Genomic DNA, 72,089 nt, shown 5'->3' with positions numbered 1-72,089 from the left:
TTCAAAGGTTATTCCATGCCTCTTCACGAAGAAGTGAATGGAACTGTATTCACCGTCACTAAATAACGTCTCATTCACATAACCCTTAAGATGGAAAGGTATTCTGTCCCCGTGACTTTTCTTTTGATTTGGGACAGGTGGAGTCATGTTTGATTTGGCTCTCCCTGAGGAATGGCATGCAAGCGCTTTCTGATAGAATTCTAGAGAGGGTGGGAAATCTAGATTCATGTCAAAATGGACTGATTGAATGAGAAAGGCCAATTGCATACCAATTGCTCCATGGCCCAAAGGGCTGCAACCATAATGCATCTCTTTTCCAGTTGCATTGTGGGTTTTCAGTGCTGGATCAGGCATTGTCAGGGAATGGTCTGAAGATGAGAACTGGAGGAATGCATTCTATGACAGAGCAGCTTGTCTCCGATGGAGAGGAGGGGGAAGAGTCGCCCCCCCTTGTCCACAGCATGTTCAGTAGCAGAGAGAGAGAGAAAAGCTGAACAGCTTAGGGAGGAGTTACCCAATTATAATATAATGACAACAGAACCAGAATGGAGGGGGCAGCTAGTTGAGATGTCTCTGGAGAGTGTGGGGAGACCCCCCTCACCACGGACTCGGAGGTCCGAACGTATCAGAGAGCAAAGGAGTCAGAGGGAGGGAGGAACTTTCTGTTGGCACCCAAAATGCAGCAGAAGTTGGAAGAAGGATTAACTAGCCAACTGCACCCCTTGCAGAGAGCTGTGTATTTGTGCTCACAACATGATGCTGTAATAAAAGGACTATAAATATATCAACTGCTTGTTCATTCTTATCTGTGAAGTTACTGAAGGGAGGGGAGGACTCTCCATGCCTGACAGGCATGTTAATGGATCCTTCCTGGCAGCAGTGGCGCTGAGCTCATAGGGACAGAAATGGGGCAGGGCCAGACTGGAGATCTGTAGGGTGGCTTCAACCCAGAGTTTCCTTGATCTCATTGCCACCACATTGTACTGCCCCCATTCTCATCCTGATGATCAAAGCACTGCAGCTTGCCCCTTGATTTTTTTTTTGGGGGGGGGGGGTTAGGAGTACACATTATCTAGTGTTGTAATGTTGAAATTTATTTATATGCAAGCTTTTTAGATGTTATGTAAAATATAGAGAGTAGCAGGGAGCAATCCCACTGCTCTGCCCATTCCTGAGTTTCACTTGTTTGTTGAGTGTGTGAATGGGCTTGGTATAGCATGTGATGATAAGGAGCTAAAAACATTTCTTGGCTCCTGTGACTATGATTGCTCTTAATATGACACTGTAGGAACTACTTTTGCGTGGTTCTCTGTTGTTGGAGATATTTCAGCTTCTGTTACAGCCTGAGTTACTTTGGGTTAGCTGATATGGGTGTGGGATCCCAATTTAGCCAGATGGCACAGCATTGGATTTCAACCAAAAGGTTGTATTATTTTAGAGGAATGTTCATTTTAGTTACTTTTAAACCAAATGCACGTGTGAAATCAAATGATACCGGGCTATTTATCAAAAGTTCGAATTACAGCTTTGTGATGAAGGTATGAGTAATAGCTCAACTTGCACTAACATCACTCATGGGCTACTCAGCAGCATATTCAAAGCTGTTTGTTTGCAATCATTCAAAGCTAATTTGCTTCAAGACCCTCAAAAAGAGCTGTCATGACTCCGGTTCATAATATCCCCACCTGCAGGATTTTAATTACACCCCTAAGCCACTCATTGGCCTGATTCTCATGTTACTTTTTGATGTGCTTACTTTTTCCTGGGACAATTTTAGTGTGCGTCAGTTTTGTATGGTGAGTATTTCAGTTCAGCTGTGCTCTCACTTGCTGGCATTTGGTGTTTGTCATGTTCAGATGAGTTGTGGATTTCAGTTGATTTTTTTCTCTTATAGGAAAGAGCAGGTTTTCCAATCCTAAAACGAGATGTTCACCATGTGAAAACCGATGCCGAAAAAGTGGAAAAGGAACTATTTCAATAAGTAACATGAGATCTGGGCAAAAGCCTGGCTGCTTGAAAATCAGCTTGAACTTCAAAGCTCCTTACAATACAAAGGAGTAATGAATGAGCAGGCAGCATGATATACTTGTAGCGAGTTGGCTATAGTTAGCATACCAAAGAGAAGGCAATGCCACTAGGTTTTTCCTGGCCTGCACAAAGAGGAAATTTGAGACAAGGGGGGAATCATTTAATCACATGACCACCCACCCCCAGTCTGTATACCAAAGAAATACAGCCCTAGTCAGTGTAGTAAGTTTTTAATATTTTTGCACTCACATTGATTTCTGCCAGGAGTTTTGTGAAGGCATATTGTAAATTGGACTGGATGAAACAAAAACCAGAAGAGGCCGATATTATCAATTATGATTGTGTGTGTGCAAGCAAGGGAGGTGCAATGTCAGTTCATGAAAACGTACTGTATGGTGCTTAAGTGTATATTTCCAGAGGCAGGGAGAAGGAATTAACAATGAAAGAATCTAAACTTTCAACATCATCAAATGACTGAGACCAGTGTCACTTAGGGACGTCACAGCAGAGCCCTTCATCTCAAACAATAGCAGCAAAGACTGCAATGGGCCCATTCAACCCAGTGTGCGCCAAATTAAAATGTGGAGATATTTAATAATATTGCAATATGTTGGCCAACATGACGACAACTTTTGAATTATGATGGATTAAAATTTCGTTCTATGGACATAAACATTCATGTCTGCATAATAACACATATATTGAGCATGGGCAAGTACATGTGAATTTGTGGATGAACATTAGTTAAGGAACAAGTAGGATCAATATGGATGACACAATCTAAATCCACACAAATGGTCTCTCCTCTCCACCCTTTCTGGTTTCGTGCTAGAGTCATTGGAAGGATGATTCTAGCTGGATGCAGCGCTGATGTCTGTAATACAGTGGTAGCTTGGGTTACAAACACCTCGGGTTACAAACACTTTGGGTTACAGACCCTGCTAACCTGAAAGTAATAACTCGGGTTAAGAACTTTATCTCAGGATGAGAACAGAAATCATGCGCTGGCAGTACGACGGCAGTGGGAGGCCCCATTAGCTAAAGTGGTACCTCAGATTAAGAAGGGTTTCAGGTTAAGAACAGACTACCAGAACAAATTAAGTTCTTAACCCGAGGTACCACTGTACAAGTAAGTTAAAAAGGTAAAGGACCCCTGGGTGGTTAAGTCAAGTCAAAGGCAGCTATGGGGTGTGGCACTCACCTTGCTCCAGGCCGAGGGAGCCGCTGTTTGTCCACAGACAGCTTTCCAGGTCACATGGCCAGCATGACTACACCACTTCTGGCACAACAGGACATTGTGACAAGTGCCAGAGCATAAGGAAATGCTGTTTACCTTCCCGCCGCAGCGGTACCTATTTATCTACTTCCACTGGCATGCTTTCAAACTGCTAGGTTGGCAGGAGCTGGGACTGAGCAACGGGAGCTCACCCCGTTGCGGGTATTCTAACCTCTGACCTTCTGATCTGAAAGCCCAAGAGGCTCAGTGGTTTAGAGCACAGTGCCACCAGCGTCCTTTGTCATACATGTAGACATTTACAGCACTTATTAAAACATTGTATGGTATTAGGGAGGTTCCATCATACATATAGGATAATTCAATATTCACATATTTCAAGGGGAAGGAGTAGGTCCTGGGGCCAGTGATTTCTCCTTAGAAGCCAGTGATTTTGCTATAGCCATAAGCTCTCATGGAATTTTCCTTTGGCAGAGTTGTTCAGCCAATTTTAATTTTGCCTAACTGCATTTTGGCACAACTGCACATCCTTACTGCTTCTTATAGGACAAGCATTAATTTTCTAGCTGGATTACAGGAATATGCCAATCGATCCATCTAAAAGTGAACATGCAGTCCTTCTAAAATTGCCTTTAGCACAAAAGGCAATGTACAGGCGCTTGTTCATTCATCCCATTATGAGGCAGAGTGAGGCATTTGCCTGAGGCAGCAGAATTTGCCTGTCTTGGAAGGACAACAATTTGTTATTTAATTCGCTTTTACTGTGGTTTTTTGCTTCCAGGGGGTGGGAGAGGTACTTGTGGGTTTTTCTGCCTCAGTTGCCCAAAGAACTTGGTTGGTATTGAGAATTTTGCACCTTGACTTCTCTAGGGGGAATAGGGTGTCATTTGATCACCAGACTCAGGCAGCAAACTGTCTTGGTCCAGCCAGGCTCATTCATAAAACAGATATCTCTTTAGAATGCTTGCAATGCGGTTCTAAAAGGGAAGTGAGATGTTCCTAATGCACGGTTCTCATACTGGCCAGGACTCCATGGCAGATCTGGCTTGCAATCCTTCAGGGTCTTTTATATCAGATAGGTAAAGGTAAAGGGACTCCTGACCATTAGGTCCAGCCATGGCCGACTCTGGAGTTTTTGCGCTCATCTCGCTTTTTTGGCCGACGGAGCCAGCCTACAGCTTCCGGGTCATGTGGCAAGCATGACAAAGCTGCTTCTGGCGAACCAGAGCAGCGCATGGAAACACCGTTTACCTTTTTATCTACTTGCACTTTGATGTGCTTTCGAACTGCTAGGTTGGCAGGAGCAGGGACTAAGCAACAGGAGCTCACCCCGTTGCGGGGATTCGAACCACCGACCTTCTGATCGGCAAGTCCTGGGCTCTGTGGTTTAACCTACAGAGCCACCTGCGTCCCTTTTATATCAGATATGTAAACCTAAAATGGGATTGGAAAGAAACTGCAATCTTGCTAGGTTATGGGTTTTTAAAAATCAGCCCCAGCTCTTTGCCTTTCTACAAGGTAGCTATTTGGGTTATAAAAGCCTTATATCTAGGGATTGTGCTTTAGCCATAGGGAACTGATTTTAGGCAAAGGCACACACACACACACACACACACACACACACACACACACACACACCCTCTCTTTTAAGCATTTTTATTATAAAAACTGCATTTGTCAAATACTATATTTAGACTTGCGTGCAAGGATTAGCATTTCCAAGAACAAGTGTGGTCTGGGGTTCTTGGATGCAATCCTAGGCACCCTTAATTGGGAGCAAGTCCCATTGAATTACAAGAGCCTTTCTTCTAGCGCTCACACATAAGATCTGGTTGCATGCTTGTAATCCTTAGCACAATCCTTTGGAACCATACTCTGTTGAAATGAGTGCATCTTTCAGAACATGCCTGAGAATTGGCTGGATTTGGGCACGTCATTCAGTCGCAGTTTTGAAAGCCATTGCCATGGGATAAACACTTCAACAGAAACAAAATTACATAAAGCACCAGCTGGAATGCCATAGTCCAGGGTAACCAACATGGTGCTTTCCAATTGCTGGGGACTACAGTTCCCATTCGCCTTGGCCAACATGGCCAATGGCCAGGGATGAGGGGAGTTACAATCCACAGGAACTGGAGGAACCTATGTTGGCTACCCCTGCCATAGTTTCTATGTTAGACCTACCAATGTTTTTAATAAAACAAGAAGGTAGCTTCCTAGATGACACAGCAAGTGGGACTACCGTACAAGCAGTGTAAAAATTATTATCAGCCAGTAGTTCCACCACTACATCCTGAAGTGTTTGGTCTATATGTTACTTGGGAATATATAGACCTTTTGGCAACTATCATTTCTCGAGGTATAGGTGCTGTTTGATAGGATGGTTTTGGCCACAAGTTGCTGTTAGTAGAGAGTGGGTGCAGGGTTCTCCTTTCCACAATAATGGCAGGTTGAGCCCAAATGGAGAAAAGTTCAGTGACTCTATTCACATCATCTACATGCCCTCATGCTCTTCTGGACAGTAAATATCCACGTTTTGAGCACAGTCTGCCATCACAAAGACCTTGGATGCAAGTCACAAACAGATACAGGAAGTAATTTTATATACCCCCCCCATTATGATGTGAAGTCCCTACACACCTAGGACTGTCACGTTTGTAGTGTTTATGGTGTTTTGATTTGCTGGAAGCTGTCCAGAGTGACTGGGGCAATCTAGTCAGTGTGTTGGCATATAAAGAATAGCTTCTTCTTCTTCTTCTTCTTCTTCTTCTTCTTCTTCTTCTTCATCATCATCATCATCATCATCATCATCCCCCACTGCTTGCACGCAGCTCCATTCACACATTGGCACACCACAGAGCTATGGAGTTCAGCACTAGAGGAAGAGCCATGGCTCAGTTGTAGGTCATTTGCTGACATCTCCAGGTAGAGCTGGGGGTGGGCAGGAATCCCTGTCTGAAACCCCCGAAAGCTGGTTCCAGTCTAGGGTTGCTATATTTCTAGAAGTAAAATTCAGGACATTTTGCCGAAATTCTGGGCGTCTGGCAACCCTGCAGTAGACACTTCTGAGCTAGAGAAGCCATTGGTCTCACTTGCCTCTGGTGTCCCTAAGTAACAAACAGGTTCCCAAGGATTGTGAAATCTTTAGAACAAGACAGCTCACAATTATCTGGAGCAGCGGATATAAAACATTGTGGGGATTTTTTTCCCCATTGCTCTTTACAATGGAATCCCTTTAAGGTGTAGAAATGTAAAGTCACACTTATTTACATTGCACCTAGAGAGGGCTTCAGAATGGTGTGCACTTAATACAGTGTGTGTGTGTGTGTGTGTGTGTGTGTGTGTGTGTGTGGTGTGCATGCATGAAAGACATTATTAAGCCCCCCCTCTGCTTAAATAATGTGAAGGGTCTGGCTCAGCCAGACAAAAACCAGGAAATTTGCAGTTCTGGCTGGCACTTCATTCTCTGCTCACCCCTTTGTGCTTTCCTTTCCTCTCAACAATGGGCATGATATGGGGATGAAGCTTTAGCCTTACCTTTGAATTTCCTGGCTTTTGTCATGTTTAAGCCAGACTGTTGGCGTTATTTAAATGCCGGGCTTCTCCTCGCCCTCCACCCCCTTATTTAATGTTATTTTTAACTGACCTATCTTGTTAACCTTGGGAGGGACATTGCTCTGGAGCTGAACACCATTCAAGTAATAATAGCTCGACAACTCACTCCCTGTGGACAGCTCTGCAGAGGCTGTCTGGATTTTTTTTTCTTCCCCTATTTTATTTTTATTTTTTTTAAAAAAAACACCCATCCCTATTCAGAGCAGAGTCACCGGCTAGTCCTTTTCTTTGCATCTGTGCATGGAGTTTCTCTTCTAAGGAGCAGTTTTAGCAGAGGGAGTCCTAGACAATTGAAACACCCAGAGTCAAAAAGAAGGGGCTGCCTGCACACTAATTAAAACAAAGCTCGTTTGTATAAACCAGGCCCCCTCACTCCCTCCCCACACCCCCAAATGAAAGTGGGCAAACAAACATTAGGCTTTTCTCTCCACACCAAGCCCTATAAGCTGCAGGGAGCTATATTTTTAAAAAAATATAATTAAAGCAAATGCCCCTTTTGTTTATTATGCTGCGCTTGCCAAAGTTGACTCCGGCAGAACCTGCCAAATGTGAACTTTAAATCTAGTTTGCCCAGCCCGTTTCCAAATGTTGTCATGCTCTCCTGGGTGGGTGGGGGGAAGCAAGCTCTGAACGCCCCACGTCCAAAGCATTATCAACTTGCACAGCTATGATAACCTTTCCGCAGTTTCTATGTCAGCATTTCAATCAGGCTTGGACAATCTGGGACCAGCTTTTGGAGGCTGACCTGCAGTCTGACTGCGAAATGCATTTAAAATAGAGAAAGGCAAGGAAGCCTGAAAATGTTCATTTGAGTAACAATATACCACTTAGCAGATGCACATGCTTGCTACTAATTCAAGATGTTCTATCAAAGATATGAGAAATGCACAAACATGCCTGTGATATATACATTCTTTTGTTAATAGCATATTGCGTTACAAAGGACAGGTGAGGTTCATTCCATTTATCCAGGCCTCTCTCTCTCTCCAGTCTGATTTACTGGTGTCCATGCTGACTTCTAATTAATGAACACTGTGCTCTTGGTTCTTTTATTAGTCACTGTACCTCTTTTTTATTATTTTGTTTTTTCGTTTCTGTTTCATCTGATTCCTTAATGTAGATTTATTATTTCAGCCTCGTTTCTGGTGATCAAGAGGAAGCATAACTCAGTGCAAAAGGGAGCAGAGGCGAAGCCAGGGGCAAAGCATAAAATGAAATTAGAAACTTTAAGGCTGGAATGAAAGGCCCCCCCCCATCCCCATTAGGGTTGAAATCATGCTTGCAAAAACTTTGCTTAAACGTGAGTTGGACTCCCACCAGAACTTTGAATTTCAGACTCCTTTGAACTTCTGAGGGGGGCTGAATTTGAATCCCAGGGTCCAAACTTGCCTGGAGTTTCTTTTCATATATGTAACTGGTTTTATTTTTCCTCTCCCCGCTGAATTTGATTGTCAAAGAGCTCAGGAGTTATCAATCTTTTACGGCATCGCCAGTCTAGGAACCTTCTCTTCCCACAGGGCAATATATATGTTCAGAGAACCCTTGCATTCTTCTCTCTCCCTTCCAGAGATGCTTCTGCAAATAACCTCCATCTGTGTCTGCACCTTTCCACTCTTCAAAATCATAATGCAAGATCACTTGTGTCAAACAGTCGTTTCCTCATGCACCTAAGGCTTCATGAGGAGTGGAGCCATTTCAGAAGTCACAGGATAGGGAAGCATATATAATAATTTTCTTTTACTTTTTTGTTTTCATCCTTTGGTTTTAATAGGTAGAGGTGGAGAAGAAATTCATTTGAGATCACCTCTTAATACAAACCTAGCTTAGACTTCCCAAAACAATATGTGAACCAAAATGCAGCTGTTCTTCGAAATTTCCACCAGTCTGAATGCTGCTGTGGATTTCTGCAGCCCTCAGATTCATATATTGGGGGGAGTTTGCATGAAAATACAAATATTAGTAAACAAAACAAAAACCCATGTGTTACATTAGGCATTAGGTAGCAGAAATGTCTTCTTCTTCTATCCATCTGTTTCTAAAGACAATGAATGGAGTGTCCGTCTGGAGGTGAAGTCAAACTGCTGGAGAATCACAGCGCCTGCTGTGGCTGGAGAGAGCAGTAACTTGTAGCTGCTACCACACCTGTTGCTTTTGCTGAATTTGCAGTGACCTCTCTGGGGTGCAAGCCTGGACAGTATGTATGGAGGTCCTGGGTTCCCCCCACCCCCACCTTGGCCTCGCTGATGTCATCCAAAAGAAACCAGAACAATACATTTGGCACTAGCATGGCTGCAGGAGTTGTCAGAAGGAGGCGTACAAGTCACCATCCAAGCTTATATTAAGAGAAATATGTCATAATATCTTACGAATTTTCATGAGGCCTTTTATTGTTGTTGAAAAACTCACTAACTGTTGGCGAAATGTGGTGAAAAAATGAGAAACTGAGATATACTGAAACTGAAATATTTGTCATCTGTCTCTATTCATTGGGTTGTTTGAGATGTTATTGTGTGAACTTTTTTAGCATGGAAAGGGACTTTGGAAAGAAGTTGGAATAAATGGACTGTTCTCCAAATACTGAACCCAGAGGGATCTTAGTATAATCCTCCTATGAGCTGTATTGGGACATGTGCTTCTTAACTTGTTCATTCATTACCTAGAATTAGGGCAGAGCAGTGAGGTGGCCAAGTTTGCTGATGATAATCAATTGTTCTAGGTGGTTAGAACAAAAAAGGGGAATTGCAAGGAGCTCTAAAAGGAGCTCTCCACCTTGGGTGAATGGGCAATAAAATGGTAAATGCAATTCAGTGCATGCAAGTGTAAAGTGATGCACGTTGGGGCAAAAAAATCCTAATTTAGCACATGTACTCACATAGTCAGGGACGCAGGTGGCGCTGTGGGTTAAACCACGGAGCCTAGGACTTGCTGATCAGAAGGTTGGCGGTTCGAATCCCTGCAATGGGGTGAGCTCCCGTTGCTCGGTCCCAGCTCCTGCCAACCTAGCAGTTCGAAAGCACGTCAAAGTGCAAGTAGATAAATAGGTACCGCTCCGGTGGGAAGGTAAACAGCGTTTCCGTGTGCTGCTCTGGTTTGCCAGAAGTGGCTTAGTCATGCTGGCCACATGACCCGGAAGCTGTACGCCAGCTCCCTTGGCCAATAAAGCGAGATGAGCGCTGCAACCCCAGAGTCGGTCACGACTGGACCTAATGGTCAGGGGTCCCTTTACCTTTACCTTTACTCACATAGTCTGTTGGTGAATGCATGAGAGAAAGTCATAGCAGGTAGTTCAATGAAGATGTCAACCCAGTGTGCAGCAGCTAAGGGGAAAAAAGGTGAATTCCATGTTAGGGGATGTGGCGTTTGCCCATTCCTTGTGATTATGTTTGTACAGGGGGATGGAAATGGTTAATGTAGATTGACCAATGAGAAAGCTCTGGTTTTGAGGCTCAGCCCAGGAGTTTACCAGGGGCAGACATAGGAGTGAGGGTCAGACAGAGGCAGTAAAAGTCAAACATAGTGGTTGTGACAGTAGAGTGAGAGACAGGGATAGAACTGAGAGAGAAGGGTGTGGCAGTGTGAAATAGTGCCGCATCTAGTTAAGGGCGTGCATTTGAGAAACCGTTCTGAATATATTTAAAACTTGTTTGTTCTTCAGTAAACTTTTATCTTCATTGTTGACTTTACAACCTGACTGAGACTCAGTATTTCACCAGAAGAAACCTGGTTGGTGGCAGTGGAAGAATAAAGCAGTGGTGTACAGGTCAATAGTCCATGAAACGACCGGGGGCTCTGTATGAATGCCACATGGATCTGAGAGATCTGCACTGGCTCCCAGTACGTTTCCGAGCACAATTCAAAGTGTTGGTGCTGACCTTTAAAACCCTAAACAGCCTCGGTCCTGTATACCTGAAGGAGCGTCTCCACCCCCATTGAAATAAGTAGCTATCCTATCTTTAAAAGATATCTGAAGGCAGCCCTGTTCAGGGAAGTTTTTAATATTTAGCGCTGTATTGTTTTTAATACTTGACTGGGAGCCGCCCAGAGTGGCTGGGGAGACTCAGCCAGATGGGCGGGGTATAAAGAATAAGAATAAGAATAAGAATAAGAATAAATAGTTAAAGGGAAAAGGATAGAGCCCCACAAATGTTTCTGGAAATAACTTAAAGAAAAATCATTTCAAGAAGATATCGGTTATCCCCCCCCCCCAGGCCATGTCTGATTGGATCATAAGCATGTTAGGCTATCTGCCAAAATATAGGTAAAGTGTTCTGTTTATTTATGAGTTAATCTAACTTCAGAAATAAGGTACCCAGCAGCTGTGAACATGCAATCCCAATTTCTCTCCGGTCAGAAAAGCAGCCCCATTCTTTCTCGCTATTCTCACTTCAACATGACCTAGCAATAGGAATGGCAGAAGCAAGACATAGCAGAGAGAGAGAGAGAGAATGCAGCCTGGGGAAATGTAGTTTTTGCAAATCCCCTGGGCAAACTATGTTTCCCATGTAGCAGATGGGAAGCTGGAGAATGGTAGTAATGAGGGACTCTGGGTGCTGGTTCTAGTAGGGATGGATGAATTTGTCAATTTGTGTTTCTTTCAGTTACTCATTTTCCCACACTTGAGGATAGTTTGCCACAATTTCACATCACTTCATAAATTCGCAAAAGAAGTCCTCATGTAAATTCACCCGCATTTTCATGCAGATTTCTTCCCGTACACACGTTTGCATGTAATTTTGCCCCAAACATCTATTTTTGCAAAGCAATAACCCCTAATACATTTAGTATGGTATATTTATTTTTAAAAATATTTATAGACCACCCCTCGTGTAAAATATCAATACCATGGTCACTAAGACATGAGTTTTTATGCACACTTTCACAGCAGTATATGCATTTTCGTGCACAGTACTTGATGACAGAACTGCATTGCAAAATTCGGAAAGCTGTAAATTTTGTGGGGTGACTGTGTTTCAGTTCTTATATTGTTTTGGAAAGGGTGAAAGTTCACCTTCAAATGTGAATTGAATAAAATTTCTTCTACATCCTTTCATTCAGGTGTGTGGGGTTGTGTGTGTTAGAGGGGAATTCTCCAAATTAAAATCCAAGCTGGAGAAGAATTTGGGACCTGTAATGCTCATCTTACATTTATATTGACTATTACCAGCACCTTGGCACCCAAGCTTGGAATTATAAGATTAGAAATATCTCTACTTTGAAGGGTCGCTTTCTCCACTTCCCTTCTCATGGTCCATGTACCCAAAGTCACTTCCAAGATTGATGACCTGGTTCTGCCTTAATTACTCCAGCAAGATGCCAGTATATTTGCTGGGGTGCTCTGGAGTCGTTTCTTACCCACGAGTATCTCTACTGTCACAACAATTTTTGGCCATTTCTGCCGGTACAACTTTGATTTCTTTGCCTCTTCTAAAAATAGGGGGACTGGTGTAGGGGAGAATTGCTCTTGCTGCTTTAGCGATTGATTTTATTTAAAATTGATGCCATGCTCAAGTCCATTTAGGAAATTTGTTTCCTTTCAGTGAATTCTCTGAATTATTCCTTTTATGCTAAGCTCACGGTGTACTCTCATTCATGCTGAATAAGCAAGTCTGGATAGACGGCAGCAGTTTTTCTGTCACTCGGTGATTGATAGCAAGCACGACTTCCAGGCGATGCAGACTTTTCATTGACCTCTGCTAACTTTAGGTACTGGATTTGAATTCTAAGTCACGTCCTGCACCAGCAAGCATTTCAGAGCCTTGAATTATGTAACTGCGGTGGCTGCCGCCTGCTTTTAAGGTACCCTCACGTAGATGGGCTGGGATGTACAAATGCATGCACAGTATACACACACAGAGTGAAGACTGGCGTGCTACCTATAAGCCAGGGACATTTAATTTACTTGCTGTTCTTTGGCAGTGACAGGATGTTGTCATGTGTGCACTGCAGAAACTGGGTGTGCCCTGAATGCTTGTCTGCCTCCTTTAAGGCCATTGTGTGGACTCAGGAAAGAGATATTCCTACACCAACATTTCTGCCCTGCAGGATGGGCTTGGGGAACCCTTTTCATCCCTAGGATGAGAGCCAGCGTGGTGTAGTGGTTAAGAGCGGTAGACTCGTAATCTGGTGAACCGGGTTTGCGTCCCCACTCCTCCACATGCAGCTGCTGGGTGACCTTGGGCTAGTCACACTTCTCTGAAGTCTCTCAGCCCCACTCACCTCACAGAGTGTTTGTTGTGGGGGAGAAAGAGAAAGGAGAATGTTAGCTGCTTTGAGACTCCTTCGGGTAGTGATAAAGCGGACTATCAAATCCAAACTCCTCCTCCTCCTCCTCCTCCTCCTCCTCCTCTTCTTCTTCTTCTTCTTCTTCTTCTTCTTCTTCTTCTTCTAGGATGACATTTCCTCATGGGCAGCTTTCCAGGGGCTGCATGCCACTGATGGCTGGAGTAGGGCTGGGCAATATCTGGTTTTCACAACATCATGATATATCACCAGCTAAACATTGTGATATACCGATACATCACAATGTCTGAAATAAGGATGGTGCTATGTAGAAGCATTGGCTGGCTTCCCAGTTTTTCCCGCACTGTGATTTTTTGCTGGCAACTGCTCTTGTGATTTGCTGCCCCCCCCCCCCCCCGCAGGAGGCAGGGGAGAGCTGAGCCAGCAGAGTTAACAGAGGTTGCAGGAATTGAGAGAACATTGGCTGGCTTCATGGTTTTTCCCACTTGGTGATTTTTGCATAGGCCTGCCCCCATCATGATTCACGATACATTGCTGTGAGCGGCTGTGAGGTGTGGAGGCCATTCCCCACAAGGCCCTTTTCACCTAGCCTAGGGGGCAGGGCCCACACTCACCAGGCCTACAAAAGAGGCTCCTCATGAGGCCAGAGGAACATCGCCCAGCTGTGAGGCGTGGAGGCCGCTCTCTGCAAGGCCTTTTCCACCTAGCCAGACTCACCAGCCCTACTGAAGAGGTTCCTCATGAGGCCTGAGGAACATTGCCCGGCTTTTGTTTTATTGATTTAATATACTGTACACCGCTTTGAGGGTGCGTTTTTTTATTAAAAATGTAAAGCGGTATAGAAATTGAAAAAAAATAAATAAATAAATTGCCAGGTCAAAAATTATGAAACCTATATCACAATATGGACTTTAAACTAGTTTGGGATGATATATTGATATATCGTCCAGCCGTAGGGCGGAGCCAGAGGCACAAGTGGGCAATGCAATGGGTGGGACTCTTACTGTTGTAAAGTGTCTGGGATTGGACTAAAGAGGGTGAGATGGATGAGGAGTAGTGGAGATCACCACCCCACTTCTCCTGGTGCTGCAGGAGAAGAAGAATGCAGCATTGATTTACGGCAGGGGGCTGAGGAAGGACACATCTCAGACAGAGACAAAGAAAATAGTTGGGAAGTGTTAGAAGAAAGGGAGGGGAATTGCGACAGAGTAGTCAGCTGACGCGGGTGGCGCTGTGGGTTAAACCACAGAGCCTAGGACTTGCCTATCGGAAGGTTGGCGGTTTGAATCCCCGCGACATGGTGAGCTCCCGTTGCTTGGTCCCTGCTCCTGCCAACCTAGTAGTTTGAAAGCACGTCAAAGTGCAAGTAGATAAATAGGTACCGCTCCGGCGGGAAGGTAAACGGCGTTTCCATGCGCTGCTCTGGTTCACCAGAACCGGCTTAGTCATGCTGGCCACATGACCTGGAAGCTGTACGCCGGCTCCCTCAGCCAATAAAGCGAGATGAGCACCGCAACCCCAGAGTCGGTCACAACTGGACCTAATGGTCAGGGGTCCCTTTACCTTTATCTAGTCAGCTGACACGTCGTCACTGGAGAGTATTTCTGATCCCCCTTCTCCCAGAACTCGGCGCTCATTAAGGGCGCAGGAACAACAGAATCAGAGACGTTTGGCCACAAGCAGCCACCGTAAAGGGAGATACTGCTGCTAGGAAAAAGCGGGGAGGAACCCAGTTTGGAGCAACGCCATGTTAAGGCTTGTTGCGTTCTTTTGTCTCTCGCTATTAGGATTGAATAAAACTCATTAAAAAGGACTCTCCTTGTTTTCTCTGCTCTTGCTGCAACCGGGGGAAGGGATAGCATTCCCAAAGCCTTGGCAGAGCCTTGGCATAAAGTAGGCTAACTTTCAGCCACTCAGAACTGGCAGGTTTCTGCATACGCACCTCTCCATCTTTCATCCAGGCAAGCACGATGCATTGCCATAGTTCATGGACACATTCCAGTTGGCAGACTCACTCAAGGAGGGTGCAGAACAGGACTGGTGAGGGTGGGGTCTGGCCCAAGGAGGCCCCTGAGCTCCTATCAGAGAGGCCTGGAAGGCAACATTTAGCTCCTAGGCCTCAGGTTCCCCATCCCTGTTGTAGGCTGTGGCCTGCATCCCATCTGTACATTTCGAAGTGTGATGAATGCATATACGGCTGCCTTGCAACCATCAGCGTGACACAGTGTTGTCAGTTGTGAATGGTATATTCATGGTGAAATGACCTCTCTGTTCTACAGGAAGCAGCAAAAGGGAATGGATATGGGTAGGTAGGGACCTAGAGGTAAAGGTAAAGGTAAAGGGACCCCTGACCATTAGGTCCAGTCGTGGACGACTCTGGGGTTGCAGTGCTCATCTCACTTTATTGGCCAAGGGAGGCAGTGTACAGCTTCCAGGTCATGTGGCCAGCATGACTAAGCTGCTTCTGGCAAACCAGAGTAGCACACAGAAATGTCGTTTACCTTCCCGCCAGAGTGGTACCTATTTATCTACTTGCACTTTGACATGCTTTTGAACTGCTAGGTTGGCAGGAGCAGGGACTGAGCAACGGGAGCTCACCCTGTTGTGGGGTTTCGAACCGCTGACCTTCTGATCGGCAAGTCCTAGGGTCTGTGGTTTAGACCACAGCGCCACCCGCTTCCCTAGGTAGGGACCTACTTCCCTGTATTTTGAGAGCTATCCCGTTATTTCAAAACATGTGTGTCATTTATGGCAGGTGGGACCTAGATGCATTTTGTAGCTGCATTCAGACTGTAAACTTTGTGTGACAGGGGTAGGCAGAACTCAGAATTGGATGTACTTGTATATCCCTGTGTGATGTGCAGTACATTTGCAAATATATCTCACATGTGTGTGTGTGTGTTTTAAACAAGAGAAGCAACAAAATGGCTACCCATCACCACCATTATCCTACATAATTCTTCTGAAATGAAGGAAGCTTGTGGTGACCACCAGTGTATTTTTGTTTGAACAGAACTAGGAGCCTCAGAAAACATCCCTTGGCTTGTAATGAAGAATTGGTAGCTGTACCATTAGTATAAAATATAACACAGGGTGTGTGCATGCAAATGTGTGTATAAGTCACCAGTGGACCAACTAGCTGAATAAGAATAAGCAAGTTTGTTTTCTCCTGCTCTGGAAGGTAGGACTCAAACCAAGGACTTCAAGCTGCAGGAAATGAAATTCCGACTAGATATATGGAAAAACTTTCTGACAGTAAGAGCTGTTAGACAGTGGAACAGTCTCCCTTGGGAGGTTGTGGACTTTCCTGCCTTGGAGGTTTTCAAGCAGAGGTTGGATGGCCATCTGTCATGGGTGCTTTAGCAGAGATTGCTGTGTTGCACGGGGTTGGACTGGATGACCCTTGGAAACCCCCTTCTATCTCTTAAGATTCTATGATTCTAAGACTTCACAGAACAGCTCTGCATTAATTTACTGTGAAGAAAACCACACCGGAATTTTACAGAATGCAGAACCAAATAAACTAAAAGAAAAACAACAACCCCCTAACTTTAATGAAATTATTGTTAATCTGTTCTGAAAACATATTACGTGACCAGCAGGAAGTGATGCAACACTAAACCGAGTTATCAGCGTACCAGGGAATTCTCCCAGGGTGAGAAGTGGCCGGTGACAATATCCAGCACTGTGTCCTATGCAGCTTACAGTACAGTTAGGCAAACTTACTTGGTGTGATATCCTCTATAAAACAGTGTCTGCTAGTGGAGTGAAACAAGCTGTGATTTCAGTGCCTCTTGCCCCTCTCCTGAATATGCCTGTCAGCTGCACACACACACACACACACACACACACACAGCCACATGCCAACATTTAATGAAAACAAGAAAGGAGTTTTGGGGTACCGTCCTATCCCAACAGAGGTGTGAGTGTCAAAACATCTTGCAACACATTGCAGGTTTAAAGTAGAAAGCACGGTTTTAATGGACTCGAAGATACGGTGATCACAAACGGTATCTCTTCTGCTCCAGCCAGAATTACTGAGATCCCAGTTCCCATTACAGCTCTTTAGATTGCAGCCTCTACATTTTGATGTAACCCTACCAGGGTAGCTGAAGATATCTAAAGCTTGAGGATTTATTAGATGTGAATATACATTTTGTGTGTGTGTGTGTGTGTGTGTGTGTGTGTGTGTGTGTTTTGTTTTTACTGGTCTGGTGCCAGTAAATAAGCCACCAACCCCCTGGCTGAGTGTCATTTGATAGGAAAAGGCTGGGATCACAAGGAAGCCTTCTGTCTTTTCACAAAAAAATAAAAAAAAGAACAGGAGGGGGGAAAGTGCTGAGGTAAGCAGTGTCAACCCCAGCTGCATCAACATGATGGTGGGAAGACAAATGAGAGCTTTCACTGCTGGATATGGGGGATAGAGAGCCCACAGCTCTGAAAACCTTCTTCATATTCCTGAAACAGCTGTCATAACTGAAACTGCCAGGGACTGCTTTTTAAATGACTCCCTTTGATAAGAATTCTCTCGCCAGCCCTTTCTTTCAGCTTATAAACACACTTGCAGCAACACGTAGCTCATCGGAGAGGTAGCTGGAGACTTGAATCGCACTTGGCTCCTCTCTTTCTCCTCTCATCCTGAGCCACAATTATCACTGCCTACTACAACGGCGGCTCCCGCCTTCATTTCCCAGGGCAGTCATCTTTGGGGCTTAAGGTCTAAAATCAGATGTCCTAGAAACCAAGCTGTCTTGGAAATCCATCATCCTTATCCTTAAGGCCTGTCTATTGCATCTCAGAGATGTAGGAGCTGGTTAGCCTTTCTTACTACCTCACATGTGCCAGGGCTGAGCTGTGCCCTTGAAACTTTTAGGGCTTAGCTCTGGTGACACTCCCCTGCTTGCATGAAAACTGTGCTGTCCTGCGATACATTTAAAAGCCCCCCCCCAATTCTGGGAACTATAAAAGGTAAACGTAAAGGACCCCTGGATGGTTAAGTCCAGTCAAAGGTTACTATGGGCTTGCGGTGCTCATCTCGCTTTCAGACTGAGGGTGCCTGTGTTTGTCCACAGACAGCTTTCCAGGTCATGTGGCCAGCAGGACTAAACTGCTTCTGGTGCAAGCAGAGCGCACAGAAATGCTGTTTATCTTCCTGCTGCATCTGTTTTATCTACTTATCTACCTATTTATCTACTTGCACTGGTGTGCTTTCGAACTGCTAGGTTGGCAGGAAATGGGACAGAGAAACGGGAGCTCACTCTGTCGGGCGGATTTGAACCACCGACCTTCCAATTGGCAAGCCCAAGAGGCTCGGTGTCTTAGACCACAACGCCACCCATGTCCCCCATCTGGGAACTGTAGTTTACCCATCACATGTAGTCTGCCATTTCCAGCACCTTTAACTAACTACCATTCCCAGGAAGGGAAGATATGTCCTTTAAATGTCTGGTGTGTATACCTCCTAAGATCCCGATAGCGTCAATTTCTCTCTGGCGTCAACCCTACCCTGTGCAGCCCGTCCTTAAATGTGTTAAATGACCTACCATGGCTTTTGTTATTAAAGGCAGTGACTCATTGAACAGACGACAATGGAATCGGCAAAACGAATGAATGAAAGAAAAAGCAATGGAAGTGTTTGCAAAGTTAGGTTGGCCTGTCCCAGTGTTCCGTCCCAGGAAGGCATGTGGTGGATTGCTCAGAGATGAAATGCAATGGCGTTCGTTTTGCTCGGTGCCTGTGATCATGATCCGCTAAGTGGCAAGGAGCGGTGGAGGCAAAGGAAGGTGATGTGTGTCTGGGCAAGCACAGTGAGGTGTTTTGCCAGCGAGACAAACTTGAGACGGGGGCAGCTTTCGTGCCACGGGGCCCGCCAGTTCCTTGTGCCTGTTGCCTGGGCAATGACTGGGGGATTATGAGGAATGCTTGGAGACGATGGCCTTCTTTGGGGCTCATGGATAGGAGCAGAAGGGGGTGGATGGCTTTTGTCTATCTGTTTCTTCTTCTTTATATTCAACAGATTAGACAGGCGGGTTGCTGTGGCGACGACACGGAGGAGGTCTCCGGCACACCTGCACCACAAACAAGGAGTCCCGCCAACATGGGACTTACAGAGTCCTGGAGGCAATTTTTTAGCTGTGGGAAACACAGACAGGAAAGAAGTGGGAGGAGGAAGGAGAAGAAGGAGAGGTACACAGACAAGAAAAGGGAAACCGGGGCACTGTCTGCTGAGGTCCACAACGTACTCCTTGTTTACAGCACTGCCTTTTGCACACAGACTTTGCACATGACCATCCTAAAGCTACTGCCCCAAACAAGTCATAGGTCAGAGCAGCAAATGAGCATCTGCTTGGGCCAATGCTTTCCACAATGTGGTGCTTTCATTTTATTCTTTTAAAGAAGGAAGGAAGGAAGAAGTACAATGACCGTGCAGACAGCAAGCTGGACACCAGAAAACCAAAAGTGCAGGAGGATTAAAAATGAAAGTGGAGGGGGCTGCATGTGTGCGCACACACAAATGCTGTTTCTGAACTTAACTCGCATCCTTAAGAAAGTTAATTACATTGTGGTGGGAAAAGGTGAGGTGGGGGTTTATAAGTCTTTTGAGCTAAAAGCAAAGAAAGCTTGGAGAGAGAGAGAGAACAGGAAAAACGTTAAAACCAGTGAGCACCTAAAGGCAAACATGCCACTCTGGAATGCTCTGGCTCCCCTCCAAATGTTGCTAATGAACCAGCCAGCCCTGTACAGTGTCCTTGCCTCACCTCTCCTGGACAGCCCCCCTCCCCCGCCTTCCAGGGCTCCCCCTCACCCATCACCTTCCTTCCCCCGCCCTCCCCTGATGGCATTCATTGTGATCGTGTTTCACTGCGAGCTGAAATTACTTTAAAGGAAGCCCAGGTTCAGGGACAACAACTTGGAGGCATTCATAGACCATTCTATTACTGCCGGGAGCTTACACAACAATGTCCTTTGCATAAGACAAGGGTTTGTCACCTCTTCCCATTCAATCATTTATGTGGCTCTCTAAGTTACCCACCCTTAGGAGTATTAGATGGGAACACAAGCTCTGCATAGTCCAACGCGATGTTTCTGCTAAGATAGCTGTTGTCGTTCACATAGGTGCAAGGCAGCAAGTGGGTTGTCGCCACTTAGCAGCAACTCAAGGGCACAATGTAAAACATGAATTCTGTAGAAGCAGCCACTATTTCTGCAATGACCATAGCTAGCAAATTGCATCAGTGAAACTGATGCCCCCAGATAAGAGCCAGGGCTTTTTTCTTTTTCTTTTTCCAGGCAGAGCTCACCGGAGCTCAAATCTGGCGCCTCTCAGGTGGGTGCCATTGCCATTCTAAGAGAACAAGGGAGAAGTTCATGGTGGGCTCCGGCACCTCTGTTTTTCTAGAAAAATAGCACTGAAAGAGCCCGTGGTGTTTCCTATTAATCATTATGAATTAAGAGTGGGGAAGAAATTTGGTTCACTTTGCCTGTGAATGCGAGCCTACCTCATTTGCCCTTCTCAACACAGAACACGGACTGAAACACAACTACCCTTCAAAACCTGCACTTCTCTGAATTTTGAGATGCAGTTCTCCAAGCAAATGTGGTCACAAAAATGCATTTAGTAAAGTGTGCTTGTGTACATGAAAACAACACATGTGGTGCTTGCAGAAATATATATATAAGGTAAAATTGCATATAAAAATATGTATATTTGAAGCAATGGATCCCAAATGCTCAAACTGATGTGGAAATGCAGCAAACTGAGCTCAAAGCTAGAGAAAAGAGTGAGAGAGAAATGGACTGAAATATACTCGGAGTTGAGTGTGGATTTCATGCTCTTTATTCAGCTCATAGTGGTGAGGAGGAATGAATGTTCCCCCAAAGTATCTGCTTTATATACATTATTTACACAATGGGCTGCACGTGATTGGCTAACTCCGGAATTCTCCTGTAGGCCAATCAGGTTGTGGATTCACTTCCATCTGGAGCTGGATTGGGTGGCTCCTGCAGACCAATCATACTGCTGCATTGTTCTAGGACCAACCAGACTGCTGCATTCTGAATCCTATTGTTCTAGGACCAATCAGACTGCTGCATTTTGGATCCTATTCAACTCAGTACATAACAGAACATTGGGAAACGCCTCCCTCCTGTACGAGTGTGTTTAGGCAGCCTGGCTACCAAACCATCATTGACTAGATTCAAACTAATTTTGTCACCCACAAACCAAACCACTATGTCACTCTGTTAAAGGTGATGGAATGTATGGGTTTCTGGTAAGGCTAGAGCAGAGGTCGGCAACCTAAGGCCCATGGGCCAGAAGCGGCCCATGAGGGTTGCTTAACTGGCCCATGAGCCGCCCCCAAACCGAGCCGCTCGCTTGGCAAGTCCCTGTGCGCTGTGCTAAACCAGCGCAGCGCAACATGGGGACTATCTTCCGTGGCTCCGGAAATCACTTCTGTGCAGGCCCAGATGCTGGAAATCGCGTCTGCACAGGCACGATTTTGGGTGTCTGGGCATGCGCAAAAGCAATTTCCGGCAATGCGGACATGTGCAGAAGCGATTTCTGGTGTCGTGCTGTGCTAGCCCGGCCCACAGAGGATCTCCGCGGGGAGTGATCCAGCCCATGCCGACCCCTGGGCTAGAGATGACTGTCAGCAACTGAAATTTCAGCTATATCATGTTACCGTTTGATAACCTAATTTTTTGTGCTCCTTCAGGGAAAAAAGAAAGGATAATTTTGCCACAAATCATCATTTACTGATCCTGGTCTGTCCAAGGTGCTTATACAAAATCAATATGCATTTGCAGCTCCTGCTAGCAACACCCATTTAACATTTCCAGGAGGATGACAAGGCTAAGTGACTGCATATGTTTCATCCTACTTTATAGTAATTTCTAATGTTTCCCTTTCTCGGTGAATCTGGAACAATACGGGCCATTTACATAGGCTATATTTCCACAGCAGGGGGGCACTAGTTCAATGAATGTCTTCTATTGTGCTGACGTTTAAATAATATTCCGTACCAAATTCTATCATGAAGGGCCAAACTATATGCAAGGCGAGATCAGATGTCCCATCTTTTTGATTTTTTTTGCTTAAAACAGCTGTTTGTGTTTCCAAATTTGACTGAAGCAAAATCACTGGGGGAGGCGGGCTAAACACTCATGCCCAAGTGGAGATAGGTGTATCATAACCAAAACCCCAACTCCACAAGACGTCCGGAGTTATTAATGACTAATACTCACTGAAACCCGTGGAACAAGTTAGTCACGATTAACCTGAAGTCCCTTTTTGCTTGCACAGAACTTAGTCACAACTAAATTTAGCTGGATTTTGGTCAATGGGCTTTCTAAGGGCTTCCAAAGTTTAGCTTAATGGATGCTTAGTCAGACTCTGAACTTGCACCATGACATTCCCAAAGGTTAGTCTGACAACAAGGCTCCGCATTTTGGCAGGTCTTACTTCTTTTCTGGGATGAAAATTTGGAAATGTGATCTAGGTGGGGAAATTAGGCACACATCCCTGTGTAGCTGACAAAAAAATGAAGAGCAGCAAGGAGTTATGAATGTTTTGCACAGGAGGTTCAACTCTGTAAAGAGGGATTGTGGCGTTAGATATGTGTGGAACCTTATTCTAAATGTGCAGCATATTCAATAAAGAATGCTGGGTCATGTTCTGCAGCACGAGGATAGAGTTATTACAAAGTGTTTTTTTCTTTTTAAATGACTGACATTGAAATATTTGAAATGTGGCTTTTTAAAAAAAGAGAGAGAGAGAGAAGATGACTGTTGCCAAAGAATTAGAGGTAGAAATCCAACACTTCCCTATACTTCATGAAGTATAATTATTGGGGTCTTAAAGACCAGTAAATGAGATAATTCTTTTTAAAAGGTTTAACTTTCCCCCATCCCACATGCCCTTGACGGAACTGAAGTTGGGAATTGCAGCAGGAAGGAGGAGGCAGTAAAGGACGATTGGTGCCTTGAGATTCTAACCATGTGCTAAAGTGAGGTTTCATGGAGGCCACTGCAAAATATTGCAATCTACTATCGGATCCTTTTAAAAACTCCAGGCATGGTATCTGTAAGGCTTGGGTCTCTCCCCCACACACGAGACACCGCCAGCAGTTAATTATCTAAGATTTATTGGTTCAACAAAAAGCCCCGGTTGGAACTCCGCTAATTTCGGTCTTCCTCCGATGACACAGTTGCCGCAACTAAGCTCCGCCCCCTTTCCCCTCAACAGGAAAAATGCCACCTTCTTTTCCTGTCCGTTTCGCGCTTCTTGGCTAATCTTGTGAGTCTATGAGATCAGGGGGATTGCACCCCACCCCCCATATTTCTGTGTCCTTTTCACTATCTGAGCTTTGCAACTGAATTCCTACTCTCTGTGTTTCTCCGTTTTTCTGTGTACAAAGGTTGAATTCCTGTGGCTAACTGCTTCTCCCCCCTCCCTTAGGAATTCTCTCTCTCCTTCCGCTGTACCTGTCTCTTCTCTGACAGTATCTGCATTTGGTCTTCAGAAGCAATAACATGACCCATGAGAAAGTGGTAAATGGCCTCTGCCCTGTATACCTGAAGGAGCATCTCCACCCCCATCGTTCTGCCCGGACAGTGAGGTCCAGCTCTGAGGGCCTTCTGGTGGTTCCCTCACTGTGAGAAGCGAAGTTACAGGGAACCAGGCAGGGGGTCTTCTCGGTGGTGGCACCCACCCTGTGGAATGCCCTCCCTTCCGATGTCAAGGAAATTATTATTATTTATTGAATTTATATACCACCCTATACCTGGGGGTATAGAACGACTACCATATTGCCCCAAATATAAGCTGCACCCGAATATAAGCTGCACCTTTAAAATTGGAGGGGGGAAAGAAAAAAAGAAAAAATACATGAATATAAGGCGTTCCCTTTCTCACAGGGACTCACCGAGCAGGTGGCTCAGTTCAGGGGTGGCTTGTGCGCTGGTTAAACGACCCCATTGGGCCGCTAGTGGCCCATGGGCCTTAGGTTGCCGATCCCTGTTCTATATATTAGGTCTGCAAGCTGCGCATATTCCATCAGTTTAAGTTGTAATTCTTCTTTGGTTGCGACTTTGCTTGTTTTCCATTTTTGGGCTAACGAAACACGAGCCACAGTAGTGGCATATGTAAATTACCTTTTCTGACAACTGGGTGTGTTTTTTTTTTAAAAAAAGTACCGTATTTTTCGCCCTATAGGACACACTTTTTCCCTTCCAAAAATGAAGGGGGAATGTGTGTGCGTCCTATGGGGCGAATACAGGTTTTCACTGAAGCCTGGAGAGCGAGAGGGGTCAGTGCACACTGACCCCTCTCGCTCTCCAGACTTCAGGAAGCTCTGTGCAACCCTGGGGAGCCCGGCGCGAAGCCGCGCCGGGCTCCCTAGGGTTGCGCAGAGCTGCCTGCGCTCCCGAGCTCTGCGCAGCTCTGCACAACCCTCCGGAGCCCGGTGCGAAGCCGGTTCTGGCTCCCGTTCTGGGGGCTGGGGTCGGGGGAAGCCCCGCGCCTGGGGGGGGGGGAATAATTTTTTCCCCTTTATTTCCCTCCCCAAAATCTAGGTGCGTCCTATGGGCCGGTGTGTCCTATAGGGCGAAAAATACGGTACTTTTTTTCAATTCATTATGAATTATTTCCCAATACTCTTTTACCCTTTTACAGGTCAGCCACATACGATAGAACATACCCTCATTCTCATTGCATCTCCAACACTTATCTGATTCAGTCTTATACATCTTAACAAGTCTACTCGGTGTTAGATACCATTGGCCCCAAAGACTTTAAAGGCGATCACCAACGCTTTGAATTGTGCCTGGAAGCAAGCGGGCAGCCGATGCAGATGTTGCTGTCCAATCAAGGATGTGTTTATGAGTGCACATTTCCTCCAAGAAATACCCAAGGCTCCACTGCAGGGAGAAATGTGGATCCTTTGGGATAGGTGTTGAAGACAGTGTACACAGCACAAGCCATATGGTTTTCTCTGGGCTGACAAAGAGCACAGCAACATTCTGCCTTTCTTCTCCCTTCTAAGAAAGAGCTGCTCTCCCAAGGAGGTGTGAGAATGAGAGTATACAGAAATACCCTGCCTTGCAGGGGGAGTTCAGAGATAGTTCACTGAGTCAGGGGAAACTCTGCCTTTACTCTTGTACCAGGTTTTATGGAAGGAAATTAAAATATATATACTGTCTGACACCATGGTGGAATGCTTGGAATCTGAAATATATAAAGTCTAATAGGATTTTGGCCAAAGCCTAGTGCATGGTCCTACATCACGGTTTTACAGATTCTTTTTCTTTCTTTTGCTATGCTTTACTACAGGTTAAAGAGGTTTACTGCTGTTTGGTTTCCAGAACAATGGCTGTATAACTTCTGATTTGTGTGGATATTGTGAACTGCACTTGTTTCCTGCATGTTTGAAAACCCCGACGTTCATTACCGTCCTTCCTCAATAACCTCCTGACTTCTCTACGCAAGGCTATATAGCAATGCAAGCTCGCTTTAAGCACACATTTATATACTGAGAGCAGCGCTGCTCATTTTTATATCTTTAAATGCCATCTATTTGTGCCGTGCCTTGGAGATGTAAAATGCTGTGTGCGGTAAGTGCTAAGTTATTATGGATTCCCTCTTTCTCCAAAGCACTTTGGGAAATCAATATGTTACTCAGAAAGACTGCATTGTCTCGGGCTGATGTGCTCTCTCTTACAGCTGAATGATATAGGACTAAGGGCTTGCCATACCATCCTGACTTTCCAGATAATACAAATGGCAAATGGGTCTAATTTATATATATTTTTTCTGGGTTAGCTCAAGAGCATAATTAAGGGCTGCCTATCCATTCACTGGGACGCGGGGGGCGCTGTGGGTAAAACCTCAGCGCCTAGGACTTGCTGATCGTATGGTCGGCGGTTCGAATCCCTGCAGCGGGGTGAGCTCCCGTTGTTCAGTCCCAGCTCCTGCCCACCTAGCAGTTCGAAAGCACTCTTAAGTGCAAGCAGATAAATAGGGACCGCTTTATAGTGGGAAGGTAAACGGCGTTTCCATGTGCGGCACTGGTGCTGGCTCGCCAGCTGCAGCTTCGTCATGCTTGGCACGTGACCCAGAAGTGTCTTCGGATGGTGCTGGCTCGCGGCCTCTAGAGCGAGATGAGCACGCAACCCTAGAGTCGGACACGACTGGCCCGTATGGGCAGGGGTACCTTTACCTTTACGTTTATCCGTTCATTTACTTTTTTCAAAAAAAAAGAGCATACCATCATCTGAAATTATGCAAAAAATAAAACAGAAAAAACATCACTCAGGATTTATCTCTAGGGGAGAACCAACAACATGGGAAATGGGTTCTGCAATCTGGTTATATATGAGCTGTCTCTTGGTGATACATGGTGCGTAGTTTTCACCATGACTATTTCCACCTATATATTTCTCAAATAGCATGTAGCAGACCCTCCAAGCATCCCTATTTTCCAGGGACAGTCCTGGATTTACAGATGGCGTCCTAGTTTCTGATTTGATCCCAGAACGTTTCCACTCCCTGCTCATCTGTATCATACCCTCCAACATTTCTTCAGTGAAAATAGGGACGTGGTGTCTCTCACTAAAAGGAAAGCTCTCACTAAAATAAATGAATAAATGCAGGTATAATTAACACACACTGAAAAGAATGATGGGCTTTTTGTCTGACAGGAGTCGAGTGACTCAAAAAACAAAACCCAACAAAGTGCCTGTCAGCAAGCAACTGACAAGCTGAGCTAGCCTTGTAAATTTCAGAATGTTGTGGTTGTCAGATTTCTGCCTCTTACACATTTTAATACCACACAAACTTTTAAAGAAGGTGGGTTACAAAGGAAAGGCACGTCTTCCTTCGTTGTTTTTGGCCTCTGTGCATGCAGATTGGTCTGAGATGAGGGTGGGAATCTTCTTCTGCCAGATTTTAATATATTTTCCCCCTTACAGATAACAAAACAATTAACACTAACACATATTCCACCGAAAGAGCTGCAGGAGAGATGCATAAGCAAAATAGGTAAGGATCTGTGTTCGTTTGATGAGGGTGGGGATTGGCTGCGAAGCCTGATGATGTCATCCTTGCACTGGTTTTGTTCGACTAGCATGACGAGAGAGGCTGCAGAACAAGAGATGAAATGTGGTTGTATAGGAATGACGGCATGAATTGGCTGCTCAGTGCATTGAGATAGCTGGAATTGTGCTCAGCAAGCCGCCTGCTATTCTGAAATGTAGGCAGATTTCAGGCCCGTGTTCATTTTGTTTTTACAAACTTTCTGAATTCCTAAAATGTCTGAATGCTCTCAGCCATGCTCAGAGTCCTGAGCCTTTTACTCTGAGCCAGTATCTGTAGGCTGGGTCAAAGTCTTGAGATTTACGGAGCTGCTCTCCTCGCGGAGCTTGTGAAAATTGCAATCTAAATCAGCTCCCCAGATGGTAGATCATTAACAACGCAGGAGGACAGGATGCATGCCCACTGGTGTGTAACACCATGGATATAAACTCCAGTGCCTGAGAGGGAGATGCAAATAGCTTTTCCTCTGTCTTGTGAACCTACAGCCTGCTGCCACCCATTTATTCGTTTGTGGCACCATTTGCACTTCATCATGTGTCCATTGAAAGATCACAGAAGAATTAACTTAATGTACGAGAGGCGAGAACCAAAGTTGCCAACAGTAGTATGGAAGGCGCACACTTGCAGTACATACCGGCAATGAATGCCACAGTCTCGATTGCTTGGATGGGCTCCATTTTAAAGCTCTACCTGGCAGCCCAAATTCATGAAGCACTGTGTGGCAAGGCATCCCCCCTAATCTTTACTGACAGTATGACTTTATTGACAACAGATGTGAGAGGTCTGGCATAGGCATTGGGTAGACCTCACCCCTTCAAGCCCACCTGCCTGAAGAACTTGTGTTTTGGGGTCAACCAGAAATGAAGGATTCCCTGAGCTGCATCAAGGGGTAACTGCCCCAATGGATTGCACCTGGGGAGTGCTGTGGCCCTTGTCCGGACAGAAGCATCTCCCATGGTTCTTTTTAATGGGATACCCCATTTCAGAGGGGCCAGGCAGAGGCTACAAACTCCCCTCCGATCAAGACTACACCTATCCAGTGCCCAAACCACCAAAGCTGTGACAATTGCTATGAGGATGGCGAAAACCAGACAGAGCCAGACGGAGCCAATTTGCCAAGTGGGAAAATTCCAACCTGGTGTCAGGAACTGGGCAGAGGAGGAGGAGTGGTGGAGGGTGGAGGTAATGTCAGGGGCCTCACCATCCTGACACTTCCAGGGTGGAGGAAAAGAAGGAGAGTATAGATTTACAACAGGGGTTTGTTGGAGGGCACAGCTGAGAGGCAGATGAGGGGGGAAATTGGGAAACAATGGAAGAGGAGGAGCATGCAGAGGCGGAGCAGCAGCTGGCTGACACATTGTCGCTAGAAAGCATTCCAGACCCTCCATCTCCTAGAACCTGGTGAGCCTTAAAAGTAGGATCTGTAACTGCTGTTTCCAAGTGGCTGGCCAAGTGGAGAAGGAGGAGCCAAAGGAGAAGGGAGAGTGTGGACGTTGGAGATTTGAGCCTCACCAACACCTCTCACTTTCCCTACCAGGTAAACTGGCCTCTTTTAGCCTCCCATCACTTGTTTTCAAGCGGTTTCTGGAAAACAGAGCAGCGGACACACCATGGAGCTGCTGTCTTCTGAGTCCGTGATGTGCAGATTCCTGCTGTTGGACCTCGCCTCCCCCCTCTCCATCTTAATCTGAGCTGCGCCTCAGCTCCCCTGGGGGATATGGGGCAAGCAGAAAGTATGCTTCCTCTGAGAATTCCTCTAAGAACATTCCTTTGAGAATGTGCAAAGTGTAGAGTTTGCCAGAGTGGTGCACGCTCTGGTTATCACAGTACGTTTCCAGGCACAATTCAAAGTGTTGGTGCTGACCTTTAAAGCCCTAAACGGCCTCGGCCCAGGATACCTGAAGGAGTGTCTCCACCCCCATCGTTCTGCTCAGATCCAGCTCTGAGGGCCTTTTGGTGGTTCCCTCACTGTGAGAAGTGAAGTTACAGGGAACCAGGCAGAGGGCCTTTTCGGTAGTGGCGCCTGCCCTGTGGAACACCCTCCTGTCAGGTCAAAGAAATAAATAACTATCTGACTTTTAGAAGACATCTGAAGGCAGCCCTGTTTAGGGCAGCTTTTAATATTTGATGAATTATTGTATTTTAATATTTTGCTGGAAGCCGCCCAGAGTGGCTGGGGAAACCCAGCCAGATGGGCAGGGTATAAATAATTTATTATTATTATTATTATTATTATTATTATTATTATTATTAGCCTAGGGTGCACTGTACACCAGCACTGTGACCTCACACCTGATGTTTGAAAGAGCTCCCAATGTGAAAACTCCATTTTAAGAACGACTACATAGCATGTCTGAAAACCCTGCTTGAATGCTTCCGAGGACAACAACAAATCTGTTCCCTAAGTATTCCCCTTTAGCATTGTGAGTGCTGCCCAGCTCCCAAAGAGGCGAGATAGAAAAGAAGTGCCTTGAATGCAGAAAGCGTCACTTATCCCACCATCTGCTGAGCGAAAGAGCGAACCCCTTTGCCATCCAATAGCAATCAAGAAGAAACGGCATTCTGGTTTTATGTACCCTGTAATGTCATCGGGATGAGGCAACAGCAGCGGCAGCAGCAGCCGTACTGCCACTGCCACCGGTGAACAGATATGGCCAGGTCTTAAGATAAGCCACCGCTTGAATCATTTGCTGCCGTTTCGGAAGGTGAACCTGAGCGATGCTAAGAGATAGGGAGAAAGTCCTTGGGTTAAGCTGGCATGTGCCAGTGAATTAAAGGCTGGCGCTTGCGATGCTGCATTGCAGGGGAGCTTTTAGCTGTTCGAAGCTGCCAGCTGATGTCTCTCTAAGCATCATTGCCAAGAAGCCAAAACTGGAAGCAGGTGCGGGGGTAGAGGAACTGAATGTGGTGGTTGGGAGAGCATGAGGGGGGGGTGGCGGCGGGGAGGGGTGTGTGGAACGGATGAACAGAACTTCTGTTGTTAAAATTCTGTTGCCTTCATTAAGGCCTAAACAATGCTTTGCTTTAAACTTGGAGGATATTTTTAGCCTGATAGACTACTGCAAACCCAGTCTGACAATCCTCTTACATTTATGCACTGAACTAAAAGGCTCCCCTCCGCCCCCCACTCCTCCAGCAGAGCCGCGGATTGTCTAGCAGAATGTTGTATGCTGATTATAGCAGCTTTGCTCAGGAGACGGAGAGCATCTGCTTCTTAATGTGCCCCCATCGTCCCACCCAGCCCCCCCAACCAAACTGCTCTTTGGAAACTTCCACCTCCCTTAGCCCAGGGCCTGGGAAAAGAGCCTCTCCCCAACTCAAGTCTCCGTCTTCACCGTGCCATGTCACCAGTTCAGCCATCGTAGCATACCACCTCCTGATAAGAAAGAAGGCAGGCACCAGCAATGCCAAGAATTTGCATTCCTTTCAGAGGCAGAAACAAGATGTGCCACTCATGTTTGCAGCCAGAGAGATTCTCCATTCTCCCTTACGCTCAGCTCAATGGCACTCACACGGCGGGTGGAGTGGGGGGGGGAAGGTGAGGGAAAAGGGCAGGTATATATGCGTAATTATAGCAATTGTACTAGACAAGTAGTACCTGCAGCAGAATGTTGCAGTAAAGAGGGCTCGTGTTCAGCATTGCAGCTAGCACTTCTGAACAATCAGCATCCTATGACCACTTGGGGTGCCCAGTCCTCACTGAGCTATTTCCCCACCTGAATTTTGATTTTAATGATTTTGTGTGTGTGTGTGCGTGCACTTCTGCAAACCTCCAGTTTCTCCCAAACCTGCTAATGCTTCTCCTGTGTGCATGGGTGCTGCCATTTTGGTTAGATAAGGATCCATACTGACAGGAATGCATAACGAATATTAGTAGGGAATCTATCACTGCAAGCGGCCAGTGTATTTCCAAAGCTTCATGCCCATCACTTCTTGGGGACTTCCAGCTTTCATTTTGTTGGCCAAATAAAACAAGGCCCTTCTTTAAGTTGCCTGTTCAGCATTCTGTTAGTTTGCAACATGATGCCTTCCATGAAAATTGAGGTATTAAAATGACATTTGCTATGCCTGGTGGAACGCTTTATCGCAGGAGACCAGGGCCCTGTAGGACTTGACATTCTTCTGCAGGGCCTGCAAGAAGAAGAAGAATTTGGATTTGATATCCCGCTTTATCACTACCCTAAGGAGTTCTCAAAGCGGCTAACAATCTCCTTTCTCTTCCTCCCCCACAACAAACACTCTGTGAGGTGAGTGAGGCTGAGAGACTTCAGAGAAGTGTGACTAGTCCAAGGCCACCCAGCAGCTGCATGTGGAGGAGCGGGGAAGCGAACCCGGTTCACCAAATTACGAGACTACCACTCTTAACCACTACACCACACTGGCTGTTCCGCCTAGCCTTCAGTCTGGGCCCTGTTTGACCCCCCTCTATGGGACCCTGTAAGTTACCTCTTTGGCCCTTTTATTGGCTCATGTGGGACCAACATGGATAGCTGGCCCTGATGAATACTTGAGGTTCCCGACCCCTATGGTTTTAATTTGTGGGCAGTCATTTAATTTTATCCTGATTCTAATTTTTAAGCTATATTTTAGTCAATTGTTTGATTGTGTTTTAATGTATTTGATATTTGATGTTAGCTGCCCTGAGCCTGGTCTTGGCCAGGGAGGGTGGGGTATAAATAAAAAAATCGTACAAAACAATCATTAAAATGACTGGCCACTCATAGAAATATCAAACAACTGCAGAGGCCTGTTGGCATAAAAAATGTCTTCAGGAGTTGACACAAAGTCACAAGTGATCATGCCTGCCAAATCTCTGTGGGAAGAGTGCTCCGCAAGATGGCACTGGCAACTCTAAAGGTCTGGCTTCTGGTTGAGGCTAGTTATAGAATCATCGAGTCATGGAATTTTAGAACGGAAGGGACCCTGAGGATCATCTAGTCCGATCCCCTGCAATGCTGCTTCTTCTTCTTTGGCGATCACTCATAGCCGAGTAAGATTGTCTTCCATAAACACAGTTTTAACAGTGAATCCGTAAGTGACTGTGGAGGCCAATTCTGGATCGACACGTCCTTCCACAGTGGGGACATAGGTTTCTGGGTGGGAGTTGATCATGGTGAGGGTTTGCTAAGTGTGCCTTCCTCTTTGCACGTTTCTCCCTTTCATTCTGAGTTCAAGCGTCTTCATAGCCCATGACACGTTTGGTAAAGGCTGTTCTCCAGCTGGAGTGCTCGCAATGCATGTGGAGATTGAACCTGCAACCTTGGCATCATCAACACCATTCTCTTATCAACTGAGCTATTCAGTGGTTGGGCTTCTGTAATATGGGGGGACAAGTAACAGACCTTCTCTGGCTGCTCTTAGTGATTGAGCTGGGATATAAGGCTTCAGGTTGTCTTTAACACTATCCTGAACCCAAGCTGCTCTTAGCTAATTACAAGCAGGAGTAGCTCATGAATCACTTGTGATAACAGGAGCGGGATTTCATATTCTAATATCTTTCTTTTAGTATTCTTTCATGGGCAAGGGTTTTTGGCTGAGCGATGGAGTCTACCAACCACCGTGCAAAAGGGTTAACCTGTACAATGTCTGCAAATGCGACCATGTGCCTTTAAATGCTAGTCTTTTATTTCACGGCACTCAAGGAAGCATTCAGAACACTGAGCACTTTGCAAGGGTGTCGTCCCCCCCCCCCCCGTGCACATGAATGAGGTTGATTAAAAGCTTCAAACAATGAGTGTTCCAATATATTTTTTCATATATAAAATTTAAAACCTCAGCAAAGTACAATAGCTCGGTAATAAAGTCATGAAACTGCTAATGGGATAGGTTTTCTACAAATGAACTGACTACCAAGCACAGTAATAAGATGGCAAATAATATAGTTATAAAAGAGAGAGAGAGAGAGGTAATGCAGCCAGGACCTATTAAGTGAAACTGTAGATGAAGAGGACTTATGTCATCAGTCTTTGAATTTTGTACATTTTGAACATCATCCAAAAATTATAATCCACCGTTTGAAATATTATAGCAGTGACGAGGGAGAAGTGGTCTCCCCCGCTTGGCCCTATTACAACCTTATGGCCTCAAACATTCACATCCTACTGTAAATATATCATGTTCCTTATGGAGAACCTTTTAATCCCCCCCCCCAGTTCTTTTTGGTTTTAAAGGGTCTCTTGCTAAAAGGTTAGTGTCTGGGCAAAGGAAGCCTCTGTTTAATCTTTCCTTCAATGTGCGTTATTCCACACTAACGTCCTGATTGTGTTCAACTGGACTTTCTCCCTTGTATGTGTGTATGAGTTTCTACCCTGAGCTGTTTGGTATACAACCAATATCTTCCAAACACACTGCAGCATAGGTATTTCATCATTTGACCAACCCACAACTTTTGAAGATTTCTAAGGAGTCGTGCTTCTTTTTGTCATCATGCTATGTCAACGTCATGCAATGGGGTCTGGAAATAGCATCTGAAAGCAACACTCCATAACTTGAGACTCTGTAGTTGGATGGGGATTTCACTGCATGGAGTCTTGCATCCTTGTCATTCATGTGCAGTGCAGTATCTGCCCTGACTCTGATCAATGGTGCAGGTTACAGGAGATAATACTGCTTTGCCTTGGGTGGGTTGAAGGGATCATATATGTCAGGGGATGGGCTGGATCGGAAGATTGGGGAATGCAATCGCAGGAAGATCAGTTTCTAACAAAATATTCATGCCCCCCTGCTTCCAGCGTTTCCAGAAGCAGATAAACAGGCAGACACAGAAGCTGCACAGTTGAGAGAGGAGCTACCCAGCTATGAGATAGTAGCTAAGCAACCAGAAGGGAGGGAGCAGCTGGGCGATACATCAATCGAGAGTGGGGGGGATCCCCTCCCTTCCCCCAAACTCGGAGGTCTAAGCATGTCAGAGAACAAAGGATAGGTGGGGAGGGGGAAAGAACTTCTCGTTGGCATGCTTCTTGCTGCGGAAGTGGGGAGGAGTCAGAGTAGGCAACTGATATCCTTGCAGAGGGTTGCCTTTTTGTGCTTGTAACAGAATGCTGTAATAAAAGGACTATAACTCTACCCAATGCTCGTTAATTCTTATTGGTGAGCCACCGGAAGGGAGAGGCCGGAAGGGAGAGGGGAACTCCCATACTTGACAATATATGACATTTAGTTGTAACATGCTATGATTGCTTACTTTCAAGGTCTGCAAGAACAGGGCAGACCACTGAAAGAAGTGTCAACAATGTCTAGGCAACACGATGACCATATACATATGTAATAGACAATCTTTATAGAATTCCTTCAAACCATAACAAGTTCAAAATGAAATCTTTAGTCTCAAAGTCTCTGAAAATCTTTAAATGAAGCGAGGTACCGAACTTTATACGATGAAAGACAAGCTGTGAAGCTTTGTGTATTCAGCAAATATGATATCCAACACTGAACAGTGATTCTGGATATTGATTACTGTTTCGTAGAATTCTTCGTCAGTGTGGTGGGAGGATATAGAATTGGTTCATAAGCCAATCTTATAATAATGACTACATTATTACATGAGCACTGTTCCACAGCATTTGATATTTTCATTTACATACTTTCATTCAAAATAAAATGGGTTTCCTACTCTTTTCTGGGGAAAAAATGTGAAAGTAGATATCAGTATATATAAATCTTCTGAACTCTTTTCTTCCTTTTTATAGTCCAGATAAGCCTCCAACTATGAGTTATTCAGAAATATTATGCGAAAGAGAGAAACTTTCCTTCTCTAACAGGGTCTGACTTCATATTTATTGAGACAATGGAAGGCAATATTAAAGTTTTTACAGTACTGAACATTTCTTCTTGGCTCCTAACCAAAGGAAAATGTGGCTTTAATTCTGTACATTTTGTACAATGGGCCTTGCTAGCATTGCACGTCATGTTTCCTGCAAAAATGCTTTGTGTTACTTTTACATCATTAAGAATTTACTTTTGTCCTTCCACAGTCCATGGAATTCCATCAACACCTGGTGTTTGTTCATCACATTTTATAGAATGATTGGAGGCGGGAGGCAGCGGCGAGAAACAAGGTATATTCTATAAGCAAACAGAAGAGATATGGACAAAGTAAAGGAATGCAAACAGGATGTATAAATTCTAAAGCCAGAATTTCCTGTTAGCGAAGATATATAGAACTAGAGTCATAGTTTCAACTGGGAAGAAGCCAAAAGGAAATAAATAATGGCCTTTCAGATTAGTGCATTAATGAAAGTGGCAGCCGAAATCAGTAAGGTTACATAACTCTTTGCTGGAACATAAATAAGAGCTTCAAGGTAATGTGGATTCACAAAGAGTCCTCTCGTTTAGATGTTCTCAAAGGACTCTGGCATTTAAAATTTAAGACTGTACATTTAAAAGGAGTACGTGACAATAAGTGGCAGGCCCTTGTTCAGTTTCCACATTGTACTGTGGCAACTGCTCCCAAAATGCAGAAAGGGGTTAGGGTTTTTTTTTACTGTTAAAAATTGGTCAGTGTTATGTTTCTCTGTTTCCAAGCTTAAGTTCCGTTCTCCACATTTCGGCATCTTTTTTTTTTTTAAGCCCCCATGAAATTTTTAATGTGAATATCCCCTAATATAGCAGTTTTCCCCAAATATAATACATTTTTGCAATCGTTTCCCCATATCCTAATGCATTTCTGTATGCTATTTTCACTACTGTAATGCATTTTGGACCATAAAGAAGGCTGATCGCCGAAGAATTGATGCTTTTGAATTATGGTGCTGGAGGAGACTCTTGAGAGTCCCATGGACTGCAAGAAGATCAAACCTGTGTATTCTTAAGGAAATCAGCCCTGAGTGCTCACTGGAAGGACAGATCCTGAAGCTGAGACTCCAATACTTTGGCCACCTCATGAGAAGAGAAGACTCCCTGGAAAAGACCCTGATGTTGGGAAAGATGGAGGGCATAAGGAGAAGGGGACAACAGAGGATGAGATGGTTGGACAGTGTTTTCGAAGCTACGAACATGAGTTTGACCAAACTGCGGGAGGCAGTAGAAGACAGGAGTGCCTGGCATGCTCTGGTCCATGGGGTCATGAAGAGTCGGACACGACAAAACGACTAAACAACAACAATGCATTTTGTATGTCGTTATCATGAATATAGGCATTTTTGTGCACCCATTCCCCAATGCACACATTTCTGTAAACATTATTTGGCTGGAGAATTGCACTGCAAAATCTTGAGAAGTGTGTATTTTGAAAGATAGTTCACATATCTGAGAAGGGTTTTGAGATGTGTGAATTGCAGACTCTCCAGTTTTCCCTGTTTTCCAGGAACAGTCCCCAATTTTCAGAGTCTTTCCCAGTTTTCTATACGCTCCCAGAATGTCCTACTTTTCCTTAGGATGTCCCTATTTTCATCAGAGAAATATTGGCCGGTATGTCCCTACCTTCATTGGCAAATGTTGGAGGTTATGGACCCTCGAGTCCAAGAGATAAGTAACTAGAAACCTTTAGAAGACATCTGAAGGCAGCCCTGTATAGTTTTATTATATTTTTTTGGATGTTGGAAGCCGCCCAGAGTGGTTGGGACAACTCAGTCAGATGGGTTGGGTATAAATAGTAAATAGTAAAATTATTAGTATCATAATGGATGAGGATGTCCTTATTTTCATCAGAGAAATGTTGGAGGGTATGGAATTGTGGAGAGGGGGAGTGCATTAAAAGGTGAACTGATCTGAATTTCTCTCCCATGACTTATTGTCCTCAGTTTGGCAGTTTGAGTCTAAGGCTATAAGGCTATAGCTTCAACCACATTATGTTAGCTCTTACAGCATATACACAGTAATGCTTATTTCTGAGGCATGCCTAAATCATTGGCCTGAACCAGGCTGTTTCCTGAGATCTAAGCATCCTGCCCCCAAAGTCAAACTGATAAAGAGCAAAGGCAGACATGCAGGCACAGTCTCAGATTGCTTGGGGAAAAACCTGGGAGCAGAGGAGACTTAGTAATCAGCTACAATTGTAAAGATTTGAATGTGCTATAAACATGCAACACCAGATGGTGCCAGAGAGCAGGAAATTTTAAAACAGGTTTTTCATAGAGATTTTTTTTCCCTTTTGTTATAACAATCTAATTTCTGACTTATTTATAGTGGGAGTTTTCCTGTGTCTAGATCCACTCTTAGGCAGTTGTGGGAAGGCAAGGGCCCTGAGTCTTGCAACTGCCTCATAGAGGCAAGTCCTACCAAAGAACAGTTGCTGTGTTCATCCCCTGTACAGATCCTGGTTGTTTTTCCCCCTAATAAAGAGTTAACTTCACCTGTTCTGTGTGATTTACCACTGGGTTCCTCCTGACAGCAATGAAAATACACCTGAACACAATGCAAATCCCTTCCCAGCTTCTTCACACTGATTCTTGTAACTCAGTACCCCTATCCATATGGCTGACTTTCCAAACTGATTAAAGCAGAACAGAAATTAGTAAGTAATCAATAGTTGTAGCAGATCCTTCACAATATCACACATAGATCACACATTTTACATTTGCTTAGGCCCTCTGAGAGCTTCTGGCCTGTAGTACTGATAATATATATGATTATCTTCTTCTTCTTAGTCTTTTCATTGTTAGACGCCTGTAATGGCTTTAGGGGTTGCTTGTGCGTAAGTTACCGCCGCTCTGGGCTAGGTTGCCTGGTTAAACCGTTTCTCGCTGGACAGCCATCCACTCCGTGGCTGTTCAGTCACTGGCAGAATCCGTCAGTGGGCGTTTCTTGAACCTCTTCCAGCAAAGAAGTTCTTTGACGCCAAGTCGCCGCCTACTTTCCCTGCGCGGAAGTCTTCTGCGCAGGGTGGGTGTGGGCAGCGGAGGACCTGGGCTCTCCTCGCTGGTCTCCTGCCAAGAGTCCTGGAGCCTCCTCTCTGCTTCCCCCATCGGCTCCCCTCTATCCCTGGTGTTGCGCTGATTTTCTTCCCCCGCCGGAGATCTGCCTCTCTCCCTGCTTGGCCCCTCTCCAGCATCGCTGTGGAGCCTCGCCTCCTCCACTAGTTCCGATGGCAGTTCCCTGACAACGCCCCACTGCTGATATCAACCATTTCAGATATTCAGTCTTGTCTACGTCTTCCAGAAACTGTTTCTTCTCTGTTTCAAACTTCTTTCACTCCAATGATTAATAGTCTTGAAATGCTTTGCTTCCTCACTTCCTAGTAAATGAGAAAATAGGGGAAGGAATTGGTGAGATATGGTATTCACTGTATCCGACCCAGACTAATTAGCAAGGCAACCACAGATTCAATACAGATGAAAATATGTCAGAAATTTTGAACCAGTACCAAGACCTTTACCACATCTGCAGAAGGTTCCAACAAATAGATTATTATTTTTAACACAGTTTGATCCAATTCTGAGGGATAGTGAAAAAAATATGCTAGTTTGTTTCAGGGGAATTTGTTCCATATACAGCCTAGAGATCAGATCTCCATATGGATGTCTATACCTAACATGGTGTCCTTCAGATGTTGTTTGACTTTGTCTGCCTGCACCCCCTTCACTCCATGTTTTTTCTAGCCCAGGTCATAAAGCAGATTTACTCTTACACATTCCAGTTCCCACCAGCCCCAGTCATCTTGGCAATGGTCAGATATGCTGAGAGAAGCTGCTGCTGTTGTTACATAAAATTTGAACCCTCCCAAAGGAGCTCAGAGTGGCTAACAACAAGTAATTCCAGTCACAGATACAGACTGGGGAAGATCTCAGCTTAAAAGGTGTCTGCCTAATAGTCAAAGGAATTAAATTCCAAAGGCGGCACAACACTGAACACCCAGTTGCTACATTGTGCAGAATGGACCTTCTGAAAGAAGGTATCTGCAGGAAGACCTCACCAACAGAGCACAGTGAAGGGATAATCTTTCAGGTATCCTGGTCCCAAGGTGTATAGAGATTTGTTCACCCCCAACCAGCACCTTGAACTTAGCCTCCCATGCACTATTAAAGGGGCTGTCTCAACCTGCCAGCTAATGGGGGAGAGGGCATGGAGCAACAAAAGGAGAAGTGGTGGGGGGAGACTCATTGCACTAAGGGGACATCCTTGTGTGGACTTTCACTAGCAGGACTAGCTAGCTGAATTTCACCCAATGGGATTAATTGAAGTAGGACTAATGTTTGATACAACCAAAACATTTGTGTGTGTGTGTGTTTAAAGAACTCTCAAATACATTTTATCTTTCTTGACTGTGCAATATGCAGAACTTAACTCCACCTTTTGAGTGCCTCAAACTTCAAAATGCATCCCAAAGATTGAACACAAGCCATTGCAAACTACTTTTTGTCTCATTTTCAGGGAACACAAGTCTGCCGAGACGTTTTCCCTTCCACCTTGACTTTCTTGCAGAGGAAGATGCTGCAGTTGCACACTCTGAGCAACATCAAAGCACTTTCTTTCCTGGCTGAAAAGCTGATGGGCAGGAGGGGCTGAAATCTAGCCAGGCTTAAGTTTTATTTTGGAGTTGTTGTATTTACATGTGGTGATAAGATAAAAAAAAATTGTTAAAAACAAGCAAGGGATTTCAACACTGGTGACTTAATTCAATTTTCTTGGACGCTGTCAATATTTCTCATAGCAAGAGAGAAATGGATCTCCACGCTGTCTTTGCACTGAAAGGGAGTTTTAAAAAAAAGGATTCCAAGAGCTGTCCAGTACAAAATTGTTTTTGGCTCTTCCCTAGCCACAAAAAGGCTGGCCAAACCAATTTCATTCACATTTTATTTTAATAAGACCCAAACAACAACAAGAAAGTCCCTCTGAGGCTCACAACTTGTGGGCAAATATCTAACCTGAAGATGATTGAAAATGCCTGGTTTATTGCTATCCCCAACTGGGAGTTTCAGAATGGGAAATACTGCTTTGAAAGCAACAGAATAAGAGTTGGCTTTGTTATGTATTCCTTTTGGAGCTTATTCCCATTCACTATGTTTCTACTTCCTTGCAGCTGACTGTGGGCAAAGGCCTAAATTTTATTTAAACTCAGTAGGTCTGAGCTTAACTTGTATCTAATGAGGCGGCATATCCTAATACAGTGGAACCTCGGTTTCTGAGCATCTCGAAAACCAAACGTTTCGGTTTTCAAACCCGAAAACCTGGAAGTAATTGCTTCCGTTTTTGAACGCGCCTCGGAAATCGAACAGCTTCTGAGGCACATTTTTCACTTTTCTCCATTGAACTTGCTGACAGCCCTTTGTGCCTTGGTTTTCGAATGTTTCAGAAGTTGAACGGTCTTCTGGAGCGGATTGGGTTCAAGAACCGAAGTTCCACTGTAATGGCCTGCTTTTTGGTGTTGCTGAGAAGGAACCAAATCCCTCAGGTTTTCTTCTGCTTGTGGTTCACATATCCCCTGGTCAGAAAAAGAATAAAGGGAAGAACTGAGTGTGCTGTTTTTTTTTTCTGTCCTTCGGTGTGGCCCCATAGTTTACAAATTGACTGGGGTGAGAGGCAGAGTCTGTTTATGCCCATTTGTTTTAAACAGAAAAGACCCTGATCCGCTTTATATTTAATGGTACAACTACTCTCTCCCTGATGATTCTTAGAATTTGCCACTCTTCAAATGTCACTGAAAGCCCCCACTTTCACAGGGGATGAATTGGCCCAGTTTAAGCATAGACACCAAAGTTTTATTTTGAGGATGAAATGGAAGCATGGGATGGGAACAGGAAGCACAAAGCCCTTGTAACTGTTTCCCCACATTTTGTAATGTTGAGAGTGACTCAAGGATACAGGTTCTTTTCCTGTAGCCTCCACATCTTCAGTCTTCCTGAGAATTATCCTCAGGAACAAGAGGCATTGGGAATATTGCACAGGGCTGGGGGTTAAATCTCTGGTTAGTGCACAAATACATATACATAATAAAAATATATTAATTTCAACCAATGATGAGGTAAATTTATGTCAGTGAATTATTTTTGCAGATACAAGAAAAGTTTGTACATCGTAGCAGATTTGTGTTTCCATTTTAATACCAGTGATTAGAACTAAGCTTTCAGGCATTTCTTCAAGGTCGCTACCCTGCCGTATATTTCCCAGTTCTGCATGACACCATTGAGTTGCACTGATGAATTTAAGCTTCCTTGGAAAACTGCCTTTATGAGACAATCAATAATACTAATTATACATAGACCACACACAATAAGAATCCTACTGGGATAAATGTATATATTAATAGAGGTCATGTAATTAAATCTCCCTAACATAGGCTAGAAATGTACCCAATTAAAATGGGGAAACTTAATCAGGAGTGGCATTAGTAATTGGAAGAGAAGATAAAGGCTAATTCCGGATTGTGGGTGAAAACTATTGTGTGTTTGTTGCCATAAAGAGCACTTTAAGATGACATTTCACAATGATCTTTCCCCCCCTTATTGGTGCGATTCATTGTTGAATGAAATGAGGAGTATTGTTGCTAATACTACATCTGTAAATTGGTCTTGAACTTATATTGCTTTTTTCAAATGAAACTTGCTTCAACCCCAAAAGCAATCTACTTCCAGCCAACAAGGCAATCCAATATTTTGTGAAGTGCCACATGCACAAAATAGATTGAATTAAATTCTGCTGCCCATTTCTTAATCATGGCTAATTGATTTGGAGTGGGCTACAGGTTTCTGCACTCACTTTCCATTGCCCTTCCTCCTCTCTTTTCCATGGGAATTCTGCCACCCATTGGCTTCTCTGCATTAGGTTCAACACTTCCGATATGAGTTGCCATGTGGACATCTTCGTGATTTTCGGAAATTCTGCCCGGACGTTATTTCCGACAGACAAATCCCAGATATGTCCTGGAAAACCTGGACTTATGGCAGCCTTGGAAAGAAACCACAGGCATATCCATAGGGATAACTTGTACTTGCCATCCATTTCTGTGTGCATATCCACGTGAATGTGAAGAGGAAAACAGAAGAGGAACAAATAATTTGAAAGGTGGGAAGCTCTGGTTATGTTAACTTGACAGGTACATTTGTATTTCCCCCCGTTACACATTTGACTTGAAAATGCTGCATTTTTTTTAAAAAAAATATTTTTTTACAAGGCAGGCATTTTGCACACTAAAGTAATTCTAGCTAGAGCAATCCTGACAAATTCATTGTAAACATAACTGGTTTCTGACAGGTCTTGTTTAAGACTAACAATTCAGAAAATTACTGCAGTCACTGTTTCGGTAAAAATACAGATTATATCATGGTTAAGACATACAACTTTAAGGAGGAGAATATGCTGAGGATCTTCAAAAATGGATATTAATTCACTGAATATTCATGCGATGTACAAAAGAGACCACTTAATGACTTGATACTCAGGTGACGAGCACCTGAACGGTGCCATGATTATCTTCCTTGTCAACTATATTTAGGCTTTTATTATATTACTCCTCTGAGTGCTGACTCATCAGAGCAAGTTAAATATTCTTCTTTTTTTGCAGTGTAACTGTGGAATGCTAAGAATTGGGTGTAAATGTTTTACTGCCCACTAAGTAAGACCGTGCTTCTTGAAAGCAGAGCTGGCTCCAGGTATGTAAGATAGACTGACATGCTATTTGCCTATCATGGCTAGGATCTACCTGCCATTTAAATTTACCACAATTCCCTGGAGTAGTGCAAAGCCAAGGACATTCTGTGTAATTTAAATGGGGAGCAGCTTACAGACCCAGGCACACTTTCAGGGACCCCAGGAATGGGGCCAGTGGCAGACCCTTCTAGAATTCAGAAGACCCTGAAAATATTCACCTTTCTATACCTTCTTGATTCATTGCTTCTATGGTGGCAATTTACATCAATGCCTTACACCTTTAACACTATATATTTAGGAGTAATGCTGTGCTGATGTTACTCTGACAATACTGTGAAACTAGATAATATCATATCCATGAGAATGATTAAGAAGGTTGCATGCAAGAGAATCGGGTATATTATAATGGAATGTGTTGATGGATACTCATTGAAGGAAAATTGGTTCCTCTCTCACATGATCTGCATATAATTTTTCTACATAGATATACTATCTGAAGGGACATTGAGAATATAGACCTGTGGAAACTGGATTGTTGGTCTGTGTTGTTCTACTCAGAAGAAACGCCTCATAGTGCAAATACCTTAGTTACAATTATCCATTCTATGTGATCCTTCATTTTGTGTGCCTAATGTTCTAACCTCGTGCAGATCTGACAGCCAAGTAAGATGCTGTAGGGTGGGTCTTGACAAACTGCATTCATATGAACTTGTATGTTTCCCATTATATACCCTCTCATTCAATCCTTTCTTCTCAATTTGCAATGCCTTGCATACTACACTCAATATTTAGCATCAATAACGAATTGGGTTTCCTTTATTATTCACTTACCAACTGGTAGCTGTGCTGTACGTGCTGTGCTGTACGTAAACACTGCCATTTCAGATGAATGGCAATTCCAGCAGTTAATACACCTATGCCCAATCACCTCTGAACCATCTAATCTCTGCTTGGTATTTGGTCATTATTTGTGGAGCTAGATAGACATAGTCAAGCTTTCCTGTTTAAGATGCATTGTGGAAAGAGAACTGAGGGTGCATACATTTTGTTTAAATGAAATAGTAAAATAGATGGGGTGAAATAAGGGAGAAAGCCAGTCTAAGAAGGGCTCTTCCCTGTCTTCTGTGTACAGGGAGGATATTTATGATAAATACATGATCCCCTCCTGCCTGAATTCTGAAGTGGTACAGTCCAACAACAGCCGCACAGCATTTATTCTACTGACTGTGTATAGACTTTGTAAACAGCTTACAGACTTCTGTAGTGAAGTGGTACATGCATTGTTTAAATAAAAATAAAACAGATAAGCTCTAAAAGGAGACAGGAGGTGGGGAATGCATTGAAAACTGCTATTTGCTGCAGAAGATAGGAATATAATATGTGAGAAAAGTACACAACATAAAAGAAATTAAGAAAAAATTACTACCACAAAGCTAGGACTTTGGCAGGAATATCTTTGTGGCCAAAGAATGAATCAAACACTTTTTGCATTTTTGGTAAAAGGAAACAAAACATGATGAACGAGATAAGCTGTAAATATGACAGCATGATGAGAAACGGAAAGTTCTATTTGATATTTTGTAGAAAACAGAATTGTGGAAGTTAGCACCTGACTTCTTTTTTGAAAAGTGGCTGTAAATTATTGCGTACAACAGAAACTCAGGGCTGTGTAGGGTGACTACTTATACATAACCAAAAAAGAGTAAGCAAAGGAACAAAAAGAGAAAAATGTATGCTGAAAAGAGGGGGTACTGGCTTGCCCAAAAATTGTATATGTTAATTTTGAAATAACTACTATAATTGAGATTGAACTACATTTAGGGAAGACTGTGGGAAAAGTGACCTGTGTTTGTTCAGTCTGTTGTTAATGGGCCACTTAAAGGACCCTGATGTTCCCTCTTCTTATGACTTAAACCTGAACATGGACTGGACAGCCTTCAAATAGAGGGCTTCCTCAAACAGGGAACTGTCCTCTGCAAAATAGGGCACATGTCTACCACGGAAGTAGAAAATGGAGGATGAAAAATGCAGGCCGTCCAAGTGTCCCTATTTTCTAGGGACAGTCCCGGATTTACAGAAGCCATCCCAGTTTCTGATTTGAACCTGGAATGCCCCGCTTTTCCTTAGGACGTCTGTATTTTCATCAGAGAAATGCCGGAGTATATGGAGTTATGCGACGCCCCCAAGTCAAGGAGATAAGTAACTATGCAACCTTTAGAAGATATCTGAAGGCTACCATGTATGGGGAAGTTTTTTTAATGTTTAATGTTTTATTATGTTTTTATATATGTTGGAAGCTGGGGAAACCCGGTCAGATGGGTGGGATAATAATAATAATAGTATTTGATGTCCCTATTTTCATCAAAGAAATGTTGGAGCGTAAGTGTACCATGCAGCTCATCATCCCAACCCTAAATATCCTTGCTCAAAATCTCTCATTCTTTAATAATAATAATAGTAATAGTAGTAGTAGTAATAATAATAATAATAATAATAATAATAATAATAATTTTATTATTTATACTCTACCCATCTGGCTGTATTGTCTCAGCCACTCTAATAGGATTTTATTTCCTAGTAGATATGGAGGATGGATGGCGGCTAAAGGATTGAGGTTGAATCCTGACAAGAACAGGAAGTACTGTTCTTGAGAGACAGGGGGCAGGCAGGTGTGGAGGACTCCCTGGTCTGAATGGGGTAACTGTGCCTCTGAAGGACCAGGTGCACAGCCTGGAAGTCATTTTGGACTCACAGCTGTCCATTGAGGCGCAGGTCAATTTGGTGTCCAGGGCAACTGTCTACCAGCTCCATCTAGTACGCAGACTGAGACCCTACCTGCCCACAGACTATCTTGCCAGAGTAGTGCATGCTCTAGTTATCTCCTGCTTGGACTACTGCAATGTGCTCTATGTGGGGCTGCCTTTGAAGGTGACTCGGAAACTGCAATTAATCCAGAATGCAGCAGCTAGACTGGTAACTGGGAGTGGCTGCCGAGATCATATAACATCGGTCCTGAGAAATCTGCATTGGCTTCCAGTACGTTTCCAAGCACAATTCAAACTGTTGCTGCTGACCTTTAAAGCCCTAAATGGCCTTGGCCCAGTATACCTGAAGGAGGGTCTCCACCCCCATGGTTCAGCCTGGACACTGAGGTCCAGCCCCTGCGAGAAGTGAAGTTACAGGGAACCAGGCAGAGAGCCTTCTCGGTAGTGGCCCCCGCCCTGTGGAACACCATCCCATCAGATGTCAAGGAAATAAACAACTATCTGACTTGTAAAAGACATCTGAAGGCAGCCCTGTTTAGGGAAGGTTTTAATGTTTAATGCTGCATTGTGTTTTTAACATTCGGTTGGGAGCTGCCCAGAGTGGCTGGGAAAACCCAGCCAGATGGGCGAGGTATAAATAATAAATTATTATTGTATTATATTAAGACTGCACCCTTGATTTGTGACCCTGGCCTGCAGCAGTTTTATAGGCCCTACTATTCATCTCAAGCGTTCACATTCTTGCAGCCCACTGCCATTTACAACTGACCTATTCTTGGAAGATGACAAAGAGCTCTTTATTTAGCCATCCCGACAGGTGAAATACTTCTGCATTCCTTTCCCATTATGTCTTAAGCCACTGCTGGGAACAGGAAAGGTGCTGAGTTGCTTACATACCTGGCCAACGCCGTGCAATTTTGAACCTTGACAAGCTAGTTTAGGGCTTCAGCTAAGCAGCCAAGAATAATGTCTCCCTTGTAAAGCCACAGAGAAGAAGCCCGCAGCTGCTTGGTAAACGCAAGGGAGATTGTATGCGCCGCGAAAAAAAGTGCTCGTTCATGTGCCCCTGCCATTCCTAGTGCAGTCACGTCAAACTGCACATGACATTGTGGAAAGAGGAGCGCAGATTTCAATTGTGGTAATGTATATGCAGCAGGAATAGAGCAGGGGAGCATGACCGTGACAATCTATCTCCTGTAGATTAATGTTGGGAGCAGGCAGGTATGTCATAAAGCATGGCTTGATAATGCAAAGAAACCCTCTCAGTGTTTTCCTCGTTTTCCATTAATGCTTTGTGCCTGCCTGCAAGAGATTCTCAGGAGACGTAAGGGCCTATTGCTTTCAAATGTTCCCTCTGACCCAGAGAGTGTCAAAAACGTCTGAACGCATGCAATGCTCTTGTTAAAAAGGGGGGGGGAGAGCACCCCTAATGCAATGTAAATGCAGATTGCAGGGAAATTCCAGCTGAGAAAATGAGGCCTCGTATTTCTCAAACCATATACATGTCAATGGGCCATTATTCTCCAGTTTTAAATGTAATTGCAGCACAGCTTGGAATGGGTTCCCGAAATCATAAAATATACCGAGGAGCAATGACTGAATCTTCCAGAATATTTTATATTTCCCTCCCTGTTCCACATCCTCCTCCCACAGCAGAAGAATAGAAAATGGAAGAAGCAGGGAGGGAGGAAGGAAGGGGGGCAAAGATAAAAATGAAAATCATATCCTTTAGTTCAACTTTCAAGGGAAATACATATCGGTCTGTTTCTTAACAGCCATTTCATCGTCAGGGGTTCTGAAGTCTTTCTTCAAAAAATAAATCTGTCTTGGTGCAGTTCTGTATGACAAATTATTTCCAGGCAATTAGGAATATTTATAATTGTTTTCTTTGCTAGATGCTTTCTTCCATTTCCAAATTTTCTTTTCAAGCTGATGTTTCCTATAAAGCCTGTGCAACATTCATTTTGAAAGGATTTTCTTTTTTAAAAAAAGTCATGTGAACCACGGCTGCAACCACCTTTTTTTGATAAATTTAACATGTCCGTAGTGCAGCCTTTATCACCAGAACTGGTACATTTTAAGGTATCATTATTTCATTGTGGCTGCCTCCCTCCCTGCTCAGTCTTTCTTGGGAGAACTCCAAGAAACAGCTCCTATGATTAAAAACAATGTAGATTAATACTGCAGTAGTGTTGAGCGATGGTATCCTTTCTGTTTTGCCCCCTTCCTCCCTCTCCCTCCCATCTCTCCCAAATCCATTCCTTTCTGCAAATAAATATGCTTGGTTTGGTTTTGTACTTGAGCCTCTAAGATGGAGAACGCAAAAAAAACAGAAGGTTTGTTGAAGGAGAGTATTTGGCAATGACCAGTTTGGAGCCAGGATCATTAGATGGGTTATATTCACTTAAACCTAAACTATAATTTGCTTTTTTATTATTTTATTTATTAGACTTACTTACCACCCTTCATCACAAGATCTCAGGGCGGTTCAGGGGATAAAATATACAATGCAAGACCACAAGTAAATAGTTAAAAACAGAAACAACAAAACAACTAGCCCTCTTGCTCCCACCAGCACATTTAAAAGGCTGTAGAATATTAATCAGCCTTATAAAACCAAAAATGCTAATACAAAGTACAAATTAACGTATAACACTTAAGAACAATGTGAAACAACCCCGCCCCCCCAAAACCCCAACACCCACCCAAATTAAAAACCTCATTAAAACCATAATTTTAGCACAAGGGGGCTGTGGTCCATGCCTTCATTCCACCCCATTGTTGCCCCCAAAGGAATGAACCCCTTTGGTTTCTCCCCTTTCCGAAAAGTCATTTCACTGTTTAAAAACATGACGTTGTGTGAACATTGCACACTTTGTGGAGAGTTGGGTTCCAAAATGCTTGTTTACAAAGCTGTTGTACTACCAGCCTTACTGGATGCTTGTGAAACATGGACCACTTATATAAAACCATCTCCAACTCCTTGAAAGATGCCATCAACGGTGTCTCCTGAAATTTTTATACATCACTTGGGAAGACAGGCAAACTATTACCAGTGTACTGGAAGAAGCAAAGATCACCAGTGTCAAAGCAATGATTCTTCAATATCAACTTCGTTGGACTGGTCATGTTGTGCAGATGCCTGGTTATCATCTTCCAAAGCAGCTACTCTAGTCCCAACTTAAAAATGGAAAGCGTAACGCTGGTGGGTCAACAAAAGAGGTTTAAAGACTGTCTCAAGGCAAATCTTTAAAAATGTAGTATAAGCACCAATAATTGGGAAACACTGGCCTGTGAGCACTCCAACTGGAGAACAGCTTTTATCAAAGGTGTCATGGACTTTGAAGACACTCAAACTCAGGACGCAAGGGCAAAACGTGCTAAGAGGAAGGCATGCTTGGCAAACCCTTATTGTGATCAACTCCCGCTTGGAAATCTATGTCCCCACTGTGGAAGGACGTGTGGATCCAGAATTGGCCTCCACAGTCACTTACGGACTCATTGTTAAAACCATGTTTATGGAAGACAATCTTACTGGGCTACGAGTGATCACCAAAGAAGAAGAAGGGTTCAATAACCCAGAGGGTAGTACTGTAGCTAATTTTGCCTTTTATCAGAGAGGGCGGTTTTGTAGAAATGTACTATTGTTTAGAGAAAACCTTGCCCAGTTTTATAGATAGTAGCAGCAGCATAGGTGAGGCGGGTAATTGCAATAGGCATACCTCACCTTTTGCTGTTTGACTGAGGAGAATATGGGGTCAACCCTACGCTGCTTTCAGAAGGGCTGTTAACTACCTGGAACCTTCATCTTCCTTTAATTTATATCATAGCATAAGCATAAATTCCAACCTTATCTGTTTTTCATCGAATTAAATTTCTGTCACTGTAACCCTGAGGATAGACAAAACTATGAAATGAACTTCACTCTAGTCTTTGAACGTGTTTTTTTTCCTTATTCTTTTTAAGCACACAGATAAAAACAGTCTCCTCAGGACTTAGAGCCCTGTGGTAGTTGATTAGTCCCTGCAGTAGGGAAAATTAAATTCTGTGGTTGAGACCCAGCATGCTTGGCTGGTTTAATAATGCGATGGCCACCATCCAATGGCTGACAACCAAGAACGAAGGTACTTTCTGTTCTTTACTCCCTCGTGCAACACCTGAAAATCCCGGGGCGAATCAAACAGCAAATTAAATCTTTCTTTAAAAAAACACATATACACACATACACACACAAAAAAACCACCTTCACCTGCAGAGCATGTATAAGGAACTAATTTTAATTCTTTCAAGCTGAAGTCATTGGGATAGAAGCCCAAAAAACAATGACAAAGGTAAGTTCTTAAAGCACCTTTCCAAGTTTTTTTTTAAGTCAAAAACAAAAAAAACTCCACACCTCCCAATGGCTCTTTACAGTTTAGCTTGTTTATTTCTGCTTCCTGCTCTGCAGAAGCCAAGAAACTCACTAAAAGCAATCAAATCCCACTTTTTTAAAAAAAAAAGAAAGAAAGAAAGTCAGTCTTCATTTATGAATGGAAGTCTGTTGCTGCTCAAATAGTATCTGTAATGTTTTTATCAGCTGAAACTTTCCTTATCCCCTTTAAATATCTTGTGCTCCTTCTGCATCAAGTGTTGACAATGAAAGGTCCATGGGCCAAATTCAACTCGCCAAGATGCTCCCCCCCCCCAGAAAAAACATTTCCCCATTATCTTGTTGTACAGTTATGGGACTTGGTAAAAGCCTTTGGTGGCCTGGGAAGACAGACTTGGTGGTCTGGATACATCTTACCAGCCTTAAACTGTTGATCTGCCTCACTGCATCCCATTGCAATGATGTATATTAATAAACTCAGTACAAATACAGTGCATAACTGAATTGCTTTATGCTAATGTTCAGTCACAGGAACAATCACTTCCATTCGTTGCTATCTAAAACATGCCTTGTGCAAACTAGGGGAATGATGGGGAAATAAAATTTCCAGCTACTCGCTGCATGAAAACATGCAGGCGTGTGGGTTATATAAATGGGGGTCGGTAGGGCAACGTTAAAGTGAAAAGGGGAATTCGGTCTACATGCTGGTTGGAGATGCGTGGAAAACATTTGCTCAACATTTTTGTGGCTTCCATAAGATTTTTTTTTTTTTTTTACAAAATGCTTCATTTCAAATCCAAGGCACATTTCATAGGAGGAAAACTCCCACTCTGACTCAGGAATTATTTTATGTTCCTGAGAAAATAGTGTATTACTTCCTAAGAAAAACACGCTTGTTGTTTGGTCTACGGCATAATAATTTGCCTCCTTTTCCAAGGAAAGTCATGTTCTTGAATGGAAATGGGAACATTTTGTTCTGGGTATCATATGCTTCCTGTGAAAACTGGAAATTTGTGGCGGCGTGATTAAGTGCACTGTTAATTGTTGAGAAGGTTGTGCTGTTGTGTTATGATGTTGTACTATGATATGGTTTGCAAAATTGTTCTATGACTGAGAATGTGCTGAGCATCTTCCAACCTCTGAACTCTGAAATCAGGAGCAGAGACTTCCCAAATGCCGAATGCTAGTCATTGTAAAAGATCACAGACATTTTCCATTTAACCCTCCAAGCTGGTCCCATAATAGGATATACCTTTTACGAATATTCACAAAGGTCTCAGAGTCTTCTATACATCTCTCAAATGTTTTGTTTTCTCTGCATTCAACTTGTCTATCCAGCACCTTGATAAACATATTTATTTCTTATTTATTTGTATAAGAATTACCCAATGGGAGCTTGGGAGAGATAAGAACTGACCATGTTGTAAACAACAACACAAAACAAACCAAAGGTATTTTTACCACCACCTTCTTTATTGATTAAATGTAACGTGAAGTTCCTACTACAGGACTAGCCAATGTGGTGGCCTCCAGCTGTGAAGCCAGCATTGCTAGTAGTCAGGAATGTGGTCCACAACAACTGGAAAAGACCATATTCACTGCCACTGCAGCACACCAGCAAACACACAATAGCTCCAGTCACAGTGGTTCTCAACCTGTGGGTCCCCAGATGTTGTTGGACTACAGTTCCCATCATCCCTGAGCTCTGGCCTTGCTAGCTAAGGGTGATGGAAGTTGTAGTTCAACAACATCTGGGGACTCACAGGTTGAGAAAAGCTGCTCCAGTGGCTAGTTTTCTGAAAATTCAGGCTATGAGAAGAGGCTAACTCATAAGAGGAAGTGTTGCAGCGTATTTTGTAACGACTTTCTAAGCAGAAATGGCTGCTTTGGAAGGGAAAGGGAGCACTTCAGCAAGGTATAGCAGTTGAGGGCTATGATTCTGATTGATAGAAATGTTTTAGTGCCTTCTCTATGGAAGTTGGTACTTAATAATGCGCTCGCAATTACTTGAAGGATCATCTGAAAGGCTTCTCGTTATACTGGTCCCTATATGACACACATCCCAAGTTTTCCTTTTTTTCTGGTCCAAAATGTTTGGATTTGAACCATGGGTTTATTTGTCAACCTGCTTTATAGCCCAAGAATTAATGCAACTCTGCTAACACCATCACTGTGGAAAAGCGAAATATCATCTTTTGAAAAGGGGATATGAGACACACAGAGAAAACAGTGACACTAGTTTGACTCATTCAAGTCTGTGGCAAAGCCAAGGGTTTGAAAGCCGATCTTTTGATTATTCATCCAGCACTCTTGTAAAAAAAAATAAAAAACCACCAGCACGTCTTTCTGTTTTAATCCTCTAATTGGTTTCAGTATCTGTGCCTTGCTTTATAACTAAAGCAAGTGAGACTTTTTCCAATATTCTATTCAGGCATGTTTTGCCCTGCTTAGGTGGTGTCCTTTAAGTTTGTCCTGTCAGCTTTTCCTTCCCCCTGTTTAGACTTAATGGCAACATCAGCTTTCCTGCCGGCTTGAATAGCTGGAGTTAGACATACTCTCAAAGGTGTTTGTTAGTGCAGTCATTCCTTGAACTCTCAGACCTACCGGCAATGTTGTTTTCACAAGGGTGATTTGCATTCATTCTGGAATGGCGTCCAGTACGTGCCTGCGACTTAAAATGTGCCTCTTGAATGAAATAGACGCTGAGCCTCTTAAGAATTCACCCAACATAATTAGATACACCCAGGCTCCTCTAAATGTTATCCAAAGGCTAACTATCTGATGCTTAAATTGAAAAAGCTCATTAACTTTAAATACTGCTAAAACAAGTGGGGGATGAGCAGAGGGAGACTCAGTGGAGATAATAGATTGGCTATGAAGTGTTTGTTGAGGCTAGGGCTAATAAACTAAAGTTGACTTGCCCGTTTTCACAGCTTTGGGATTCTCCCTACCCCGGAAGGGAAGGTTCCATGTTAGGAGTGATCTTGCTGATTTGCTGCATGCTGCATACTCATTCAATGTTTAGCAATAAAATGGATACAATTGATCCAGTTGTTTGCATGATAACGGAGCAAAACCAACCTTGCATCTACCTTGCTGAAGCTCAGCGGGTCTGGGTGTGGCCAGTGCCCAGCTGGGTGATCATCTGGGAAACACAAATACACTCCCCTGCGTTTTATGATGGAAAATAAAGGTAAAAAAATTAAAATTTAAAAAATAATATGTAGTATGAAACAAGTTATGCATGTCATAATAGTGTCCAAGTTTTTCCTTTCCTTTTTAAAAATTTATCTATTTGGTTTTTCAGATTAATTTTTTACAGAGATATATCAGACATAAATTGTAAAAAAACAAGATTCCAAGGAATCTCCTGGATTTCCATCCTCTCCTTTGTGGGGCCTATTATTAATCATTTCCTCCCGCATCTTTTATGATGATCCAAATCTTTACATCTCCATTGTGTCCAAAAAGCACTCTTAATCTACAAGTGATATTCCAACCCTACTAACAATTTTAACCGTTTACAATGGTCTTTTAAGGTAAGTTATAAAATTTCCCCATTCCTTGTTAAAATTTGGGTCTTCCTGATTTCTGACTCTTCTGGTCATTTTAGCCATTTCAGCATAGTTCATTAACTTCATCAGCCATTCTTCTCTGGTAGGAACTTTATATTCTTTGTCTAAGTTTTTCTACACCTGTAAGCTACAAGCAATGATGTGAAGTGGAGGCCTGGGAAATTCAGGCTATAATGGCTGTTCATTGCTTTGTGGTGTGTTCCTAGAGAGAAATGAGGAGGGCAGGCTGTTATCTGGGGCAGCAACACAGCCAAAAATGCCTAGTTCCTCCTGACCGCATCATCCTTTTGACTCTGCCATGAAATTGTGCGCCATGATTCCTACAAACGGAGCCATATAACTGGGTGTGCAACTGCTTTTTGAAGACATCCTGAGACTACAGGTAAAGGAAGCAGGATGAATGAACAGGGCTGATGTGGTGATGCACCCTTCAAATAATTGCCGTGGGTGTCTGGAGTCACAGCACTTGTTATTGCTTCGCAAGCAATATGTGCTAGATGTTTTGAATACGTTACATATTGTGGGTGTTTGCAGCTCATCTTTCTCATGTGTTTGAACTGTAGTGCTTGCTTTTAAGGAGCGGAAAGTTACACATAAAACTTCCCAGAGGAATTATTTATAGATAGATCTCTCACCTTGCCCACCCCCCTTGGAGCGTAGGTTGTTATTATTACCTTTCCAATTAAGGCCCAAATTGAGAAGGAACAGGGTGTGATATCAGCATCACTTAAGTGAAACATGCAGCGAACAGTTTCGCCTGGAGGAGAAAGGCTTCACTAACTGGGCCAAACACGTGCTGAAGGCGTAGAAGAAGCAGAGGCTATGTCCTTAAAAATGCTGACTTTAGAGAACTCTTCTGACAGCCAGAGAAGCAATTTTTCCTCTCTGACTAGTTACTAATTAGCATTCAAATACACAAGACCTTTTTCAGACAAATCTTTCAATCTAAATTGCTCAAAGCATCGCGTGAGATGGATTTACTTGTATAAATAGTCAAGCTACTTTTTAAATGTACATATATTAATGTGTGTGCACTTGAAATGGAAGGTGCTTTTCTGCTGTCTAAAACAGCCCAAGGAAATTATCTTTGACAGGACAGAGGAGATTTATACTCACAAAGAATTATTGCTTTTCCTAAATTGGTGACCTTTTTTGAAGACGTTGACATATGGATGCCACAACAGAACTTTTCAGAGATGCATATACAGTATACAGGGGAGTGAAATTATTCCCGCTGCATTGTATGTTCGCCTCATTTCAGCCTCTTATTTGACAATACTTTCAAAGCCTGAACCTGAAGTTAAAGCCAGAGCTGTGGCAAGCAATGAAGTTTGAATAAGTATAAGCACTGACCAGGGGTGCAAATTTAAATAAAATATTGGGGGGCTCAGGTAAGCCCTGTCTTGCATAAACAATCACAAGACCATTTGGATGGCAACATCCATCAACTTGTGGGGGTGGCCCCCTCAAACATTTTATCGCAGGGTCCAAAGGGACCTCAGCCCCTAGGACCTGGCTCCCATGGCACAGACACAGGTCAGTGTTAATAGTTTACAGCAAAGTTGCCAGCCTTTTTGGACATGTGGGCATATTTGCAAATCATGGGCACTGCATGCAAGCTGCAGCCTATATTATTCTGCCTATATTATTGGCTGCAGTACAATGCTTTCATGAGGCTGAATTTCAGCATGGCAAGGCCTCTGTGGGCACATATGTATGTGCAGGTACCAAACTGATGAACCCCCATTTACAGGGTTCTACAGGCCTTGTAATCAGGAACAGTAATCCAGATCGAAAAAGGGGGAAAGCTACAACTCAGTTTTATTGAGTACAAAGCCATGCACATGTCCACAATCCTAGCATGCATCAACAGGGGTATAATTACTGATGAAAGGTGGCTTACTGAAACCAAAATTACTCTTTCAGCAAAGATTCAGGCAAAAGTAAGTCTTGAATCTTTTATGGTCAGTCCAGGACAAAGCTTCGCCATAGAGCAGGTCGACCATCCTGAAGTCTGTCGTCGACGGAGAAGTTCTTGAAAAACTCCTCTTCAGTTGACGGAACTGGAGTCGATTTTATTCTGTGTCTTGTCACTTCCCACCCCCCTCTTTAACTCTCCATTGTCTCCTCATGCTAGAATCCTCCATTCCCTACACTTGTCTGATGACCTCGTGGAACTCTTTGCTAATTTTTGAATCATTCTTTTTAGCTACATGGTGTGATACCTGCACCATGTGGGTGAAAGATGAAGTTACCCTCAAAGAAGAGATGAAGCCATTATTTTTAACCTCTTTTCTTAAAATACCCTTGTTCTCTTGGTCTATCCCACTTATCTTTGCTCTTCCCAAATTCTGCCAACTCTGTGTGGCTTTTCTTAATTTTTTTCAAATTCCAATTTGCCAGCTACCTGACTGAGAAATAATGTTCCACCCACCTCTATGTTTTTGTTACCTGCAAGCATAATCATAAAGCTTCATACTGACTCAGAGAAAATTTTTTGCTTATGTCATTCTGGTTTTCCTCAGGTCAGGCCTTCACTGGAAATAATTTACAATTTGGAAAGGCAGGACAAATGCAGAATGACAATGAGAAGAATGTGAGCCCGGGAAGTCTATGAAGTGTTTTCCCTTATATCCCCATCGAAATAAATCATTCCAGTATTTCTGTGAATCTGATTGCCCATCAGGTGTGAGTCCTCCAAATTACAGGATCTGGACCAAGTTCGTGCAGAGCTTGTCTGAGGCCTGGGCGGGAGTTAGAATAAAGTTATACAGTGGTATCTTGGTTTTTGAACAGCTTAGTTCTTGAACAACTTGGAACCCGAATGCTACAAACCCAGAAGTGAGTGTTCTGGTTTGCGAACTTTTTTTTTGGAAGCTGAACATGTTCTGTTTTTAGTCCCCCGCTTCCGATTAGAGCATGGTCCTCTTCCTGTTTGAGTGCCACGCTTTGGAAGCAAGGGAAGGAATGGCAGGAAAGGAGTCACCGATTGTGATTCTGGAAGAGCACCCCGACCCCCCATCCAAACAACAACTATCATCAGCACTGGTAAGGAGGGGGGAAATCACATTTTCATTTTTTTTAAATCAACAATACTGTTTTATTGATTTTACAGTACAGTACATAGTTTATTGCTTTCATTTTATGGATCAATGGTCTCGTTGGAAAGTAAAATTCATGTTACATTTCTGTTTTAGGGGCTATTTTTGAAAGTCTGGAACAGATTAATCCATTTTGCATTACTTTCTATGGGAAAGCCTGCCTTGGTTTTGGAACGCTTTGGTTTTGGAACGGACTTCCGGAACGGATTAATTTTGAGAACCAAGGTACCGCTGTAAACTAAAACCAAAACCAAACCAAACCAAACAAACAAACAAAAAAAACAAAACAGCTAGTTCCTGCCCCCACCTGGCCAGTTTTGCCCTCTGAGGTCTGGGGCAAGTGTACCTGGCTGCCCCATTCCCACTGCACAGGCCTGATCTGGACTCTGGCAAGAACATAAATAGAGCGCTGTAGAGTCAGACCAAAGGCTCAGCACTAGTCCCATGGGAAGACTATGAACATTTTGAAGGTGTGCATACCATGGAACGCCCATTTGCTGCACATTTCAGCTCACCTTCCATTAAAATGAATCAGAAGTTGTAAGGGGAAAGTGTAGAGTTAAGCTGGAAGAAGAAGGTCTGCCTATTCTTGATGATCTTAGATCAGTCACGCCAATAGATTCCGAAGGAAGGAAGGAAATCATGAGAGAAGAATGTGCTGTGTTTCTTCCATGTTGCTTTGCCGGGGGAAGGAGCTCCCCAGGTCTGTGGTGTCGAAGTACTGCTTTGATCAAAAGCAGCTGTTGGCTCTACATATTTGAAAGGGGAGGGGGAGAAGGTATCTTAAAAAGAAAAGCATGCAAAAGGCAGATGCAAATGTTTTGAATGCTGTGGTGTTTTGTGGTTCACAGTTCTCCTGTTATTCCTGAACACTTACCATGGGGCATGACCTCAGAGGCAGGGGGTGGGCAAGTCTGTCAATTTCAGTTTCATTTTCCAAATCTTGAGTTCACTTCTCCACATTTCCACATCAGTTTTTGGATTTTTCTTTTCTTTTTACAGTCTCGTGAAAATTCATCAGCATTTTAGTGCAAATTTCTCCTGATAGATATTGTTAAATGCATTTCCACCTAATACTGAAATTTTTTGCAAAGAAATATTCCCCGATGCAATGAATTTCAAAGTTATTTTCGCCAGTGTGTGCATTTTTGTGCACATTACTTGGCATTGCACAATTCAACGAAGTGCAGATTTCAAAGGATGGCTGCGTTTCATAGATTCATTGAGTTGTAGAGTTGGAAGGGACCCCAAGGGTCATCTAGTCCACCCCATGCAATGCAGGAATATCATCTAAAGCAGTGTTCCCCAACCTTGGGCCTCCAGCTGTTTTTGGACTACAATTCCCATCATCCTTGACCACTGGTCTTGCTAGCGAGGGATGATGGGAGTTGTAGTCCAAAAACAGCTGGAGGCCCAAGGTTGGGGAACACTGATCTAAAGCATCCATGACAGATGGCCATCCAATCTCTGCTTTAAAACTGCCAAGGAAGGAGAGTCCACAACTTTTCATGGGAGTCTGTTTCACTGTTGAATAGTTCTTGCTGTCGGAATGTTCTTCCTGATGTTTAGTCAGAATTTCCTCTCTTGCAATTTGAAGCCATCAGTTTGGGTCTTATCCTCCAGAGCAAGGAAAAACAAGCTTTCTGCATCTTCCCTGTTGTGGTGATTGCCCGCTCATTTGAAAATGTCTGTGCAGGGGGGAGAGAAAGAGTTAAAATGTAGACCAATAGGAAAGCCGGAGGCAGAACCTAGCTGTTTGTGAAAGGGCTTAGCCCAAGGTTTGAGTGGGTAGTTGGTTGGTTTTAGTGGGTTAGTTGGTGGGGAAAGGCAGTTGGAAAAGCAGTTGGCAGGCACTTGGAAATAGAGAGACAGTTAGAGCAGTTGGTTCTTGAGTGAGGGGAGGTAGAAGAGATAGAGACAGGATAAAATAAGACTAAGAAGGTAAAGAGTAACAGCATTTGGAACACAGTTAAAGTTTGTTTGTGTCTGCAATAAACTACACTCTTCTTTTTTAACTTGAGAACCTGACTGAGACTAAGTGATTTACCAGGGAGGACCTGGTTGGTGGCAGCAGATTAGTGGTGTACGGGTCAATAGTCCATGAGACGACCGGGGGCTCCGTACGAATGTCACACATGTGACAGCCCTTGAGATATTTGAAGATGGCTATCATATCTCCTCTCAGTCTCCTCTTTTCCAGGCTGAACATACCCAGCTCCTTCAACAGCTCCTCATATGGCTTGGTTTCCAGACCTGTGATCATCTTGGTTGCCCTCCTCTGCACACGTTCCGGCTTGTCAATATCCTTCTTAAATTGTGATGTCCAGTACTCCAGGGGTGGTCTAACCAAGGCAGAATAGACAGATACTATTGCTTCCCTTGATCTGGAAACTATACTTCTGTTGATGCAGCCTAGAACAGCATTAGCTTCTTTTGCTGCTGCATCAGACTGTTGATGAATGCTAAACGTATAGTCTACTAAGATGTCTTAGATCCTTTTAATGTGTACTGTTGGTAAGCCAGGTGCCTCCCCATCTTATATTTGTGCAACTGGTTAAAAAAACAAAAAGGTAAAGGATCCCTGACAGTTAAGTCCATTCGCAGACAACTCTGGGATTGTGGCGCTCATCTCGCTTTACAGGCCGAGGGAGCCGGCGTTTGTCTGCAGACAGTTTTTCTGGGTCATGTGGCCAGCATGACTAAGCCGCTTCTGGCGAAACCAGACCAGTGCACGGAAACGCCGTTTACCTTCCCGCCGGAGTGGTACCTATTTATCTACTTGCACTTTTGGGCATGCTCTGTAAAGTTTGAAATAAAAAAGGACTGTAAGAAACTTTTCCTTGTCTTTATACTTTTGTGGGCAACCAGCCGGGAGCTGCTGACAGCATCCTGGCACATGATTTATAGAATTAAAACTATACACATATATAAAATGTATTAAAATCATACCAATAATTACAATAAAAGCAGCATGGCACCTTAAAAGCAGTTAGTTCTGCCAAGCCTGTTGGAACAGGAAAGTCTCACCTGCTGGCAGAAGGACAACAGTTCAGGAAGTCCGTCTAATTTTCTAGGGAGGGAGTTCTAAAGTATGAAAGCAGCCATTGGAAAGACCCTTTCCTTCATCCCTACCAAGCATGGCTGTGAGGGTGGTGGGACTGAGAGACTGGCCTCCCACAACACTTGCTTTCAAATGTAAACAGAATTAAATCTCACCCCCTTCCCTACTCAAAGGCAATCCGGCCATTAAACTCTATCCATCCACCTGCCGCCTGATGTTTGTCAATTTAAATTCTTGGAGAACACACTAACATTGAAACACAGAAGAAAATAGATGGAATTCAATTACAATATAAAAGCAGAGGATTTTCAAATAACGCTTCCCCAATAATTTCATGGAGTGCAGTTCTATGCATGTTGACATCGCACTGTGTTCAATAGGATGTATTCCCAAGGAAAGTGTAAACAGGACTGCAGCCTCAAAAGTGTTCTTGTTCAAGTTGGTCTAAACCGTTATGCAAAAATATTCAGCTCTGTGTTGTTCTAAAACTATGTGAGGCTACGTAAATAATAATGCAGATTTACCCACACATCTGATTAGATGAGGTCTTGTTTACACTTCCATGTTTTCTTTGGAACCGTGGTTGGCAGCCACCCCCAAAGTCCCAGCAGTGAAATAATCGTTGCTTATATCATTTTCTTCTCCGGTTGCTTTGATTATGCTCTGCTGCTTTTAAAGTCTCTGTGCTCCTTTCCTCCCACTTTCTCCACCAATGTCAGATTTCCCCCCAATTTCCCCCAAAGAATCACTTCTGTGATCAAGATATATTAGGATCACCATATTTCAAGAACTAAAAATCTGGACACAAAAGTTGTTGACCTTTTTGGGAGACAACAACTTCCTAACTGGGCCAGTTTGAATTTTGAGTGATATTACCCTCCTTCTATGTAGCACATAAAACATTTCTTGCAACTGATGATGTATTCTTGCAATCTCTTCTGAAATATTAGTCAGTTAAGATGTGATGTGCTGATTTCATATGTCCTTGATGATGATGTTGATGATGATATCCCACTTTTCTCCAACATGGCATACATCCTTCTCCCCCTCTTCATTTGATCCTCACAACAAAGCTTTGAGGTAGGCTAGGCTGAGAGGTCCAAGGTCACTCAGTGGGCTTCAGGGCTGAGCGAGGATTTAAACCCTGCTCTCCCAGGTCTTAGTCCAGCTCTCTAACCAGTATGCCACACTGGCTCTTAATAGCAGCGTGTTGCTAATAAGTTGCCTGTTATGTACTGAGTTGAATAGGATCCAAACTGCAGCAGTCTGATTGGTCCTAGAACAATAGGATTCAGAATGCAGCAGTCTGATTGGTCCTAGAACAAGGCAGCAGTATCATTGGTTGGCAGGAACCACCCAATCATGCTCCAGATAGAAGTGAATCCACAACCTGATTGGCTTACAGTAGAATTCCGGAATTAGTCAATCATGGGCAGCCCATTGTGTAAATAATGTATATAAAGCAGATACCTTGAGGGGACTTTCATTCATTCCTCCTCACCACTATGAGCTGAATAAAGAGCATGAAATCACTTTGCGACTCTGAGTATATTTCATTGCCAGAATATCATTCTGGAGCGGCAGTCAGGTGCATTCTCACAAATCTTTCAAGATAAGGAGCGCAAGGACCATATCGTTAGCCATGTGGCTTTGCCCAAAATTACGCCGGTGTGCACAGCTTTAAGTTTCTTACAGCAAATCCTGCACTACAAAAAGACACACAGACACACAAACTCACAGGTGCAATCCCACATGAGCACAGTTCCATGCCAGATTGCAGCATTCATAACACAGCAGTAAACAGCCTTGCTCGTATCTTTTAAATGTCATCGGCTGTGCTGTGTGGCAGCTCTTGCTTCACCGCTGATTGCTCCAGGATTAGAACCAGTCAGTCACTGTGAACTTGGCAGCTGCGGATTCCAGATGTACGGCCCCTGGAAGGAATGACTCTTTCCAGCAGTGTCAGCTGGCTATCACTTTCCCTTTTCCCGGTCCCCCCCCCCTTTCTTTCTTTCAACAGATCTGATGTGGTGGCTCAGTGCATCATGCCAACATTATCCACTTTCCCTTCACTTCCCTTTGACTGTGGGGAGCTGACTCACTGTGACATGGTTTTGATGTGGGAAATGAACAAATTGCATACAACGGCAGCGCTTCTCCTATGGCAAATAGTGATTTAGCTCCTCAAACCGGATGACAGGCCTGCATCTCCCCATTGTGAAATCCATTGTGCACGCCAAAGCTTCAGGAATGGATGTGGAAGAGCCTGGAATGCTCTGCATGATTTGCAAACCATTTTTAAAGGTGGGCTGAGTTTTTTTATACTGTGCAGCAGTTCTTTTGATTTAAAGTTTGGCTTCCTAAAGTTATACAGATGCTTAAACACTTTGCAGACCTGGTCTGGAATATTCGCCTAGATGTAGAGCAATAGTATACAGTGGTACCTCGGGTTAAGAACTTAATTCGTTCGGAGGTCTGTTCTTAACCTAAAACTGTTCTTAACTTGAGGTACCACTTTAGCTAATGGGGCCTCCCGCTGCCCCCACGCCACCGGAGCATGATTTCTGTTCTCATCCTGAAGCAAAGTTCTTAACCCAAGGTACTATTTCTGGGTTAGCAGCATCTGTAACCTGAAACATCTGTAACCTGAAGCATCTGTAACCCGAGGTACCACTGTATTGCATTCTTATAGCACATTTCAGGCATTTAAAACTCTTCACATATATTATCCCTGTGTTACAGATGGTGGTTTGAGGCTGAAAGATCCTCCAAGCGTCCCTATTTTCCAGGGACAGTCCTGGATTTACAGAAGCCACCCCGGTTTCTGATTTGATCCCGGAATGTCCCTATTTTCATTGGAGAAATGTTGGAGGGGCTGGGGTTACCCAACCCCTGAGCCAAGGAGATAAGTAACCATACAACTTTTAGAAGACATCTGAAGGTAGCTCTGTATTGTGAAATTTTTTAGTGTTTAATGTTTTATTATGTTTTTATATATGTTGGAAGCTGCCCAGAGTGGCTGGGGCAACCCAGTCAGCTGTGTGGGGTTTAGTAGTAGTAGCAGTAGTAGTAGTAGTAGTAATAGTAGTTGTAGTAGTAGTAGTAGTAGTAGTAATGGAATAGGATGTCCCTATTTTCATTGGAGAAATGTTGGAGGCTGAGCATATAATGGTTTACATTAGGCCACCTTATGAATTCATGGCTGAGGTGGGATTTGAACCAGAGACCTGGACCATATACAGTGGTACCTTGGTTCTCAAACTTAATCCATTCCGGAAGTCAGTTCCAAAACCAAAGCATTCCAAAACCAAGGTGCACTTTCCCATAGAAAATAATGCAAAATGGATTAATCCATTCAAGATTTTTAAAAACAACCCCTAAAACAGAAATTTAACATGAATTTTACTATCTAACAAGATCACTGATCCATAAAACGAAAGTAATAAACAATGTACTGAAGTCACACAATCAATCAATCACTCAAATCAGTAGCTGAACTGGGTTCCACACAGTCACACAAAAAAACAAGAGCCACAAAAATGCAAAATAAATAGCAAAAACAGACAGATCTCAGCGTAACACTCAAAATGGAAGTGTGGCACTCAAATTGGAAGCGTAACACTCAAAGCAGAGCACGTTTGGCTTCTGAAAAATGTTCGCACACCGAAACACTTACTTCTGGGTTTGCAGTGTTTGCGTTCCAAGTTGTTTGAGTACCAAGGCATTTGAGAAGCAAGGTACCACTGTACACAATATATAATTTAAAGCACATTCAAAGCATATTCTTGGTGTGCATGTACTTTGAAGTGCTTTAAAGATATAGCATGTGCACAGCCTTCCTGGCTCACAGATCACAGCAATGCAACCTCAGTCTGCTTGGGAAACCCCCTGCTCTTTTCCTTTCCCTCAGTTGCTCATGAGATGAAGGAGAGGACTCTCTCTGGGGCCTTCATAGCTAATAGGAAGTTCAGACTGTAAAAATCCTTGGGAAATGGAGACTGCTGGGCCCTCCAGAATAGGGTTGCCAACAGTGTAGTTTTTGCCTTTTTTGTGATTTTGCCAAAAAAAGCTTGACAACTTCCAGATTTTCACTTTTTGAAATATGGCAAACCTACTCCAGAATCTTACAGGGATGTGGGTGGCGCTGTGGGTTAAATCACAGAGCCTAGGACTTGCTGATCAGAAGGTTGGCGGTTCGAATCCCCGTGACGGGGTGAGCTCCTGTTGCTCGGTCCCTGCTCCTGCCAACCTAGCAGTTTGAAAGCCCGTCAAAAGTACAAGTAGATAAATAGGTACCGCTCCAGCGGGAAGGTAAACAGCGTTTCCGTGCGCTGCTCTGGTTCGCCAGAAGCGGCTTAGTCATGCTGGCCACATGACCCGGAAGCTGTACACCGGCTCCCTCGGCCAATAAAGTGAGATAAGCGCTGCAACCCCAGAGTCGGCCATGACTGGACCTAATGGTCCCTTTACCTTTTACCCGTACTCCAGAATCTTAGTGCGTTTGAGAGCAACAATTTCAGGTTAACACTTCCTGAAAATTTGCAACATTTATGCTGACTCTGGCTTGCTATTCTGCTGCTTAATAATACGCCAGTTATATTAATAACACAACAACTAAAATGTGCAAATTGGCTCCACGTTGAGTAAATGTTACCTGTGGTGAGAGAACAACAATAGACATTATATCAGCAGACTATTTAGACTGTATGTTACACATTGTAAGGATTAACAAAAGAAGCGTAAGCATATTGGTCAGGGATTCTTTTGTTTGTTTGCCAAGCTTTCATGGAAATAAAGAAGTACATATGTTATAGTTTGGCAAGAATACATCAAAGAGGAATGTATGCTGAAGGCCACGATCCCATGTGCACTTACCTGGCAAGACTTGTTGCACACACCTAATCTTACTTCTGAATAAACATACATAGGATTGCATTGCATGGCCATTGATTTCACAGAGTTTAAGTGCACTTTGTATTCAGAGCCGCACTGTTTCCTATACCCTTCTGATGCTTTTTTCTTTTTTAGAGGAGTTGTTGATCCGGTCTAGAGAAAAGCAAAACTGCAAGGGGAGCTTCATAGGTATTTGTAGATCAGAATGCAGACTTCAGTTTTTGCAGATGACTTCTGTGTTTTGCAGAAGGGACCTTTTGCAGCTCTGCAGATGACATAACCATTAGGACAGCTAAGTGAATTCATAGCATACAGCTTTCCTTAATTGTGTGCAATTATAACTTGGGTTGCAGCCCAGCAGAATACGACTGAAGCAGTGGTGTCAAGTGGATTATTTTCTTAAACCTCATTTTTATAAGAATGCATCTTCATCTGCAAGCATTCCCAACCTGCAACAACAACACCCAGGCACAAAGTGTACAAGCTACACGACTCCATTTGCCCCACTGCTCTCATTAGACCGGGGATACCTTGGCCACTCACTTTGCTTGGAGTTTATGGAAGTTCCTAACTGGGCTTTCATTCAACATTCCTTCCAAGCTGGCAAACGCGTGTTCTGGACATTGTATTTTTGAAATGCAGTGCTTTAAAACGGAAGCAGAAAATAGAGTAAAAATAGATGTGTTTCACTTGCCTCTTGCCTCTTCTTCTAACCAGATCATTCACACAATTGGTTTCCTGTAATTCCTTGGATCCCACACACTCAAGTTATTTTCGAACTTTTTAAGGTTTATCTGCTAAGCTGCATCTTTCAATAAATAGTCCTGAAGCACCACAAAGACGCCAAAGAGGCTGTGGCTCAGGAAATCTAATGCTGAAATAAGGCAGTTAGATTTTACAGTGACACAGAACCGTTGGTTCTCTTCCCCTACAGCAGTTTTAAGAGAGAGAGATGATAAAAGCAGAGCTCACAATGTGTCTGCAAAGCTCTGAACCACCCTTAATAATGGAACAGTCACACAAGGACAGCAGCCTGTCAATCTTGCCCATCCTTGTCGGCTGCCACTATTTTTATCCTCTTGCCTTCCATTTCTTTTTCCACTCCCAGCTGGGGAACACTAGGAGATCTGGTTTTTGTTACCTATCCCTAGCTGGAGGCCGCCATGAATAGGGTTACCCTAGAGAGTTTGGCCACACCTACCGAGCATTTTCCACATAGCTACGTTTCTAGGCTGTGCCTCAAAGGTAGGATGCTGCTCGTCTTCCTCACTAGACAGGTTCTTTTTCTCAAGGTGCCTTTGGGGAAATGGTTCAGCAGGATGTGCAATAATAGCAACTAACCCTAATCCAGCTACCCTCCCCTATTTGGATTGGCATAGCTATAGAACATTCAGTTGACTTGGCTGTTCAGCCATATCAGCTGGCTGAATACAGAGGCATAGTGGGAGGGAACCTTGACCCCAGACACACATTTTTGAGGAGGCGCAACCAGCCCCCCCCCACGACACTCATGGAACCCTGGAAGCTGCGGCACAGCAGTAGGTGGGTTGGTCTAGTGAACAGGTGGGTGGAAACCTGCAGGCAAGGAACCTGTTGGATGTGGGCTCCGTCCATCCTCTGTAAGGGCTCCATGCACGCCCCCATGCCAGCTGCCCAGTCCACTGGGAGGCACAACACTTGCCCCGCCCTGGGCACCAGCAACCCACGCTACACCACTGCTTAAATAACAATGAAATGTGTTTTTCTAGGCAACAGCAGGTAAACAGTAAAAATATAAAGAAAATGTAAACAAATACTTCTAACTAGAATGTTGGGGCTCTGTGCAGATGATAATTTCAGTGAGATAGTACATTAGGACTTAAAAGATTCAGATTCTTGTATGTTTAATATGGTGAGTAACATATTCCTGCTTAGCCATTGACTCTTGTTCTCCGTCTGTCTCACACACATTCAGACAAAATAATTTGTTTTTTCAAAAAGTTACTCTTTAGGAGGTGGAATTTGGCTATGTGCTGCTTTGCCGATCAAGGCTGAGGATTGTACTTTAGGTGTCCCATAAATCTTGACCAGTGTGGGAAAAATGGGTTTATGAAATGATTGCCGACAGCAGAAGAAAGGATAACGGCACCTTTCTAAAATATACTATGCTTAACTATCACCACTTAGCTTGCCTGTTGTTTGGGGAAGAAGTGTTCAATGGCTGATGAGACATTAGGTATAAAACGTGATTTATTAAAACCTTGTTCGGTATTCTGGAATATGGTTATGTAGTCTGCTCACAGGGGTTTAATGTAACACATAGCTAAAGTATCCAAAAGGGTATCCAAAAAAAGAATTTATCGATGGGGGTGGAGGAGGAGATGACAGTAGTTGGCAGTGGAAAAGGTGGTGAGCATGGAAAAAGCACAACTGATGGTCTCTGGTGATCATCTGCTAGTTCCATTGTGAAGGCAGACTTGGAACGTGGCTGAAGATCACGGGAGCTCCATATTTGCACTATATCTGTGTCCAGCCTGTTTCCAGGGTTCCTAAACATTTGGAGCCTCATGGGCATGTTTAGTAGTTAGAGAGTGTTGCGAGCACCATCACAAAATGGCTGCCACAGCAGGGAAACATATGCATTCACTGCCAGCCAACTCTCCCTCTACCAAATCTTTCCCTCAACCCAAAGTGTCCAAACATGAAATTTGCTCCTGCTTCTCCTTTCGCCATGTAGATATTGGTGTGGGGTAAGGAGCCCCACACACTAGCCGCTCAGACTGTGACTGGATGCATGCCCTGTTTTTAAAGGCTAAGAGGGAAAGGAGGGGAACAGGAATCCACCAGATTGCAGCTTCTGAAGTGGACCGTTGATCTGCTCCAGGTCCTGATCTACCCAGAACGGATCAGGTAAACTTGCTTTGGAATCTGAGTAGGGTGGCTTCCTCCCCTATCCCTCCTTGTGGGGGCCAGTTCAGGGGATGTAGAAAGATGGCAGTAGTAAGAAGAAATTTTGTGTTTGGATCCTTGAATCTTTGTGAGGCTGTGCTCATCATTACTGGCACATCATCAGACTGCAATGCAAGGGAGAGGGGAGGGGATGTTCTCTGTTGTTCACATGTAGACGTTTTGCAGAGGGAGATGAGGCTGGGCCTTAATCCAAAAGAGCTGGATGAGAGCATAAAAGAGAACCACATGTGCACATCTTCAGTTTTTGCCACAGCAGCTCCTACAGCTGAAGAGCCAAACCAGTCTGCTCTTCTGGGATCTGCAAAGACTATACACATGGCTCTTTTTCGGGCATGCATTCAGCGCTTTGTAAATGGTGTGCTTGCACCCCGATCCAATTATCTGTTCCAGTGTGGGAATTTGGTGTGTGTGAAGCTCCTCTTGCTTAGAATAGCACATCTTCAAGTAGGGAGATTCCTCCCTGTAAACAAATCTCCCCACCCTACAATTCTTTGAGCGAAAGTCTCCACAAAAAGGGACATATGTTAACTGAATCAGGTTGTAAATTGATAGCTTACAGCTATCCTCAGAAAGGTAACGTCTTTTTTAAAAATAGTTTCTTTCTTTCTTTCTTTCTTTCTTTCTTTCTTTCTTTCTTTCTTTCTTTTTCTTTCTTTCTAAAATACAGTATAGCCTTCCTTTCTGCAATACGCCATGTGTGTGCGTGGTGGAAATATCTGTTCTTAATAATCATACTCGGAATAATCGAGAACTGAAGGGGTCGGTTTGGGCTGTCCAAATGAAAATCCAGTGAGGGGGATTGCGGTGGTGATCTTTGAGAAAACTGGGTGACGGGAGTTTTGGAACAACAGTTTGTAATCTGGGCTTGGCTGAAAACATACCAAAACACTTAAGTCAGAGCTTCAAGGTTCACTTCTAAAAATATCAGAAGGAATAACGGCTAATGCCTTCTCCCCTACACTCCCCACATTTAAGTAACTGCTCAAACTGCATTGATTGGAGACATGTGACCATTGTGGAGGTGAAGGATATGGGGAGATTACTGGGACGTTTTCCCGTTTCACTTAATTAAGCTTTTTTTATACATATAAAAAAGTAAAATGCGTATGGTAGCAATCGTCGAGCAAAATGGTTTAGAGCTACAAACAACTGGCAGACAAAGGAGGAAAATCTGGGAATGGTCCAGTCTCCGAGAGGGTTCCCAAAGGATAGCATTTGCTACAATGGAAAGAAAAACATACGAGAGCGAAAGGCATAAACCAGAATTGTGCACTGTAGCTTTTATCGGTTGTCCTAGGCTCCAAATTATTTTCGAGCTGGGTTTTATTTATAAGAACAAAAAACAACAAAAAAAAAAAAACAGGCAGCTTTAAAACGAGAGGGTAGATGTATGTCAGATTCTTGGCAAACAGTTTGCATTGCAGCTCTTGAGCAGTGTGAGAGAGAGAAAGAGAGAGGGAGCGAGACAGAGAGAGAGAACGAACAAACACAGGGCAAGGAAGGACTTCAATGTTGTGAAAACTGCAGCCACAACATTACCTGAATCCTGGTTTGGTTTGCATAATGCAATAGCAGGAGCAGGAGAGGGGGACATCCTCTATATATATGGCTCCTGCTGTTCAACACATGTCCACATGCATTGCATACAGTACATGTTAAAATATCTTCTTTGCATCGCCTTGGTACTGTCTCACACACAGCGTTGTTAACTTTCTTTCTGAAGTTGTGTTCTTCCTCTCTAGATTTGCTACCTTCTTTCTTCAGCAAAAGAAGCTGTGTTATAAACGGGAATGTTTTCATTAACTCTGATTTTTAAACAAATGAATAACCAGAGGAGTACTGAAAGTCAGATGTAACATATGAAAGAATCATCTCAAACAGGCGAAGTAGTCAGTGTGGAAACTCGGTCAGTGCAGAGTTCTGGATTGTGTGATATGTCTTATTACAGACTTATTTTGATTTTAAAAGCATTACCTCTGCCCCGGGAACTGTAGTTCTAGGAGATAGCTAGGATTTCTAACAAAATAATCAGCACCCTCACCAAACTTTGGATTCTTTGGAGAAAGCCATTGCCATTAACCTGGTATAAAACCAGTTCTGTGTTGAGTAGTCACGGAGCAGCATTATTCAGTGCAAAAAGGGGGCTTTGAGGCATATGTAATGTTTCTTGAAACTAGATCCACTGAAAGCAGACGTGTTTTGCATTGCTTCACTGCTTTTTGTTGCCCTGATCAGAAATTGCTGCATCTCCATTTTTTATTTTAAATTTAGCCACTTTCTTCCTACAAACAGTGCCATCATTGTGCAGACATTTGGAGCTGGATGTGGCTCATGGTATCACGCAGCTTATTCAGAGTAAAGGCGTTGGTGGAATTATTTTTTAATCAGTCGAGGCCACTGCACTCATTCTGAATTGGTTTCATTTGCCCTCTCTTATGTCATCTAGTAACCAAAATGTGATTGGTTGCATGATAGCATCATTGCTACGTGGATAAATAAGTCTATTAAAAAAAAAAACTAATAAAAAAAAAGTTGAGGGAGCAGCCAGCAACACGGTGAAAAGCTCAGACAGAAAGACAGCTGCACAGTTTGGTTGTTCTCAATGCCTTTTGAAAAATGCTGCTTTATCTAGGGAAATATTTATTAAAGTTCACTTGGAAAAACATTCACCTGCAGCTCACAAAAGCAGATTTTCAGTTGTCAGGGGATACTGCCTGAATATATGCATGTTTGTTCTTTTGGAGTGGGGGGTTACCACCTGAATGTCCCTTGGGTGAGGACATTGCTGCTGTGCAGTTTCACCTCCTTTCAGCCCCCTGAAAAATTGCCAAATATGCCTTCCCTCCCACCAAATTACGTTGCAGTTACCGTCATAAGCTGTTATGAGATCTATTTCTGAGAAGAGGTACACATTTAAAATCAGCAGCAGCTTAAATATGAAAAGCTCTGCTTCCCCCCACTTTCCTAAATGATGAGATAAGGTGGAGATCCAGAAAACATTCCGAAGCTGTTGTGACACAGTTGTCTCCATGTACTCCCCTACCAAAAGAGATGGAAAACGGAGTACCATTGTCTTAGGTCTCCCTTGTCAAATGTTTTCTGCCAGAGCTGGCTCAAGACATTTTGCTGCCTGAGGCAGAACAGTAAATCTCACCCCCGCAAATCAAAATAAATAGCACCCATGGCTGGCCAATTTTTTTTGGCACCTGAAGCAGAAAATCCTACAAGTGCCTCTCCCTTCCATGACAGTGAAAATGCAATAATAATTAATTTAATTTCTTAACAATTTACTGAAGTTATCTGACACTCCAGATAAGCTGCCTAAGGAGGTGACTTCCTCACTCTGGTTAATGGTAGGGCCGGCCCTGTTCAGGCTTCTCTTTTGGGTTCCTCTCCCTCTACCCACCACCCCACTCCACCCCAACACTGTTTCAGACCATGTTCACAACACAGTGACTACATTATAGCTTTGCCAGTCTTGTGAAAGGCTATCACGATAAAAATTTAAATGGGGGGGAATGGAGGAAAAGGAAAACACTGAACAGACATGAGACTCAGCCTCATTGTGAACCAGGATCTAAACAATGGGATAATGATGTTTGGCGCAGGATGGCTGCAGATCCAGCTCAGGAACAATGGCTGTACTGTAGCCTCTGCGGTTTAAAAATCTGCCTTGTGCATTGCTTCAGACAAAGGATTTTTTTATTTAAAAAAAACGGAGCAAAGCAAAAAATAAATATAAAAATGGTCAGGTTCAAATTTACTGTGATATAAATATACATACACATTTCTGCAGATGTTATTCATTGACAGAGCTTGCCATGTATAATTATTCTGCATGCTTCATAATATTTTAATGAGTTTTTTCCCCTTCTTACCAGCAACAAAAGTGGAAAAGTCGGACATTTGTCAAGGAGGGTGGGAAATGAGAGCAGGAATTTGAGGGAAGGGCATGGGTTTCGGGGGGGGGGGAACCCACCCGAAAAACCCCCATGATAACAGGCTCGGTAAAAAGTCAGAGGGAGCTAGCCCACATTCAACAAAGCAGAATTGCTTTCCAATCTGTGGATAGCTTTTGAAGCAAAAATTGTTTTTAACAATTCATTTGGGTTAAAGGGTAATGAAAATGGGAATAGAGGGGTAGGGCGACTCTTACAAGCTGGGAAAAGAAGCTGTTAAGTGGGACTGTTGCGACAATGCCGCTAATATATTGTGCCAATTAAAGTCTTGAAATAAATAACAAACCACTTAATATGTGTTGTAAATGTCATGCTGATTTAAGCATTGTTATGCATAGATTACATCTCTCTGGAGGATTGATGCGGAGGTTCTCAATGGACTCTTTTTTTATATATTTAATTTTTAAACTTTACTGGGGTGAAGACCAACAGTAAGCAGAGGAAGATTGATAATGGTGTTACAGCTCAGTGTTTTAACACTAATGATCTGCGAGTGCAATTCAACTGTGGGATATTTACCTCACCATGGCTTGCCATCCCCCAGCAACCAGGACAAAAACCTCGCACCATAATAATCCCCTTGAACTTTCTAGTGTCTGTATATGTGTGTGTGCGCGTGTGGAGAGACAGAGAGGGAGAGGGAGAAGCTAAAAAGACAGAACTGTGAATTTACTCAACGGCCT

General features: G+C 43.5%; 2 long non-coding RNA genes across 2 annotated transcripts; one reads left to right on the top strand and one right to left on the bottom strand.

The window, feature by feature from the left end:
- Positions 1–25,492: 25,492 nt before the first annotated feature.
- On the top strand, positions 25,493–40,928 carry LOC310753158. The gene is made up of 3 exons (XR_014543242.1): positions 25,493–25,729; positions 27,086–27,155; positions 39,519–40,928. It is a non-coding gene; the product is annotated as an uncharacterized lncRNA (long non-coding RNA).
- Positions 37,497–53,028, bottom strand: LOC310753065. Its single transcript, XR_014543142.1, has 3 exons — positions 52,950–53,028; positions 38,254–38,382; positions 37,497–37,814 (listed from the first exon to the last, which is right to left on the bottom strand). It is a non-coding gene; the product is annotated as an uncharacterized lncRNA (long non-coding RNA).
- Between the last annotated feature and the right edge of the window lie 19,061 nt (positions 53,029–72,089).

The sequence above is a fragment of the Podarcis filfolensis genome (assembly GCF_964270895.1).
Source record: "Podarcis filfolensis genome assembly, chromosome: 17".
NCBI classification, from domain to species: Eukaryota; Metazoa; Chordata; class Lepidosauria; order Squamata; family Lacertidae; genus Podarcis; species Podarcis filfolensis.
This window is presented reverse-complemented; position numbering and strand designations above follow the sequence as displayed.